At 45.3% G+C, this 72,089-nt stretch overlaps 1 protein-coding gene across 1 annotated transcript; it reads left to right on the top strand.

Annotated features, from left to right (window-relative positions):
- Positions 1–18,705: 18,705 nt before the first annotated feature.
- LOC147701401 (uncharacterized) lies at positions 18,706–56,559 on the top strand. The gene is made up of 3 exons (XM_086928647.1): positions 18,706–19,970; positions 41,834–42,042; positions 56,419–56,559. The coding sequence occupies exons 1-3, from the start codon at positions 19,929–19,931 to the stop codon at positions 56,483–56,485; spliced, it is 318 nt and encodes a 105-aa protein (XP_086784773.1). The 5' UTR covers positions 18,706–19,928; the 3' UTR covers positions 56,486–56,559.
- The last annotated feature ends 15,530 nt before the right edge of the window (positions 56,560–72,089 follow it).

Here is a 72,089-nt window from a genome sequence, read left to right as displayed (position 1 = left end):
ACTGCACCATCCCAGCTCAGAACTTGGCTATATGCAAATTAGTCTGACCCTGGCCCAGTGCATCATGGGAACAGGGCAGACCAAACTACAAAGCCAATTCTTATACTGGGAAGGAAACAAGCTACCGGGGACCGGTTTCTGGCATTTCAGCCGTCTTCGGCCCGGCTTGCTTGAATCCTGATGGTGCAATGAGCAAGGGACTCACATCTGAGTATACCCTTCCACGCTTATGGTGGACAAAAATGATTCAGAAAAGGGAGTGGTGATGAACAGATTGTCTGAATTAAGCAGACCACTCTTACCCAGTCCAAAGATCAGGGCTTGATCCAACACCGTTTTTTAGCTCACTGCACCATCCCAGCTCAGAACTTGGCTATATGCAAATTAGTCTGACCCTGGCCCAGTGCATCATGGGAACAGGGCAGACCAAACTACCAAGCCAATTTTTATACTGGGAAGGAAACAAGCTACCGGGGACCGGTTTCTGGCATTTCAGCCGTCTTCGGCCCGGTTGCTTCAATCCTGATGGTCTAATGAGCAAGGGACTCACATCTGAGTATACCCTTCCACGCTTATGGTGGACAAAAATGATTCAGAAAAGGGGGTGGTGATGAGCAGAGTGTCTGAATTAAGCAGACCACTCTTACCCAGTCCAAAGATCAGGGCTTGATCCATCACCGTTTTTTAGCTTACTGCACCATCCCAGCTCAGAACTTGGCTATATGCAAATTAGTCTGACCCTGGCCCAGTGCATCATGGGAACAGGGCAGACCAAACTACCAAGCCAATTCTTATACTGGGAAGGAAACAAGCTACCGGGGACAGGTTTCTGGCATTTCAGCCGTCTTCGGCCCGGCTTGCTTGAATCCTGATGGTGCAACGAGCAAGGGACTCACATCTGAGTATACCCTTCAACGCTTATGGTGGACAAAAATGATTCAGAAAAGGGGGTGGTGATGAATAGAGTGTCTGAATTAAGCAGACCACTCTTACCCAGTCCAAAGATCAGGGCTTGATCCATCACCGTTTTTTAGCTCACTGCACCATCCCAGCTCAGAACTTGGCTATATGCAAATTAGTCTGACCCTGGCCCAGTGCATCATGGGAACAGGGCAGACCAAACTACCAAGCCAATTCTTATACTGGGAAGGAAACAAGCTACCGGGGACAGGTTTCTGGCATTTCAGCCGTCTTCGGCCCGGCTTGCTTGAATCCTGATGGTGCAACGAGCAAGGGACTCACATCTGAGTATACCCTTCAACGCTTATGGTGGACAAAAATGATTCAGAAAAGGGGGTGGTGATGAATAGAGTGTCTGAATTAAGCAGACCACTCTTACCCAGTCCAAAGATCAGGGCTTGATCCATCACCGTTTTTTAGCTCACTGCACCATCCCAGCTCAGAACTTGGCTATTTGCAAATTAGTCTGACCCTGGCCCAGTGCATCATGGGAACAGGGCAGACCAAACTACCAAGCCAATTCTTATACTGGGAAGGAAACAAGCTACCGGGGACCGGTTTCTGGCATTTCAGCCGTCTTCGGCCGGGGTTGCTTGAATCCAGATGGTGCAATGAGCAAGGGACTCACATCTGAGAATACCCTTCCACGCTTATGGTGGACAAAAATGATTCAGAATAGGGGGTGGTGATGAACAGAGTGTCTGAATTAAGCAGACCACTCTTACCCAGTCCAAAGATCAGGGCTTGATCCATCACCGTTTTTTAGCTCACTGCACCATCCCTGCTCAGAACTTGGCTACATGCAAATTAGTCTGACCCTGGCCCAGTGCATCATGGGAACAGGGCAGACCAAACTACCAAGCCAATTCTTATACTGGGAAGGAAACAGGCTACCGGGGACAGGTTTCTGGCATTTCAGCCGTCTTCGGCCCGGCTTGCTTGAATTCTGATGGTGCAATGAGCAAGGGACTCACATCTGAGTATACCCTTCCACGCTTATGGTGGACAAAAATGATTCAGAAAAGGGGGTGGTGATGAACAGAGTGTCTGAATTAAGCAGACCACTCTTACCCAGTCCAAAGATCAGGGCTTGATCCATTACCGTTTTTTAGCTCACTGCACCATCCCAGCTCAGAACTTGGCTATATGCAAATTAGTCTGACCCTGGCCCAGTGCATCATGGGAACAGGTCAGACCAAACTACCAAGCCAATTCTTATACTGGGAAGGAAACAAGCTACCGGGGACCGGTTTCTGGCATTTCAGCCGTCTTCGGCCGGGCTTGCTTGAATCCTGATGGTGCAATGAGCAAGGGACTCACATCTGAGAATACCCTTCCACGCTTATGGTGGACAAAAATGATTCAGAAAAGGGGGTGGTGATGAACAGAGTGTCTGAATTAAGCAGACCACTCTTACCCAGTCCAAAGATCAGGGCTTCATCCATCACCGTTTTTTAGCTCACTGCACCATCCCAGCTCAGAACTTGGCTATATGCAAATTTGTCTGACCCTGGCCCAGTGCATCATGGGAACAGGGCAGACCAAACTACCAAGCCAATTCTTATACTGGGAAGGAAACAAGCTACCGGGGACAGGTTTCTGGCATTTCAGCCGTCTTCGGCCCGGCTTGCTTGAATCCTGATGGTGCAATGAGCAAGGGACTCTTATCTGAGTATACCCTTCCACGCTTATGGTGGACAAAAATGATTCAGAAAAGGGGGTGGTGATGAACAGAGTGTCTGAATTAAGCAGACCACTCTTACCCAGTCCAAAGATCAGGGCTTGATCCATCACCGTTTTTTAGCTCACTGCACCATCCCAGCTCAGAACTTGGCTATATGCAAATTAGTCTGACCCTGGCCTAGTGCATCATTGGAACAGGTCAGACCAAACTACCAAGCCAATTCTTATACTGGGAAGGAAACAAGCTACCGGGGACCGGTTTCTGGCATTTCAGCCGTCTTCGGCCCGGCTTGCTTGAATCCTGATGGTGCAATGAGCAAGGGACTCACATCTGAGAATACCCTTCCACACTTATGGTGGACAAAAATGATTCAGAAAAGGGGGTGGTGATGAACAGAGTGTCTGAATTAAGCAGACCACTCTTACCCAGTCCAAAGATCAGGGCTTGATCCATCACCGTTTTTTAGCTCACTGCACCATCCCAGCTCAGAACTTGGCTATATGCAAATTAGTCTGACCCTGGCCCAGTGCATCATGGGAACAGGGCAGACCAAACTACCAAGCCAATTCTTATACTGGGAAGGAAACAAGCTACCGGGGACAGGTTTCTGGCATTTCAGCCGTCTTCGGCCCGGCTTGCTTGAATCCTGATGGTGCAATGAGCAAGGGACTCCCATCTGAGTATACCCTTCCACGCTTATGGTGGACAAAAATGATTCAGAAAAGGGGGTGGTGATGAACAGAGTGTCTGAATTAAGCAGACCACTCTTACCCAGTCCAAAGATCAGGGCTTGATCCATTACCGTTTTTTAGCTCACTGCACCATCCCAGCTCAGAACTTGGCTATATGCAAATTAGTCTGACCCTGGCCCAGTGCATCATGGGAACAGGTCAGACCAAACTACCAAGCCAATTCTTATACTGGGAAGGAAACAAGCTACCGGGGACCGGTTTCTGGCATTTCAGCCGTCTTCGGCCGGGCTTGCTTGAATCCTGATGGTGCAATGAGCAAGGGACTCACATCTGAGAATACCCTTCCACGCTTATGGTGGACAAAAATGATTCAGAAAAGGGGGTGGTGATGAACAGAGTGTCTGAATTAAGCAGACCACTCTTACCCAGTCCAAAGATCAGGGCTTGATCCATCACCGTTTTTTAGCTCACTGCACCATCCCAGCTCAGAACTTGGCTATATGCAAATTAGTCTGACCCTGGCCCAGTGCATCATGGGAACAGGTCAGACCAAACTACCAAGCCAATTCTTATACTGGGAAGGAAACAAGCTACCGGGGACCGGTTTCTGGCATTTCAGCCGTCTTCGGCCCGGCTTGCTTGAATCCTGATGGTGCAATGAGCAAGGGACTCACATCTGAGTATACCCTTCCACGCTTATGGTGGACAAAAATGATTCAGAAAAGGGGGTGGTGATGAACAGAGTGTCTGAATTAAGCCGACCACTCTTACCCAGTCCAAAGATCAGGGCTTGATCCATCACCGTTTTTTAGCTCACTGCACCATCCCAGCTCAGAACTTGGCTATATGCAAATTAGTCTGACCCTGGCCCAGTGCATCATGGGAACAGGGCAGACCAAACTACCAAGCCAATTCTTATACTGGGAAGGAAACAAGCTACCGGGGACCGGTTTCTGGGATTTCAGCTGTCTTCGGCCCGGTTCGCTTGAATCCTGATGGTGCAATGAGCAAGGGACTCACATCTGAGTATACCCTTCCACGCTTATGGTGGACAAAAATGATTCAGAAAAGGGGGTGGTGATGAACAGAGTGTCTGAATTAAGTAGACCACTCTTACCCAGTCCAAAGATCAGGGCTTGATCCATCACCGTTTTTTAGCTCACTGCACCATCCCAGCTCAGAACTTGGCTATATGCAAATTAGTCTGACCCTGGCCCAGTGCATCATGGGAACAGGTCAGACCAAACTACCAAGCCAATTCTTATACTGGGAAGGAAACAAGCTACCGGGGACCGGTTTCTGGCATTTCAGCCGTCTTCGGCCCGGCTTGCTTGAATCCTGATGGTGCAATGAGCAAGGGACTCACATCTGAGTATACCCTTCCACGCTTATGGTGGACAAAAATGATTCAGAAAAGGGGGTGGTGATGAACAGAGTGTCTGAATTAAGCCGACCACTCTTACCCAGTCCAAAGATCAGGGCTTGATCCATCACCGTTTTTTAGCTCACTGCACCATCCCAGCTCAGAACTTGGCTATATGCAAATTAGTCTGACCCTGGCCCAGTGCATCATGGGAACAGGGCAGACCAAACTACCAAGCCAATTCTTATACTGGGAAGGAAACAAGCTACCGGGGACCGGTTTCTGGGATTTCAGCTGTCTTCGGCCCGGTTCGCTTGAATCCTGATGGTGCAATGAGCAAGGGACTCACATCTGAGTATACCCTTCCACGCTTATGGTGGACAAAAATGATTCAGAAAAGGGGGTGGTGATGAACAGAGTGTCTGAATTAAGTAGACCACTCTTACCCAGTCCAAAGATCAGGGCTTGATCCATCACCGTTTTTTAGCTCACTGCACCATCCCAGCTCAGAACTTGGCTATATGCAAATTAGTCTGACCCTGGCCCAGTGCATCATTGGAACAGGTCAGACCAAACTACCAAGCCAATTCTTATACTGGGAAGGAAACAAGCTACCGGGGACCGGTTTCTGGCATTTCAGCCGTCTTCGGCCCGGCTTGCTTGAATCCTGATGGTGCAATGAGCAAGGGACTCACATCTGAGAATACCCTTCCACACTTATGGTGGACAAAAATGATTCAGAAAAGGGGGTGGTGATGAACTGAGTGTCTGAATTAAGCAGACCACTCTTACCAAGTCCAAAGATCAGGGCTTGATCCATCACCATTTTTTAGCTCACTGCACCATCCCAGCTCAGATCTTGGCTATATGCAAATTAGTCTGACCCTGGCCCAGTGCATCATGGGAACAGGGCAGACCAAACTACCAAGCCAATTCTTATACTGGGAAGGAAACAAGCTACCGGGGACAGGTTTCTGGCATTTCAGCCGTCTTCGGCCCGGCTTGCTTGAATCCTGATGGTGCAATGAGCAAGGGACTCACATCTGAGTATACCCTTCCACGCTTATGGTGGACAAAAATGATTCAGAAAAGGGGGTGGTGATGAACAGAGTGTCTGAATTAAGCCGACCACTCTTACCCAGTCCAAAGATCAGGGCTTGATCCATCACCGTTTTTTAGCTTACTGCACCATCCCAGCTCAGAACTTGGCTATATGCAAATTAGTCTGACCCTGGCCCAGTGCATCATGGGAACAGGGCAGAACAAACTACCAAGCCAATTCTTATACTGGGAAGGAAACAAGCTACCGGGGACCGGTTTCTGGGATTTCAGCCGTCTTCGGCCCGGTTCGCTTGAATCCTGATGGTGCAATGAGCAAGGGACTCACATCTGAGTATACCCTTCCACGCTTATGGTGGACAAAAATGATTCAGAAAAGGGGGTGGTGATGAACAGAGTGTCTGAATTAAGCAGACCACTCTTACCCAGTCCAAAGATCAGGGCTTGATCCATCACCGTTTTTTAGCTTACTGCACCATCCCAGCTCAGAACTTGGCTATATGCAAATTAGTCTGACCCTGGCCCAGTGCATCATGGGAACAGGGCAGAACAAACTACCAAGCCAATTCTTATACTGGGAAGGAAACAAGCTACCGGGGACCGGTTTCTGGGATTTCAGCCGTCTTCGGCCCGGTTCGCTTGAATCCTGATGGTGCAATGAGCAAGGGACTCACATCTGAGTATACCCTTCCACGCTTATGGTGGACAAAAATGATTCAGAAAAGGGGGTGGTGATGAACAGAGTGTCTGAATTAAGCAGACCACTCTTACCCAGTCCAAAGATCAGGGCTTGATCCATCACTGTTTTTTAGCTCACTGCACCATCCCAGCTCAGAACTTGGCTATATGCAAATTAGTCTGACCCTGGCCCAGTGCATCATGGGAACAGGGCAGACCAAACTACCAAGCCAATTCTTATACTGGGAAGGAAACAAGCTACCGGGGACCGGTTTCTGGCATTTCAGCCGTCTTCGGCCCGGCTTGCTTGAATCCTGATGGTGCAATGAGCAAGGGACTCACATCTGAGTATACCCTTCCACGCTTATGGTGGACAAAAATGATTCGGAAAAAGGGGTGGTGATGAACAGAGTGTCTGAATTAAGCAGACCACTCTTACCCAGTCCAAAGATCAGGGCTTGATCCATCACCGTTTTTTAGCTCACTGCACCATCCCAGCTCAGATCTTGGCTATATGCAAATTAGTCTGACCCTGGCCCAGTGCATCATGGGAACAGGGCAGACCAAACTACCAAGCCAATTCTTATACTGGGAAGGAAACAAGCTACCGGGGACCGGTTTCTGGCATTTCAGCCGTCTTCGGCCCGGCTTGCTTGAATCCTGATGGTACAATGAGCAAGGGACTCACATCTGAATATACCCTTCCATGCTTATGGTGGACAAAAATGATTCAGAAAAGGGGGTGGTGATGAACAGAATGTCTGAATTAAGCAGACCACTCTTACCCAGTCCAAAGATCAGGGCTTAATCCATCACCGTTTTTTAGCTCACTGCACCATCCCAGCTCAGAACTTGGCTAAATGCAAATAGAAGGGCTGGGGCAGAGTCAGGATGCCGGCCGGATCGGATCCCGTGGTCTGAAGCTGCATTAAATGTTTCTGTAAATTACAGACACAGCTTTCTCTGAAAGAGCCATATATCCTGAGTGATAGCGCCCCCCCGTCCTGAGCCCTCCAAGTTTCAACGCGTCTCTCTCTCTACCCCTGATCGTGGGATCAGCAGAGAGCACCCCTGGGGGGGTCCCACAGAGCTGCCCCTCCAAGGCATTCCACGGAGGAGAGCTGTCACTGCCTCCACAGGCCTGCGATCGACCAGATGACTCTTTCAACCCCCCCCCTCTGCAGACCTGCCCCGCCCCCTTGAAAGGTGTCTGGATGTCTAGATTTCGCAGGCACTTTTTTAAAAATCCCGTCATTTTTACAAAAGTGCCGATTTTGCAGGCACTTTTTTAAAAAATCGCAGCATTTGTACAAAAGTGCCGATTTTGCGGCAAACCGCGAAATCCTGGAGGGTCTGTATAGTGTCCAGCCAAACCATGCTGCAAACTTTGCATGTGCCCCACCATGGGGAACATGCACAGCCTCCCTGCCCCATTCGGAGCGTGGAACTAAGAAGCTCACAATTCTACATTGCAGCGTTGTGATTGGTCAGGGGATTCCGGGAGGCTGTGTGCTTCCTGTTGAGGCCGGAGAAGTCCATGGAGGAGAGGCGGCACATAGGTAAGTCATTTCATTTTATTTTTTATTCCCCCGCTACCCCACTCCCCCGCGCACCAACCGCGTTCAGTAGCAGCCGCTACTGATTACTTACCACACTCTTTTTTACTGCCCTGTTGGAATTACACTGCTAACTATGTGATAATTATCAGAAAATGGCATCCCTCCACTAATGGCCGAATTTGTTTAATAAACTTTAATTCTAGTATGTGCGCGATTACTTAACATTCTTTTTTTTATAACAGACTTATTTTATTAAACAACAATTTGTAAATATACCTACAATGTAAAACATAAAACAAATACATTTGTAATATTTGTGTAAAATCACGTTTTCCCATATAAATGATGAAATAGAATGACTTCTAATGAAAACATTAACACAACATTTAACATAGGTGAATCAAAAGATAATGCTTGAGTACTGTCCTAAAAAGTAATTAATAATATATTAGAAATTACATACACCCGCATCATCTGTTGAAATATAATTTCATTTTTGTTTTTTAAAAGAACACACATCTCAGAAATCTTAATTCCTACTAAAGACTCGACTTTTTTCCCCAGCGTAAATTGTCCTCTTGTGTCTGTATTGTGTACACGTTTGGATGGGAGAAAAGAAGATGTCAGAAGCAGTCTGAATAAAACGTAAACTGCTTGTGCCCCAGGCAGGCAGATACACTCAACCACAGCTTCTATCCGAGGTCAATCCAGGCCCCTGGTTTCACAGCACAGCCTCCTTTCCCAGAGGAACCCCCTACAACCATCCACCTCCCAGCAGCCTCAGCGGGCTGATTAGTGCTGAAAAGGAGAGCCATTTTCCCGTTGGTTACAAGGATGTAGGGAGGTTTTTAAGCAGGGGGAGCTTCAAACCTTGACACAACCTCATGTCAGCTTCAATAAGGCCCAAACGCCGCCTGACATGCTGAGCTCCACAGAGAGGCAGCCTCGGTTACAGGATGCTGGATACCGAGCAAAGTACGCCATCGAGCAAGAGGCGGCCATGAGGCTCTCACAGATAATTGTCATGTTCCATAGAATCTGCTTCATCAAGCTCTTAGCCTCAGAAAAGAACCTGAGACAAAAACATGAGCATGAATGTCCAAGTCGATAAATCACTGTACTACATTTATCAAATGTTTTTGTTAACACACACAACGCCGGAAGTGGATGCTCTTAAGTTGCCTGTTAGGCAAGTGATTCAAAGCCTTTTATTAGTTGATTTTATTAAGATATGATAAATGGGACTTGTAAAGCGCACGTTCACCTACGGTTTCTTGGCGCTGGGGTGGGAGGACACGTTGGTACAGCATTATATAATTTGTCTATGGCTATCATATAAACAAAATAAAGATGGAGAAACAATTGAGTCTGACCAATCTCCTGACTAAGATTTGGTCAGATTTTAATGATTGCTGAAAAGTAGTGCACACAGCATAATACTCTGGCTCAAACTAAAGTGAATGGAGAAAAGACGGGTGAAAAAAAATAACAAAATGATTCCTCAACAAAAGCGTAGTCTAGTGTGGGTTCAACAGTTATTCGAGAAGTTCATGTGAAAAATCACTACATACAGCCTGATTCATCATTCTCCCGGTTTGCGAGCCCCTAATAGCGATTCATAGCGAATCGCTATTAAGGACTCGCAAAACGGGATTCATGTAGAAATTGCATAAAGAAATGCGATTCCTACATATTCCTTATTTGCGATTAGCAAATTGCTAATCGCAAATAAGGAATAACTCGCCATTCATTCCTATGGGCCAAAAGGCCCATAGGAATGAATGGGAAGTATTCCTTATTTGCGATTAGCAATTTGCTAATCGCAAATAAGATAGCGATTTGAAGGGTGCCAGGGATGTCCAAAGGACACCCTGCAGCACCCCTCAAATAAAATTTTACACAGGTGTTGCACACACACATGTCCAAAGGTGTGTAACATGCAACTCAGAAAAATGCATTTAAATGCATTTTTCTGAGTTTTTGCAATTTACCACGAGGTCTGACCTCGCGGTAAATTGCGGCTAGAAATTGCGAATTCGCAAAAAAAATTTGGATGAAGAATTGCATTTAAGGAATCTCAAATAGAGATTCCTTAAATGTAATTCCTCGCAAAATTGCGAGATCGCAATTAGCGATTTTTGCATTAGGGATGCTGAATCCCAAATGCAAAAATCGCACTCGCAAAGGGCCAGATTCTGAGAATCTGGCCCTTTGCGAGTGCGATTTTGTTTGATGAATCGGGCGGATAGTGAATTAATGTACATGCAAGTTATTTACATCGTTTTGGAAAGTGGATTTTCAGAATAGATCTCAGAAAGTTATTCCCATGCTCAACCCTTGGTAGCTCAGCTGCGAGCAGGCAGGCTTAACTTCAGAGACAGGTATGTAAAGCATTTAAAAACACCAAGTCAGTAAATAATTAAGAAACAATATTCAATAAAAATGTCACCACCAATATATGACAATAGAACATATATATATTTTTTGACACTAAAATTAAAATAATCCAATGGGGGGAACTGGAGTTTTATAGCACCATACAGCACATAGAAACCTAAAGCTCCTATTGGGACATCTGGTCGCACTAGACCAGGACAAAGTCAAAGTTTTAGGCCGACCGCGATGGAGCCCTGTGTGGGTACCCCTCGTGGTAGGCTTCAGTCATAATTTTTTACCTGGTGACTTAGAAAATTTCCAGGAGCTTTTTCTGCCTGGATTTCTCGATGCTCCGCACCAGTACGGTTTCTGTCAGGGTTTGCTGGCTGGCCTTTCGATGAGCTCCTGGTCAAACTATGGAAGTTGGACCTCCGGAGATTTCCAGAGGGACCAACTAGGGGTCCAGGCCGGCTTGAAGGTGAAGGTGGGTGCCTTGACTCTCGTGGTTGGAGCCGGTCAAGTCTTTCACCTTCGAACTTCAAAATGTTTTTGGAGATTTTTCTCCCTGGGTCCTTGGATGCTTTTCACCAGGCCGGGTTTGGTGAGGGTTCACTGGCATGGCTTTCGACGAGCTCCCAGTCAAACTCTGGAAGTCGTATCTCTGGAGCTTTTCGGCAGGATGAACCTGGAGAGCAGACTGGTTCGCGGATGAGGGCCACTGGCTTGGCTGACCAGGTCTAGTTGGTCCATTTATGTATCTTTTTGCCAAAGTTGCTCTAAACTTCTGGAACTTCGTCCTAAAGTTTCTTTTGGGGTCCCAAGGTGTCCAAAACACAATCCAAGAGTCTGGAATCTCCAAGATGGTCCTTGAAAGTTTGGGACTTCAGTTGCCACAATACACTTGGACAAAACTCTTACAAATCCACTGGACGCACTCCAGGCTGAGGATTCTTGGTGGTGATGGTGCAAGTGATCTCTGGAGTCCCCTCTCTATTCCTCTTAAAGTCAGTTAGTTCCACAGGGCTGTAGTTCCAGATTGTGCTGCTGGCGCAGTCAGTCAGAGTTCAGGTCCTGGTTGGGGCAAATCAAACTTCCAGCATGGACCTTTCTTCCTCTTTTGTTTCAAGCAGCAGACCCTTGAGGTTGTGCCCCTCTCAGACACTTATTCAGTGTTCTCTGATGTCAAGCAGGAGGGAACTTCTGTCCAATGAGGTGCAGGGCAACACCTCAGAGCATTATCATTTGCTCCAAAGTGTGGCACAATGGTCTCCCAGAAAACATTAGTCTTCAGACATCCAATATGGCTGAAATGTGAGCAAAGAGGCAAGATCTAGCTACACCAATCTCCAGGATTGCTTATTCCCATAGATCCCCTCCCTTCTACATCTGCAAATTCCTTCCTTAAGCTGCCATCTAGCTGGGATCAAAGTGGAAGGGGTAGATGGACCTGGCTGTCTCTTTTTACCTTTGAAGCTGGTGCTTCATGACCCCACCCCCCTGCTTTGGCATTCCTGTGAAGTAGGGTCCTATTTCAAGAGAGAGCCTTTTCGCCCTGGGTGCCATTTATCACTTCATCAAAGCAGCCTAGCTAATCACCTTGACTCTGACCAATCAGGGCACACCACTGAAAGGCTGCTTTTTGCTTTCAGACAAGAACATCTTTTCTGTATATTTTAGGATAAATTCAACAACAGCATATTGTTGGATTTATCATTACCATTCTCCAAAATCCTTGAATGAAAATGTTCGATTGTCACTTGTGTTAGTTATGAATTCATAAACTATTGCCTTGTTAACCTATGTATGTGGGGATCTATCCACATGAACTTCACCCCTGGGACACCTCGGGAGACTTTAGGGGCCCTGAATATTCCAAAATAATGTAGATCCTCACTCCACCGTGCTCCTAGTACAAAAGCACATTACTACAATGAGGGTAGTGAAATGTCCAATTTCACTATACCTAGTGCTTATAAAACTTCTTTTATAAAGATCCTCCTTATAGGTACCTGACACCCCAGCAATAGGGCACATAGGGGAGACCCTTGGGGTACCTAATATCTAAATATTTTGCAGTTTATCAATTTGTAAATGTGCCTAACACCAAAATCGATTCTGTGCACGATTTACATTTAAAAGCAGTTCTGCAACACATGGCTGCTCTCAGCAGTGCACACGTGCAAGTGCAGACAGGGCTGTTGGCCATTAAACTACAATGCCCTAATAAATACCAGGGACATAAGCGAAGTTTTAATCCCTCTGCCCTATTATTTACTAGGGCATTAAAGAGGAGGTCATGCCAATCATCGAGATACCCTAACCCCTAGTGTACCCTAGTGTATGTAGGTATTTTCCCTGTATTCTAAGTGTTTTCAGCATAGCACTGGCCCTGGGCCTGGTTAGGTAGTGCACATGGACAATCTAAGTCAGTTACTACCAGCACCAGTTAGCAAAAAAAATGTGGGTGCACAGGATGACTTTGCAACACATAGTAAGTGGTTATCCTGAAAATCTGTCAATGATCCTGCACCTCATAGCCATTGCTGGAGGATGCATGTACTTGCAAATGCACTTTATAATCTGGTAGAGAACAGTTGTAAAAGTAGCATTCCTCACACAAACATGATTATACTATTTTATGCTTATAATTGTTTAAATCTGGTCACTTAGTTGTAACTTAATATACAAATCTGAGGTGGGCTCATCTGTGTGAACAGCAGAGGTGTTGGCGCCTACTGGCTCAGGGCAGCAGGAAGCTGATTGAACAGAATGTCATGCAGTGAATTAATTTGCACTGCAGACTTTATGACTGCTGAGACCAGGGATTTTAAGGGGCAATGCCGGTGATACCAAGCTTTAAATAAGACATTTAAAAAAATATATATTACTTTAGCTCTAATACATATTTTTTTACTGATTCAGAAGCTGTTACAGTTCATGTCCAGCCATCTGTCACACAGCAAGACCCAACTTGTTATAAAGGAATGCAACAAGCTATTGAGAGGGGCATTGCAGGACACTATGGGCCTCATTAGGATGTCATTGGGACCGACAAAACTTCAGTAATTAAATTCTTCTCTGAACAGAAGGCTCCAAAAATCTGTTCCTTAGCTATAATGTCAAGGAGCCCTTCAGCCCTGCAATCAGAATGTATTCCCTACAATGAGGGTGGTGCTGTCGGGATTCCAATGGCCCTTTCCTGTGGCCGTTCAATGGCGGTCTAACAGATGCTGCTCAAGCTTGGCAGAACGGGATGATAAACATCAGTGTCTAAGTTTAGCAGAGTTTTTAACCCTTTCGATGCTGATGACGAGCTCAGCTCGTCATCACCCACGGGTGTCGTGTGCTGATGACGAGCTGAGCTCGTCATGAATAAAGGGAATCATCAATAATCAGCACAGCGCAAAAATCCCCGCAGCAGCCATGTGGTTAAAATGTCCGCCAATATAAAATCCATTCACTCTCACAAGACCTATTTTCATATAAGTCTGGATTTTCCTGATTAGAAGATGAGCACCATGGAAGAAAGACTCAATATCAGTCTGAATGGATATGTGAAGGTGAAAGCTTGCTGACTTTGATCATTCCTCAAGGTAAGGCAACATTCCCTTTTATGATATTCCTGAGAAGGCGGACAAAGACAATGTGATGGGATTTCTGGCAGCTTTGAACCTCCAGCTCTTTGAAATTAAGTTTGCTGAACCATTACAAACTCAGACAATGCATCAAGTGACCATCTACATAAACATATTAGCAGGTGTCAACCTTACCTGGTATTTTTGCAAGAGCGAGATGCAAGTTGTGATGCTAAGTCCCAACTTCCTTCACCCACCTTAATGCCAAACAAAGTCATAGCAAGGAAGGTGTAATGAGGGAAAAGTGAAAAACAAGGGGAAAGAAATTTCTGTCTTAAGCGACGTCAGGAGGATAGGTAAAATTCGGAGACTTCCTATGTGTGTCTATAATAATATAAAGAATTATGGGCCCGATGTAGGTAGGGCATTACCGATCGGTAACGGCCGAAAATACCGATTTTTGTACCCTTACCGATCGGTAAATAGCCATCGAGATGTGGGGAACAAAAAACATAAAGAATCAGAGTGAAAACCGAATCGGAATGAGTACCGAATGGGAAAGAATCTGATACGTACATACCGAAAATCGGATATGTAACGAATCGGAAAAACACCGAATCGGATGCAAACACCGAATCGGTCCATGTACCGAATCGGTAGTGACACCGATTCGGAAATTCACCGATTCGGTCCATGTACCGAATCGGTAGTGACACCGATTCGGAAATTCACCTATTCGGTCCATGTACCGAATCGGTAGTGACACCGAATCGGAAAATCACTGATTCGGTCCATGTACCGAATCGTTAGTGACACCGAATCGGAAAATCACCGATTCGGTCCATGTACCGAATCGGTAGATAGACCGATTCGGACATGAGCCGAATCGGAAAACATGCCGAATCGTATGAATCGCCGATCGGGAAATTCCCCGATTCCGACAGATGGGGAGATGTAGGGAGGCACAGAAACACCGAAATCGGCTCAAAATCGGTAGAATTCACTCGGTATTTACCATGGATTGCAATCAGGTGGTAACCAACTCCAACCCATATAAACAGGCCCAAAATGCATTGCAACTTGCAGGATGGCAGCTTTCTATGTCATTGCGAGGCGGCTACGGCTACAGCAGGAAGGACAGAGGGAATGGCTAAGAAATGAACAGGTCTACAGACAGAGGATAACCCTGTTCATGCTCACAGAGGCAGAGATACTACAGAGATACAGGCTGGACTCTGACACCATACTTGAGCTCATCAGGGATCTCAAGCCATTCTTGGACCACCACACCCCAAGGGCACACGCCATCCCTGCGCACATCCAGGTGCTATGCAGCCTACACCTGCTAGCGTCTGGCAGCTATCAAAGTGGAGTAGCAGCAGCAGGAGGGGTGAGCCAGAGCAGCCTGTCAAGGTTCTTCCACACATTCCTTGACGCCATGATACACAGGATGGACCAATACATCTCTTTCCCTGCAACCCACGCAGAACTGCTACAAACCAAAGCTGACTTCTACCAGATGGCACAATTTCCCCAAATCATCGGTTGCATAGATGGCACGCACATTCCGATTTGCCCACCAGCGGACACCGAATACATATACCGCAATCGCAAGTCTACACACACCATCAACGTGCAGGTGATCTGCAATGCAAAGTGCACCATCACAGACCTGGTTGCAAAATTTCCAGGGAGTACCCATGACTCCTATATTATCCAACAGAGCGGCATCTATGCACGGCTGATGGCTGGCGAATTTGGTGAAGGATACCTCCTAGGTGAGACACATCATCAGACCCCCATAACACATAGAAGCTAGGTGGAATACATGTATGCATGTGTGTAATATAACCCCTTTCTCTTCCAGGCGACAGTGCATATGCCCTCCGCTCATTCATACTCACCCCCTACCTCAACCCCTCCACACCCAGCCAAAGGAGGTATAACCGGGCCCACATACGCACAAGGAATGTTGTCGAACGGACCTTTGGCATCTGGAAAAGTAGATTCAGATGCCTGCACAAGAGTGGAGGTGCAAGGCAGTATACCCCCATCACCTGCTGCAAGATCATAGCTGTATGTGCAATGTTACACAACCTTGCGGTGAAGAAGGGCACTGAGGTGGAGTTGTCTGACTACGAGGACCATGACGACGACGAAGCTGTGCCACTGACACAGCCAGCTGGGGTGTGTACGCCAAGTGATGGCAGATACAGACGTGAGGAGATTACTGAGAACTATTTCTGAGTGAGTACAGATGCAAAGACAGCTAAATGTTGGTTGGGAAAAAACAAATTTTAATACTGTTGCAACACAGTTACAGCACTGATGTGCAACAAAAAATGGTGTATAGGAAAAAAACAAAAGTCCAAGGTTCAGGTTGCCTCACCCGCCCTTGCAAGGCTATTTCTTTGCCCGCTTGCCAGACCCACTGGGGTGTCCCTCAGCCCCCTCTGAATGCCCAGCAGCATCAGCGGAGCGCCTGGTGCTCCTACGTGGCTCAGACGCAGCGCTGGCCGGGCTGCTGCGGCTGCTGCTGTCCCCAGCATCACCCAGGTCCAGGGCAGGATTGGAGGCCGTGTTCGAAATAATCATGGCCTCCATAGCAGTGGTGATCCGGGCCATCCCCCTTGTGAGCTCTGCTGTATGCTGACTCAGGCTAGATTCCATGTTCGCGCTGCGATGGCACAGTTGTGCCGTCGCCGCAGCAAGGCGGCTCATGGCGCGGTTCAGCACCCGGGCATCCCGCCTGCGCACCAGCTCATGCTCCTCCTGTCTGCTAGATGATTGGGTTATGGCAGTGGTTAGCCTGCCTAACCCTGCTGCCACCTCCTTGTTCGATTCCACGAAGGCCTGAAATCCCTTGACCATTTCTCCCATCTGCAGGTTGTGCTGCAGGAGCTGGCGTTGGCAGGCCATCGTGGATCTTGCCTGTTGCCTCTGAATCTTCACCATCTGTCCCTCGAGGCCCAGGAATACACTGCCCTCCCGTGCTGGTGCAGCAGTGGTGGTGATGGTACGGCGCCGGGCACTGCTGCTTCCAGCCTGCTGAGTGGGCTGGGGTGCCACTGGTGGGGGTGTGGTGCTGGCCGGTCCCTGAGCCCCTGCTCCCAGGACAGGTTGTACTGGTGGCAAGGCCATGGTTGTGGCAGGAGCTGGTGTAGGCGGAATGGTGTCCCTTGTAGGGGAGTTCTCTGGGGAGAACTGCAAGGGGGGTGTGCTGGCCATTTGTGGGGAGTGCAGTGCATCGAAGTCTATCACCAGGTCTCCCTCCATACCTAGCCCTAGGGTGTTTCCGTCCTCCTCCTCCTCCTGGCCAGCCTGGCTGGTGCTCGGCCCTGCGAGTGCAGTGTCAGACGGTGCTGCTCCCTCTGATGTCAATGTTGTTCCGCCTGATGGTGCCCCTAGGTACAAAGAAGCATTTGTAAACTGAGTGCAGATGTATTACAGTCAGTACAATTAAAGCATTCCACATGTCCTTGCATCTCCTTACACTGTGTCACACTGTTTCCTGTCTTGTGATTCTGCACTGCCATATTTAGCTAACTTCTGCTGACTACATGTACCATGATGCTTGTCTCTTGTATGTTGGTGACAGTACTGTGCTGGGGTTTGCCTATGCATTGTGTCTAATGGGGAGGTGTCTGGTAGGGTGTGTCATGATGCGCATGCTTCTTACCTGTAGCTGTAGCTCTCGCAGAGCTGTCCAGGGTCCCAATTCCACTGACACTCTCCCTCTCAATGGTGCTGGAGACCAGTTCCTCCAGCTCGGTGAGGGGTGGCGCCGGGTTCCTGCCTCCTCCAGTGCCTCCAGCCTGCCTCTGTATCTCAGCCATCTTCCTTTTTGTGAGGCTGCGGATGTCGTAGAATCTCTTCTTGAGTTCTTCTACGGACCTGGGGGTGACACCCGCAGCATTCACCTTTTGGGCGATTTCGGCCCAGATCCTCCTCTTGGTGCTGTCTGGCACATTGAGGGACAGCTTTCCAAACAGCTGGCGGTGCACCCTCACCACCTCCTCGACCAGCACCTGAAGCTCGGTGGTGGTGAACTTCGGCTTCCTCTTCTGGGAGGACTTCTGGCTTTCGCACTGCTCTGCCATGTTCTTCAGTACAGTTGACAGCCTCCTACTCCCACTGCTGCTAACTGTGAGTGTTGAGCTCAGGCTGGCTCTCCAGAAACTTCTTAATTAGCTGCACCTGCCAGGGTTGCCACTCCCTGTTTGGGTGGGGGAGGGGGAGCCACCTCATTGGCTGAATCGGCTTTTACCGAATCGGATATTACCGAATCGGTAAAATCCGATTCGGTATTATCCGATTCGGTAAAAGCCGATTCGGTTTCTTCAATGCATTCCTATGGGCTTTTTCGCCATGGGTGTGTTTTCATGGCTACGAATCTATGATTGCCAAATCGGATTTTACCGAATCGGCTTTTACCGAATCGGTGTTCGCCGAATCAGGACTATCCGATTCGGTGTTAGCCGAATCGGTAATTTCCGATTCGTTGTTAGCCGATTCGGTACTTCCCGATTCGGTCCGTGCCGAATCGGAACGTACCGATTCTCATTACCGATGCCGACCGAATCGGTATTCATTCGCTTTTTTTTCCCTACATCTCGTTTTCCGATTTCAGAATACCGATTCGGCCCGCCTCGGTATTTTGAATTCGGAAAATCGCGTTTACCTACATCGGGCCCTATGTGTATCCATTTTGAAGAGGAACAAATGTAATTCAGTGTTAATGTACTTTAGATAATTATATGCATAAACTACCTATTAATTTCCCCTCTTTCAGTACGTATAACATGTTGATGATGTAGACCAGATAAATATACAGGCAATCAAAAGAGAGCAATCAGGCAATATGACTTAGCAAAGTATACCTGGATAGGATAGGAAAATGTAGAAAGCACTAACCTCTGTCTTGGTAAAAATAACAAATAAAAAAAGTGCCCCATAATAAGATAACAAAAATAGATGGAATTATCAAAAAATACATCTCTATCAAAGAAAGGAAATCAGGTGATGGAACAAAAAGGTGCAGGGTGAAAGGTAAGGATGAGTTCCTTAACTTCAGGAACTAACCTAGGGACAGATTAGGATGGCAGGTGGAAGTATTGGAAACAGGATTGCCTGACAGGCTGTCAGTGGTCCCAAGAGAGGCATTACGATGCAACCACCACCACGGCGGTCGCAATGCCTATCCTTTGCATTGTGGCTGGTTCTGCTGGCTGCAGCACACACCGCAATGCAAAAAGAGGACACCTGACAAATTCCTGCTCTATGTGGCAGGCACCATTTGGTGCCTGCCACATGGTGCAGGGATATTTACAGGGGCACCATAGGTGCCCCCCAAAAAGAAGGGAAAGAAAAGTACCTTTCTGCCCGCCTTTTCATTGCGGGTTACCCGCTATGAAAAGGCAGACGGAAAGGGACATCATAATCCCTACCGTGGTGCCTGGTAGGCACTGCCACTGTTGTTGGGGTATGATTCCCCTCCAATGCACTGGAGGGATCAAGGAGCCTGTCGGATCGGTGGCGGTTTGTCTTTCAGACCACCAACTATAGTGACGGTATGGTAATATGGCGGGTAGATAACATGGTCACGATGGCTGTGGGACTGCCACCGACTGTCAGTAGCGGTCCCCCTTCATCCTAATCGGCCCCTAAGTCCTTGCTTTATGTTTTTTCACTGACAAATATACAGGAAAACAAGGTCTCCTACTCTTCTGGAACAAACCAATCAGATTTGTATATCTCCATTCATATTATAACAAAACAACTAGCGTTACTGCATTATCAATGATTCATTAAATTATTGTTTCTTTCTGTTTTCTTTTGCAGGTTCAGGCTGTAGTGAGAGGTGTGTAAATAGAAACAGAATGCCTCAGTAAGGCTTTACAGCCAAGAGCGGGAGCTGAGGAAGAAGCAAGAGCGGGAGCCGGTGAAGAAACGGGAAGCAGGAGCTAGCGTTGTGCAGACCCAATGAACAACCGCAAGATGTGCAAGATCGTGACTCGGACGCAGGTCAGTGAACGAATGAGGGCGGAATACACGTGTGTCAGCTTGAACGCGGAGCACTCTTCCTCCAGTACTTGCAAGTTTTATTCTGCTAAAGGCTCCGCCTGACTGCCCAAGCAAATGGTAGCGGAGCAGTCCCAACAGTACACCCCACCCCAAGGTACCCCCAGCAGGTTTGGGTTTTCCCAGATACCATTCATGAAGCAAGAGTAAGAAACGAGGGGAATGGACATGAGCCGCAGGTTCCCACGTTCTATCCTCCGGTTCATTACCCTTCCAATTAATCAAATATTGTAACCTACGCATCACCCTCCTGGAGTCAACAATGGTCTCTATCTCATACTCAGAACCATCATAAACCAGTACAGGAGGGGGGTTGCACAGGTAATCTACTTCCTAGGACCCCCGGTTTTAATAAAGAAATATGAAAAGCCGGGTGAATTCTCAACGTTGCAGGAGGGTCCAGTTTCATGGCTACAGGATTAACCACCTTCAGAAACTTATAAGGACCAAATAAATGGGATTTAAATTTGTGTGTTCCATATACTGCAATGTTCTGACTAGATAACCACACCCTGTCCCCTACTGCCTAATCAGCGGTAGGACAACAATGGAGATCTGTTTTTCCCTTATACACCACCTTGGCATTGTCCAAATTATTTTGGGTTTCATGTGTTTCCTGTAAATGATCAATAAACACCCTAGCAGCAGGAAAAGGATTAGAGACAGGGGGAGGTAGTAACCCAAAACAAGGATGGAATCCATAAATATAGTAAAAGCATTGCATTGTTAAAAGCAAATTCAGCTGCCCATAAAACAAAAGTCCCAGTCAGAGGAAGAATGCACTACCTGGCATTGTAAGTACTGTTCCAGGCATTGATTTACTCTTCCTGTCTGACCATCAGTTTGTGGATGATGATTTGAGGAAAAGCATATATCAGTCTTTAACAGCTTGCCCAACCCTTTCTGTCTGACCGTCACTTTGTGGATGATGACCGGAGGACAAGTGCACATCAGTCTTTAACAGCTTGCCCAACTCTTACCAGAAATTAGAAACAAACTGAGGATCCAAATCTGAAATTATAATAGATGGGAGACCATGCAATCTCACAATTTGATGCAAGAATACTGTAGCCAGGTACTCAGATGAGGTCACTGCTTTCAAGGGATTGAAGTGCAACATTTTAGTTCTCATGCGCACTACCTCTAAAATAACCATAAGCCCTTGGATAGTTTATGGTAGTTCTACAATAAAATGCTTGGAAGTAGAGTGCCATGGACTGGGGGGAGAGGGGGCGTTGGCATAGGTGTTAATAGACCAGCTGGTGATTGATGTGAGCTTTTACTTTGGGCACATGTGTGACATCGTTGTTTGCACTGTTTTGTATCTGAAGCCATATTGGGCCTCCAAAAGATTTCTTAAGCAAGTCTAATGACTTTTCTGTAACCTGATGTCCTGATAACATATGTGTGTGACTCCATTCTACAGCCTGAAGTTGTAAATGTTTTGTAGGAATCACTAACACTCCTTATATGTACAGCAGATTCTGATTCCTTATAACATTGTGCTTTTGTGCTAGATCTTCAATTTCTTGACAGTTTTGTGCTTGCGAAACCTCAGTAATTAAATTCTCCTCTGAACAGAAGGCTCCCAAAATCTGTTCCTTAGCTATAATGAGAGGCTGATCAGCAGAGAAGTCATTTTCATCATAACCAAATCGAGACAAGGCGTCTGCCTTTCCATGTTTTTTCCCTGCTTGAAATTGGATAACAAAATCAAATTTTCTGAAGTATTGAGTCCAGCATAGTTGTCTCAGAGAAAGAGCTCTGGCAGAATTCAGAAACAGTAAGTTTCCTTGATCTGTGAGGACAGTGACTGTGTGAACGGGTCCTAACAAATACTGCCTCCGTTCTTAAAAGGTCTGCTTAACCGCAAGGAATTCTCTATCTCCCACAGAGTAGTTTTGTTCTGTGGGGGTCTATTTATGAGAGTAAAAAGCAACAGGGTGCAAATAACCTGTTTCTCTAGTTCCTTGGGACAAGACAACCTAACTGTTACCTGGGAAGCGTCTGCCTCAACTGTTAGAGGTTAGGATGCATCAGGGTTCCTCAGAATGGGAGCTGTGACAAATGCTTCTTTCAGTTTTGTAAATGCTTCTTCTGCCTCAGACGTCCAACCAAAGGTAAACCCCTTTTTTAGCAGCTAAGCAAAGGGAAATTCCAGGGTTAAAAATGATCAATATAACACCCAAAAAATATTGGCAAACTCAAAAAACTCTGTATATCTTTCATTGATTGGAGCGACTGCCAGTTAGTTATTGCAGAAATCTTTTGGGGAGCCATGCTCACCCTGTCCTGGGGCAATACAAATCTCAAAAAGGTAACTTTTGCTATGCTAAACTCAGATTTATCTTTTTGGCAGAGTTGGTTTTCCCTCAGTCGATTCAAAACTGCCCATTCGTGTTCAATACGTTCTATTTTGGACGAGGAGTATACTAGAATGTCATCTATATAGGTGATGTTCAACATATCTCTTAATACCTCTTATATGAAGAATTAAAAGGCTGCAGGGGCATTGCACAGACCAAATGGCATCACCAGATATTCACATAGTCCAAATTTAGGGGTCGATTATGATTGCGGTGAATTCGCCTCCTCCGGGCCGGCGGAAGCCACCGCTGGCCCGGAGGAGGCGGATTCACCGCTGCGTTGTGACAAATTACCCCCCGCCAGATTAGGATGGCCGGGGGGTCATCTGCAGACGTGGAGACCCTCCGCCGCTTTTCCACCACGAGACCGCGGCGGAAAAGCTCTCATATGGTGGCGGTGTCTATCAGACACCACCAGCCATATTAGGATTTGCATTTTCATATGCCTTTCCGCGGCGGCAATGCCGCCACGAAAAGGCATACGGTCATTTCTTTGGGGGCCCGTTGTGGGCCCCCAGGGAAGAGGGGGGGGTGGGAGTGCACATGGGGGGTACCTATGGTACCTCCCTGCATTGGCATGCACGAAGCAGCAGGCACCGCGCGGTGCCTGCCGCTTTGTGCATGCAAATGCACTGCTTGCATTTTTAACATTGCGGCGGGTGCTGCTTCAAGCAGCACCCGTCGCAATGTTAAACATACAAGATGTGACAGACAGGGTGGCGGTCACATCCTAATTTGCACGGAGGGACCGCCGCTGCCCCTGCGGATGGTCCTCCTCTGGGGTGGTGGACGGAGGCAGGTCCGTCCACCATCCTAATAGGGCCCTTAGTACGGAAAGCTGTTTCCCACTCATCTCCTTCTTGTACCCTCACCAAATGATAGGCCCCTCCCAAATCAAATTTGGTAAATACTTTGGCTTTCTTGACTTGATCAAGCAAAGATTGAATTAAGGGTAAAAGATACTGATTCTTTATTATTATATCATTGAGGATCTGTAATCTATACAACAACTGAGACCCCCTCTCTTTTGGTATAAAAAAAGTGGAGAAGAAGCAGATGAACAAGAAGGTTGAAAGAACGCAATATGAAGCAATTTGTCTAGATATTCCCTGAGATAAATGTTTTCTTTTTCTGTTAAAGCATAGGTTCTACTACAGGGTATTTGAGCTCCTGTGATCAAATCAATACAATAGTCATAGCACCGATATGGGGAAAGAGTAAACACTTTGTTTTTATCAAAAATGTCTGCCAAATCTTGATACTGAATGGCACTTCAGGTATTACATTTTCTGTGGTTACTGCTATATGTTTTGGAGGTATCCTTCCTGGGAAGCAATGTGACTTACAAAATTCAGAATGAAAAGACAAGGAATGTTTTTTCCAGTCTATGTCCGATTTGTGCTGCATTAACTAGGGTATGCCTAAAATCGCTTGGAACTGGGGTTATTGAATGAGGTCAAACTGTACAGCTTCCTTATGTTGTTCTTGAATAAGAAAACTCACTTGATCAGTAGCATGAGTAATGGGACAAGATTTTAGATTACTCCGTCAATGGTCTTGACCTCATCTATTATCTGCTTGGCTACTAACCGGTTTTCTATGTGTTCAGCCCAATGAATGTCCATAAAATTACCAGTGGCACCAGAATTATTCAAGATCTGAACTTCAATGGACTGATCCTCCCACAGTATGAATGCTTTTATGACAAAACAGTGATAAGAGGGAAACGTGGAAGTTAGGAGATGATTATACCTGATCTACCTGGAGCATGTGTCTCCTTAGACCTCGTGAGGTTCCGTGACGACTTGAACCCGTGTTTTCAACATTGTCGGAAATACATAATTTTGGTATCAGCGAACCGCAAATGATCCATTTAGCATATCCTGGTGTTTTCGCTATGCTACGAGCAAGAGTACTCCTGTTACAAACACATTTCCAATCTACCCATGGCATCCATCTTAGATCATGGCAGCCATTTTGTATTTCTTGCCCTCACATACGCAATGACCTCTGATTACTACATTTCGATTAAGGAGACGTAGGCTTAGCCGGCGATTCACCTCTCTAGTGACATGTGCACCTTAGAACAGAACACGCTGTAGCTGCAAGACTCGACAAAGGCAGCCTCCTCTGCCCGAGGCCAGTCCTGCTATACTGGTTCTTGTGTTCGTAGGCCTGATCATGATTAGGCGGCCGAAACTGGTAGCCTTGCCCATTTACGACCCTCAAACATCTCTTATCCCGCTTTCCTATCTTCTGCACCTGGCTCTGCTCCTTTCCTTCTGGGCCTTTATTAGGGGGAGGTAACGAAATTTACGATGAGGCGGTCCGGCTCTTGAATGAAATGTTGACATGGAATTGTGATGGAATAGTGGGAACACCTCTTCGTAATGTTTGACATCAAATGTTATCGACGATTCTTGTGCAACGCCAAATATTTATTGTTTAGGACACAAAGGTTTGGGAATGTACTAGCATTGTGAAGAATTCACCTGAAGGTTAATATTTTGTATATAAGGAGCAACCCTACTTGTACAAATCGAACAGGCTCCTAGACACTGCCCGTGTGTAGTTTCTGTGACTTCTGTGTCCCTGCAGTAATAAACCTTTGGTCTTTGACGCCACCATCGAGAAGCCCGTGTTTCTGTTTATTTGTGCACCGAGGCAGGTAGAACTCCGGGGTCTTCGGGTGTTATCCCTGACACCTCTGGACGGAACCAAAAAGTCCAGAACTCCAATTGGCGCCCAACGTGGGGCGACGTCATTCGGTACCGGTCCAAAAGCCTGAAGAGTTCGAGAAGCTTCGTGTGAAGATTCCTGAGGGAGGCGCCCCACTTCATCGATCCCGGCATATCGCAAAAGTGGCCCGACGTTCTCTTCCACGAGGGTTCCCGTTCAAGACGGCTGCAGTGGTCCGTTGCCTTGACCGTCGCCCTGTCTTGGACCCGAGGTGCAGTCCTTAGTACGGCGAAACGTGACGGGTTTCTCCTTGGTGACGTCTTCAGTGCCTCAGTTAAGTATTTAGTGGTTGCTAGTTGGTTACTTCGTAAGGGTTTTTAAAATCCTTTTTGATTCTTGGTTTGGTTTGGTTTCGTAAGATTATCACTGGTTGTTCTGGTAACGATAATCTATTGGTTCAGTTTTGGGTATCGATACATTAGTTTGTTTTTGGTAGGCCTAAGTTCTTGGTTCGAGTGCACATTTCTGTTTGTGTTTTGTTCGTTCTGTGTTCCGGATTGCAAAATGGTAAGTCGGAAAAATTGTATGTTGTCGTGTTTTGGTTGCAACAGTGATTCCCGGTTGGAGGACTCATGTCTGGTTCCTCCGATTGGGACTCCTCTATATGATCTTTATTGTAAGTTTGGTGTGGGTCCTATATCTTATAATGAGGTGTGGGTCCGTTACACTGAAAAAGACGGTGTCCTTAGTTGGCCACTGTATGGTAGTTTTGAACCCGAAATCCTTGACAATTTAGAAGCGAAATTGTTTAAGAAGAAAGCCCGGCCGGCAATGTTTGATTCTTTCCGTTACTGGCGAAAAGAATCTAAACAAAGAGAGATTAAAAGGTTAAAGAAAGAGCAGAAAGAGCAAGAGTTGACTTTAGAACAGGCGGCTAAGCAGCTGCAAATCAACGAGTCTGAGAAGGCCATAGATGTGGCCATTAGAGAGCGTAATTTGGCGATCGACAAGTGCTATCCTGCCTTGCCATCGAGTACAACTAAGATAGTAGAGGACCCCGAAAACGAACCGCTGTTGTCTTACTTGTTACGGTCACCCCCACCGTATGCACAGGGTGCTACGGCCCCGCCTGTACCGAATGTTCAATTGCCGGTTGCTGGACAACCTGGTATTCCTGCTCCTGCCCCTCAGAATCAAGCCCCTGTACTTCCTGGGGTTAATGTGAATGTTCCTTCGGCACCCCCTCTTCCTGGGTTGCCGACTTCTTTGCCTATACCTGTATCACTTACACCTACTGTTTCACAAGCTACCTTATCTGATACTCCTACTGTTCCTGGTCTATCTGTTCCAACTGCTACTGTGTTTTCTACATCTGCTAGTATTATGACTCCGCTTTCTGTTCGACGAAGAATCACTGACTCTGTTTCTAATATTCTGTCTCCTTTCTATAAATCTCTAATTAAGACCCCTACTTCTGACTCTGTACAGAGACGTAGTCAGCTCCCAAGTACTGAGGAACGGGGAATCTTAGATTCCACGGCTCTCAGATGGATTTCAAAGAGTAGGAGATACAGTACTAGAGATGTATTGGATACATTTATGCAGTGGAATGAACCAACGCAACGATATGCGTTTGACGAGATGTGCTCTCTTTTACGTGAGGAACTAGAAGAAGATGACTCTGAATCGAATTTAGAAGACTTAATTAAGGTTCAGAAAGAGTTTGCTGCAGGTATGATAGTAGGTCAAAATATTAAAGAAGCAATGGAACTGATTTTAAGTTATAGGAATGATCCATCTCTTCGTTCACCGAGGGACTTAGAGAAGAGTAGTACGAAGCAGAATCGCCAAAATCCAATATGAGAGGTTCCTCCAATTTGGCGTGAAGCTGTGCAAGCTGACTTAGCGAATAATGTTGTTGCCTCTCCGGCGCAATTCCAGAGAGTGTGGATACACATTCCGTGGAAGCGAGCCGAAGTGTTAGCAGTGAAACAGGCCTTGCCAGATCCGCGTAAGAATCCTGCTGGATACTATAAGGAGTTAGCGCAGACAGTTGAGGCTTGTGTTATGAATCTAGCGGACATTGACATGTTATTTGGGAATGTAGTTCCGCAACCAATTTGGGCTAAGATTCGTAAAGAGAATCATCCAGTTGCCCTAGGTGGTGATTGGGCAGCTATCATAGTGGCGGATGGTCAGCAAATAGGTGGTTCCAAACCCGAACCTCTAATTGCTAATCTCCCAGGTAGGATAATTGATTTAATGAAGACTCTGATGCCAGCATTGCGCGTTAACTGGGACAAGTTGTCCGCATGCAGGCAGAAGAAAGACGAAAGTGTCTCCGACTTTTTCACGAGGTTCGAAGAGACTTTTGTAGATCACAGTGGTCAGGATATGAGCACAGAAGGAGGTCAGAGATTGTTTGTCGATAAATTTGTACACAATTTGCTACCAGAGCTCTGTAATAAATTGAAAGATTCCGAGAGTGCGTGGGCTGTCTCTACAACTGCGCAAATACTTGCAACTGCACAGTATTATGAAAATAGGGATAAAGAGGAGAAAGAGAAATCAGATAAGAAAACGAAAGATTTAAAGACTAAAGTTCTTTTGCAACAGGCATATCCTCCTCGCATGAATCAGACCAATACACAGCAAGGATCGTATCAAAGGACAGATTATGGCTCTCAGAGACCGCAATACCAGTGGAATCAATGTGCGTACTGTAAGAAAGAGGGTCATTATAAGAATGAATGTCCAGTCTTAGCGCAGAATAATGCTGCAGCAGCTCAGAGAGGTCGTGGTGGTTTCGTGCAAAATTCTAGAGGTCGAGGACGAGGTGCTATGCCTCCGCAAACGAATGATCGCCCTTCTAATCACTTTGATCAGCGTAATGGACAGCCTGCTCAACAGAATAGGTCGCAACCGTATCATGTTGAAGACTATTGTGAAAACGTTGAGGGATTTCAACAAAATGAGTACTAGGACAGCCATGGACAGAGAGAGGGAGTAGTATCAGTTCCAGTGGATCAGAGTGAGCCTTATGTCGCAGTAGCAACATCAGGTGTAGTCGAACCGTTTCTGTTGGATAATGGTGCCGCAAAAAGTTCTATCATTCATGCGAAACTCCCTGGCGCACCTTTGTCCGGCTTAACAAATGTTTCTGTAGGTTTTTCAGGCGCCCCTGTTTACAATCCCGTATCTGGTCCTTTGTCTATTTCTGTTGGACCGTGTCAATTGAAAGCACCCCTGATTTTGACGACAGGTTGTAATGAAAATCTGCTTGGTTTAGACTTGTTAAAACGCCTATATGCGACATTGTACTGTTCTCCGGAAGGAGTACAGCTTACATTGGGCAAAAGAATCACCTCTCTGATGTACTTGTCAATGGATGCACTCCCACCAGAGCTGCGTTCACTCCCTGATACTCTTTGGGCGACTGGTCCTAACGATGTAGGCCTTTTGGAAATACCATCATATGTAGTCACTTTGAAAGCAAATGTTAAATTTCCACGAATTCCTCAATACAAGATTTCTAGTGAAGGTGAACGTGCACTTTTACTGATTGTGCAAGATTTGATTAAGAAAGGTGTGGTTGAAGAAACTAGAGGAAATGTCTGTAACAGTCCTGTATTACCGATTTTGAAACGTACTGATCCTTCAAAGCCTCCAGTTTATAGGTTTGTTATAGATCTCAGAGAGGTTAATAAGATTGTGATTCCACAGTTCCCTGTGGTTCCAGACATAACTGCATTGTTAACGTTGATTCCTGCTACAGCCACATGGTTTTCAGTTATCGACTTAAAGAATGCCTTTTTCAGCATTCCGATAGCCGAAGAAAGCAGAGATATTTTCGGCTTCTCTTTAGGAGGTCGAAGCTTCAGGTTTAAACGTGCTCCACAAGGCTATTGTGAGAGTCCGTCCATTTACAGTCAGGCATTAAAAAGTCAGTTAGATTCCTTTGTACTTCCTCCTGGTTCTGCCTTAGTGCAGTATGTAGACGACCTTCTAGTGGCTGCCGATGACAAGGAAACTTGCAAAGCAGCTACAATTTCGTTATTGCATCATTTGTCTAATTTGAATCATAAGGTGTCACCTTCGAAAATGCAATACTGCTGCCAAGAAGTGACCTACCTAGGTCATCTCTTGTCAAAGGAGGGAAGGAAGTTGACCCCAGAGAGAATAAAAAGCAATTACGCAGATGAGTGTTCCTCGCACACAGAGAGAAGTACGTGCCTTTTTAGGTATTACCTCGTACTGTAGGCAGTGGATCCCAAATTTTTCTCTTTTAGCAAAACCATTGGTAGCTTTGACTGGGAAAGGTGTTCCGAGTCCGGTGCCATGGTCTGCTGAAAGTCAGGAGAGTTTTTCTGAGCTACGGAATGCACTATGTTCAGCTCCTGTATTGGGTACACCCGATTACAGTAAGCCATTCACGCTCTATGTTCACGAGAGAGAAGGTTGCGCGTTGAGTGTTCTGACACAGAGATTTGGTGATAAACAACGCCCTTGTGCGTATTTTTCATCAACATTAGATCCGGTAGCTAGAGCGTTGCCTAGTTGTTTGAGAGCTACAGCGGCAGCTGCGGCTTCCATTCGACAATCTGCTGGTTTGGTGATGAACAACATGTTAGTGGTCATGGTTCCTCATGCTGTGGATACACTCATGAATCGAACTAAAACGCAACACCTTACCAGTGCTAGATTATCTGGCTACGAGCTGACATTGCTAGCTAGTCACATTCAGATCAAAAGATGCAATGTATTGAATCCAGCAACATTGTTACCGACTAATCAAGAGTCGAGTGATTCCGAGCCCCATGATTGTTGTTTCAGAACCGAGGAGGAGACAAAAGGACGAATTGATTTAAAAGACACTCCATTGTCAGATCCGGATGGCACGTTGTATGTTGATGGGTTGTGTTTTAAATTGGAGAATGGTGATGTGAGTGCTGCTTATGCAGTAACGACTTTGAGGACGATTGTGGAGACTGCAAGAGTGAGTCAGAATTCTGCCCAAGCTGCAGAGTTAATCGCTCTAACAAGAGCGTGTGTTTTAGCAAAGGGAAAGAGAGTGAATGTGTTCACAGATAGTCAGTACGCATTCGGCGTGGCCCATAATTTTGGCCGTTTGTGGAAAGAAAGAGGTTTCATTACGTCCCATGGGACTAAGATTCAACATGGTCAGCTAGTTAACGACTTGTTGGAATCTCTAACCTTGCCGACTGAAGTTGCGATTGTAAAATGCAGTGCTCATAAAGCAATCACGGATGATGTTGGTCGTGGGAATGCTTTTGCCGATGAGACCGCTAAACAGACAGCTAGAAATATGATGAGTAGAATGTATGTTGCAACATCTGCAAGATGGATTTCCGAGTCTGGAATGTGTGAGGACACAGTGGAAAGTGTGAAGGAAATTCAGAAAGGAGCGACTGAGGAGGAAAAGCTTGCATGGAAAGAGAGTACGGGTAAATTGGACTCGAGTGGATGTTGGATTGATTTGTCGGAACAACAGCGTTGGATGTTGCCTGATGCGTACGTGCTTGCAGTGGTGACGATGGCACATGGAACAGCACACATTAGTTCTAAAGGGATTTGTAAGATGTTAGCTCCAGTCTGGAAGAATGATGGGATTAGTAAGTGTGCAGAGAGAGTGGTGAAAAATTGCATGGTATGCCTGATGCATAATCCTGGCAAGGGAGTCCCAACACCTGCTGGTCACTTCGCTCCTCCTTCCTGCCCCTTTGAAGTGATTCAGTTAGACTTCATTCACATGGATCGTTGCAATAACCTAAAATACGTCCTGGTGGTAGTCTGTGCTTTCTCCAGATGGATCGAAGCATATCCACTAAAGGACAATACTGCCTTATCAACTGCGAAAATTCTTCTCAAAGAATATTTCCCTAGGTACGGAATGCCACGGATTGTATGGTCAGATAACGGAAGTGAGTTTGTAGGGAAAGTTATGCAGAGTGTGTGTGCCGGTTTAGGAATTAGGCAAAAGTTTCACAGTGCAAACCATCCCCAGTCTGCTGGTTTGGTTGAGGGTTACAATGGCACCCTCAAACTAAAACTCGCTAAAATACAGGCATCCACGGGTTTATCCTGGCCAGACGCACTACCCTTGGCTTTGTTATCAACGAGAGCGACTGTACATTCTAGAGTAGGGCTTAGTCCCTACGAGATAGTTTTCGGTCGTCCCGCTAACGTTTGGGGAGTGCCTAGGCCAAAAGAGTTTTGTTCTCTGGAATATCCAATGTTGATTGATTACCTTTACGACTTGACTGCTAAATTGAGTCTTATTCACCAACAGGTTTTCGATGCATTGCCAAAGCCTCCGGAGAGTCCAGGTCATCAGTTGAAACCAGGTGACCACGTTGTGGTGCGCAACTTTGCGAGGACGAAGAACCTTCAGCCGAGATTTATCGGCCCCTATCAAGTGCTGCTAGCAACGAGAACTGCTGTTCGTGTGGCCGGACGCAAACACTGAATACATACGACGCACGTCAGACGTGTGCCCCTGCCACTTCCTTATGACAACTGGGTGAAGAAGGGAGTTGGTGCCTCTGAGTTTGAACGGACACCCAGGTTTATCCCTTTCAGCGATGCCAAATTGATAACTGACACATCGAACTCTGACTCTCCTCCTGAAACTACTCCTTTGAATTCTGAACATTTGTCCTCTGCATCAGAAGAAACTTTGCCATCTGCGAACTTGAACATTGCAACCTCTGCTGATAATACACTGTTTCCAGATCAAACGGCTCCTGCAAAACTAAGATACAACTTACGATCTCGTAATATGGACAAATAAAGCAGGAAACTGCCTATTGTGATATTTGAATTTTGAACTTTTGCCTCCAGCCAGGAAGTTTGCTATTGTTTTATTGTTTTTTTTTTTTTAAATTGCCTTGCCGTCTGGGTAGCCGTAGGGTCGTGGCTGTGTGCCTAGTTGAATCTGCGGGGGTCAGACACAAGGTCGATCTTTCTGTTAGTTCTGGGAACTCCCAGGGCTGATAGAGGCATTTTCATCTACGTACACATCATCAGTGGTCGCGAGCGGATTGTAGAAGATGGAGCTTCCTGCGCTGCAACGAGAAAATGTGATCTATGTTCGCAGAAACAGACTTTACAGAATTCTCCACAGCAAATGTTTTCTGATGCAATGTGCTATTACATTTTTAATTGTTTTGATAACGTTGGTGGGTGGAATCGTCTTTGGTGTGAATTTGATTTTTATGCCAGTAACTACAGTACCTCCCCTTGATCCTGCTACTTCTACTGTTTCTTCTATGCACTCTTTTCACTCGTTTCCTGAACATGAGCAAGCTCAACGCTCAGAATTCATCAATAACACTTTCGTACAGCTCTTGCACCAACACCAACTGGTAGTTAACACTACAGACTGCTGGGTGTGGGACTTGATACCCCACACTATGGATAAAGGCATTCCCTATCTGGTGTTGCCTTTCAGCTATAATGGATCATTTCAGGCCCTTCAGACGATTTTTGCTTATGCCCTTGAAACCTATCCTCCGCGTCCACCACATTCCACTAAATATAACTCTGCCAACAAAGCGTTAGTCCAGGGAATTATTGACATGATCAAGGATGTCAATAATACTCCATCTTACCCTAGAGATGAATTACGAGTATATTTGAGTTGGAATTCTTCAGAGTATCGCCTTAGTTTGGGAGAAAGCAAGCGTAAAAGCTCCACTCCAATCTGGGTCGTACCTCACCGAGGTCAGGTCTGTTTGCAAGGTAATGGGAGAAATCCGAGAGCTCAGCTAGGGAGGAGTGAGTGCGTTGAGACTTATGTGTTTCCGTCTAACTCTTCCCCTGCCTTCCTTACTGCTAGGGGTACCTACTTCATCTGTCAAGACAGAGCGTATACATGGTTGCCTGCCGACTTTGCAGGTTCGTGTTATATTGCTCGATTGTTGCCTCCAACGTACACTGCTTCTTCAGACTATCACAAGACCAGAGTAGCAAGAGGTGTTTTCAGCAAGGAAGACACCGCTGGTCAGGAAGCTGGAGACTTCTTCAAAGGTTTCCTTCCGTTCTGGGGGCCTATGGCCAATAGTAGAAACGTACGTCAGCTAACACGGGTAGTTGAATCTACTATTACCGAAACTGCTGGTGCCCTTGGCAATTTGACAGCTGAGCTTCAGGCGGATAGACTCATGACGTTGCAGAACCGTATGGTTCTAGACGTGATACTTGCAGATCGAGGTGGGGTATGCAGAATGATCCAATCGAGCTGCTGTGTCTTTATTCCCAATAATGCTTCAACAGTCTATGAGGCGATCTCTAAGCTACACAAGATTTCCGACTCTATACACGTAGACAAGGGAAACTGGTCCTTCATGGAGTGGTTGTGGACTCTGATATCAGCGTGGGGATGGAAGGTTCTGATGGTCATTGGTGTCATCTTAGTATTCCTGTTCTCGTGTTGCCTGATTATCCAGTGTGGTCCAGCTCTGTGTAGTCTATGTGCTGCAACCTGTTTTAGAAAACCACCTGCGTTTGGAGAAAAGGCGCGAGAAAGGATGATGATACAACAACATGTCACTGACCTGATGAGCATAGAATTAGATTCTGACATAGACTGAGTAATTGCCTATGTAAGGGCAAAAGGAGGGTCTGAGGTTCCGTGACGATTTGAACCCGTGTTTTCAACATTGTCGGAAATACATAATTTTGGTATCAGCGAACCGCAAATGATCCATTTAGCATATCCTGGTGTTTTTGCTATGCTACGAGCAAGAGTACTCCTGTTACAAACACATTTCCAATCTACCCATGGCATCCATCTTAGATCATGGCAGCCATTTTGTATTTCTTGCCCTCACATACGCAATGACCTCTGATTACTACATTTCGATTAAGGAGACGTAGGCTTAGCCGGCGATTCACCTCTCTAGTGACACGTGCACCTTAGAACAGAACACGCTGTAGCTGCATGACTCGACAAAGGCAGCCTCCTCTGCCGGAGGCCAGTCCTGCTATACTGGTTCTTGTGTTCGTAGGCCTGATCATGATTAGGCGGCCGAAACTGGTAGCCTTGCCCATTTACGACCCTCAAACATCTCTTATCCTGCTTTCCTATCTTCTGCACCTGGCTCTGCTCCTTTCCTTCTGGGCCTTTATTAGGGGGAGGTAACGAAATTTACGATGAGGCGGTCCGGCTCTTGAATGAAATGTTGACATGGAATTGTGATGGAATAGTGGGAACCCCTCTTCGTAATGTTTGACATCAAATGTTATCGACGATTCTTGTGCAACGCCAAATATTTATTGTTTAGGACACAAAGGTTTGGGAATGTACTAGCATTGTGAAGAATTCGCCTGAAGGTTAATATTTTGTATATAAGGAGCAACCCTACTTGTACAAATCGAACAGGCTCCTAGACACTGCCCGTGTGTAGTTTCTGTGACTTCTGTGTCCCTGCAGTAATAAACCTTTGGTCTTTGACGCCACCATCGAGAAGCCCGTGTTTCTGTTTATTTGTGCACCGAGGCAGGTAGAACTCCGGGGTCTTCGGGTGTTATCCCTGACACCTCTGGACGGAACCAAAAAGTCCAGAACTCCACTCGGGCTTAGTAGTTTCTCCCAGCAGGGCCCAGACATATGAGGGGTGGGTGCAGAGGACTCCCAGCAGTGCCCAGACATATGAGGGGTTGGTGCAGAGGACTCCCAGCAGTGGCAACAGTATGGGTGTGGGTGCAGAGGACTCCCAGCAGTGCCCAGACATATAAGGGGTGGGTGCAGAGGACTCCCAGCAGTGCCCAGACATATGAGGGGTGGGTGCAGAGGACTCCCTGCAGTGGCCAACAGTATGGGGCTGGGTGCAGAGGACTCCCAGCAATGCCCAGACATATGAGGGGTGGGTGGATATGACTCCCAGCAGTGCCCAGACATATGAGGGGTGGTGCAGAGGGCTCCCAGCAGTGGTCAACAGTATGGGCGTGGTGCAGAAGACTCCCAGCACTGATATTAATGTCCAGGTGGTGGTCAGACTATCAAGATGTAGTCTCTCATGGAAGGAATATGGTTGAAACCCCATGAATACAATGCACAATATTGTGAGTCATGTGCCCAAATACCCTGCATAACAATCCCCAACATTGGGGTAGGCTGTGGTTACACACATGCATAGTGGTGAAAAGGGTGAATGTGTCCATGAAGGCATTTGTACATACTCAAAACACAAGTACAGTGATTTACAAGCATGGCACAGACGAATGAGCAGTAGACATCTGTGAGCAGGCATGGCCATTGTTGAAAGGAACTGTCACCAACAAAGGAAATGTGCACACATGTCAACACAACAATTGCAACTGTCTGCAGTGAAGATGTCAGGTGCCACAGAGGAATGAACACTCCTTGGGACAATGTCTCTAGCAAAACTGAACACACACATCCAATGATTAATTGCTGAGACATTGTGATGGCACACAGATACCATGGTTTACCTCATAACCATCAACCAAAATACATCTTTCAGAACCCCAAAACATTACCATGACATCAACTCCAGGCCCCTCATCACCAACATCAAGTACCTGAAATGCAATAGTGTTGAACGTAAAATAAAAGGCTTTATTCAGCAGGAAAATAAAAGATGTGCAAGAATGTGTCCTTTCTCAAAAAAGGCCAATGGCCAGTCCACACAAATGTCCTTGTAGGGGGACGTGGGGTAGGCCGTCTACCCCTAACTTGCTTGCACATGGACCATTTAAGGGGATGTAGACCCAGGTATCGCAGGGACAGGAGTGGTAAGGGTAAGTCTGGTGGGTGCCGGGGTGGACGAATTCTCCTCAGTGGTTTGTGCAGCGCCGAATGTAGACTCATACTTTGCGCTGCATACTGCAGCCAGTTCGGCCAGCCCAACCCCTGCACCCGAGGACAATTTTGGAGTGGAGGGAGAGGGCTGTGAGGGTTGTGCACTTTGACTCTGGCTGCTTGTATACGGTCTAAGCCCAGTCCCTGTGGGTGTGCCTGCAGCCCCCTGAGTGTGTGTGCCAGGAGGTGTGCGCTTCGTCATATGTGGTTGTGTGCTCCCTGTGTCTGTTAGTGTGAGTGATGGTGTCTTCCTGCGTGTGCGTTGGACAGCTATGGGAGAGGTTAGTGTGGATGGGTCCGAAGGAGGTGGGGCGGACTGCCGCAGGAGGGAAACTGCTGCCTTCAGTGATGAGTCCATGGACAGACATTGTTGCTAACATGCTTTCCATGAAAGACAACAACTATGTCAGTATTTGAGTGTGGGCATGGAGGACATTCAGCATCGATGCCTGACCAACCTGCAACTGGTGGAGTAAGTCCACAGACTCCGCATCGAGGGCAGCAGGGGTAACAGGGGCAGGGGCTGTAGTGCCGGGGCTGAAGGAGACATGGGGGGCTGCATTGACTGAAGGGACGGGAGCAACTGGGAGGGTGGAGATGGTGCTGGAGGGGTCGGGTACAGACTCAGTGCTGCTCCCCGGTGTTGCTGCAAATTCCCCCTCCTCCAGGGAGCCAGATTCGGATCCATCAAGCGTGATATGATGTTTCACCTTCCAACAGGTCCGCAGACTGACTCCCCTCAACCCCGTGCCACTGGCTTCCTCAGACTCCTCCACGCTGGTGGCACTGTGGCTGGGTCCCTCCTCTTGGTCCGTGCAGCTGTCTCCTCCTGTTTCTGGTGATGATGCTGTGGGCAAGGAGAAGAAACAGAAATGCATCAGTCACCTGTACACATCTGACACATGAGCACCCAAATAGTAGGTCACACTGCAAATCATGCCATGCAGCTTGAGGAACAGCCAGATAACTCTGCACATATTTGAGCCTTGTACTGTCCAGTTGGTATAGACACAATGTAACTTGGACACAATGATCCAAAGAACACACCAGCCCACAACTTGAATGAGAAATACACAGAGAAGCTAGTTTTGTTTACATGAGAGCGGATCAATACAATTAAGTGATGCCACCTCAAGTTCACGAAAAAAGAAACAGTAGTGGTGCTCCTCAGGGCAACCTAACCCATCTCACTCCCCAAGGTGACACCACACTCAGAGCCCTGTACGTATATTGTGCAAAAAATAAATGTAAATAAATGTTGGTATCTTGGGACTCACCATACTTTACACAATCTACATGCATTGAATGTGGTAATTCACCATCTTGTGAAGAGAACACGTATGTGCCTGCATGAAAGATGTCCCACAAGGAAATGCACACTAAAAAACATTCACACATTAATTGAAAAAGCTGACACCCTTTAAGATAAAACACTGTCAGAAACAAATGGCATTGCAGATTGTCCATATACATGGACCAACGGAGGTCTTGATGTCTTGACACTCATTAGTTTGAATAATTTGCAACAAAGGAGTTTCAATACCTCAAGACCACTGTGGGGACATGTATATGAAGATCAAGGCACACCATTAATCACTAACACTGGCCTCTATGAAAAGGTGCCAGCTTCTTTCAAGAAAGTGGAAATGTCATTTTGTGTGCACTACCTTTTGAGACAATCTATTACTGGTCGAATCCGTCTGGTGAATCTCTAAGACGGTCCGTGGGGAGCGAATAGGGACGTATCTCCTCTCCTCGCCTTAACCGGCTAGGCGAGGAGAGGAGATACGTCCCTATTCGCTTCCCACAGACCATCTTAGAGATTCACCAGATGGATTTGACCTCCCATTGTTTGGCAATTCATCAGGCAGACACTCCACCGATCCACATTCGACCAGCATTGTTTGGCAATACATCAGGCAGAGACTCCACATGATCCACACTGTCAACCCCTACACACCTGTCTTGATAAAGACCCGCAGCGACCACCAACCGAGGAGCATCATGGTCGAAACGTCGACGCAAACCCTAGGCCCAGACACTCCAGGATCCCTTAAAATTCACTAGGACTGCTTGGAGGCTGATCTATTCCTGGCCTTTTTACAATTGTGTATATAACTGTATGAAATGTTTTTCACTGTATATTTTTTCCACGCACTGAGCACCTGTCTTCACTTATTGTCACCAATTTCACTTGTATTTGACAGTCATATTTGATATCTAATGTTTATCACTGAATGAGTTAATTAAGTAAAAAACTGATTGAATTCTATGAAAAAGATACATGAATTCACTATTTAGCTAAAAGAATATTTTCTTATTGCTTGAGTATTTATTTCTCATTTGCATATGTGTGTCAGAGAGATTCTTTGCTAACTGCATGTACTAGCATTTTCAAAGTAATGGTCTCTACCCGACAGAACCACTTGTTTGTTTAACCATATATCACCGAGGTTCTGAGGGACACAGGGTAACCCCTTTTCTTTAAATACAAATGTGATTACATACAGACCAGGAGACACATGCTAAGGATGGGAAGGGATGAAAATGAGCACCAGGTGACTATGAGGAACTGAAAAGGCACAGCACATATAACCAGTCTGAGCAGACACCCCAACTGTGGGAGTGTAGCCAGGCTTCAGAGCACTACAAAAAGCAGGTGACACACAACACAGCAAACAGCCATGTACCTACCCCCTCCTTGCTGCTGTCTCTCCTGCAGCTGCTCATCGAGGTCTGGGAACACCACCGCCAGGACACGGAGCATGTGGGGGGTCAGGCGACGGTGTCCACCATGCCGACGTGGAGGTGACAGCTTCAGCTGGACCCGGGCGATACGCCGGGTCCAGCAACGGATGTCCTGCCAGCTCTTCTGCATATTTAACAGGCCCTGGCGAGGGCCCCTCTCAGACCTGACAGCCCTGGTGATGTCCCACCAGATTTTCCCCTTCTCGTAGGCAGTTACCTGTCAGGAAGACACATTGAGACAACATCAGTACACCTGCTCCATGTCCCAGAGACACACACTTGCACATCTTTGATAATGTGAACAGGGCATAGAACTCTGACAGGACTTGCATCATTGTCTATGTGAATTTGGCCTGTGTGAAAGCCTGAATGCACTACATGGCATTGAAGGCCAACAGATGGCGTAAGGGGTGCAACACACTCACTGATCATGGCACACACTGGGCAGCACATGCAACTGCAGGGTGTGTGACAGCACGTGCCAAGCAGTCCCACTCCACTGAAGAACCCTCAGCAGACCACACAGGCACACCCTAGCACAGATCACTCGCCTGTCACTAACAACAGTGGATACAACCCTCACTTTGCACATGTGACACTTGCCTCTGGGGTGTCACAGGTGTTGTGCTAGCTTTGCAAGTCAGGCACACAGCAGTGCTTACTTGTCACATCAGATGGGGAGAGCTGCTGCATACGCCATGCAGCAGTGTTGCAACACATCACATACACACTTACCCAAATGACAAGGCACATTCACACACACCAATGTCCATGAGGTTGTACACATCATTTGGACAATCTCACCACAGGTCCACTCAACTTATGAACATCTGTGAGTACAGTCACCAGTCACTCTGGGGGGGACCACTCAAGGTCTGGCATGGCTGAATGTGTCATTCACTATGCAGTGAATGTCACAGTAAGCACAATGCAAGTTAGGAGTGAACACACATTAAATACATCATGCCCTGCATGAGAGCCATCACCATGAACACCCCCTGTGACTCACTCCAAACCACATTGCATGTCTGTCCCACATGGACACAATGCCTGTTGTGACACTCATACAAAAGGTGCACAGTCTAAGGTAGTGTAGTCAGCACTCACCTGCTGCTCTGATCTCCCATACTGCTTGCTGTACTGTGGTAGGAGGCTGTCCAGCATGGCCTGGTTCTCCTCCTCTGTGAAGGCTGGGGCCCTTTCCACTGTACGTGCCATTGTAGCCAGAGGATGCAGAGACAGCAGCAGTGTGGTACACTCCAATGTTGTGCCTTAAATCAGTGCTGCTGGGGGGCATTCAGTTCGAGGAGTACATAGTGATAGCTTAGATTCGTTCGCATTGTACGCTTCCTCCAATCCCTTCAAACATATGGTTCTGACAGCGTTTGCATCGTTCAAAATGTAAGCTTCGGCTCAACAATCATTTTGCAACATTGTATTTTTTGGGCCAACTTACATTTGCAGGTCACCTGTTGGACACATAGCTACTCAAAAATCAGTATCTATGACACTCAGGATGCTTTCAGGGCCTACTACTAGGCCCCTAATTAATTTTGAAATCCACACACTTGTACGGTGCCTATGGCACCATTACAATAGTGATACGATGCGAACACATGCCAGGAAAGTCAGGGTACTATGCGTTTCACATGTTGCGTTTCACACGCTGATGTGAATTCAGGGGTACGGTGCGGTTCACACGCTGATGTGAATTCAGGGGTACGGTGCGGTTCACACGCTGATGTGAATGCAGGGGTACGGTGCATTTCACACTCTGATGTGAATGCAGGGGTGAGGTGCATTTCTTACGCTGGTGTGATTGCAGGGGTACGGTGGGAGCGTGAATGCAGGGGTACAGTGCGTTTCAAACGCTGATGTGAATGCAGGGGTATGGTGTGGTTCACACGCTGATATGAATGCAGGGGTACGTTGCGTTTCAAATGCTGATGTGAATGCAGGGGTACGTTGCGCTTCACTCGCTGATGTGAATGCAGGGGTATGGTGCGGTTCACACGCTCTTGTGAATGCAGGGGTACTGTGGAAGCGTGAATGCAGGGGTACGATGTGTTTCAAACGCTGATGTGAATGCAGGGGTACGGTGCGGTTCACATGCTGATGTGAATGCAGCAGTACGGTGCGGTTCACACACTCACGTATGGCACCATTACAATAGTCATACAAGGTGCACACACGGCAGGGATGTAGGGGTACGGTTCGCACAAGGATGTCTATCAAGTACTTGTCATTGCATACTTTCATGTGCAGGCCCTAGGTGTGGCAGCCAGTGATATAGCACAGGGCATCTTATCTTGATGCACAATCGATGTGTGATGACCTGTGGACACATGTCATGTGTGATGGGGCACTATGTGGCACACATCACCTTGACACTTGTCCCATGTGTATCATTAGGTGGATTTTGTTATGCACAGCAACACTGGGATGGCACAGTCATCACTATGAGCACCTGTCTCCTGATGCCAGGGACTGGGGCACTGAAAGGTCACACTCAGCATGACCCAATGTGACTATGTCAGGTGTGTGTCATGTGTAACATTGAGCTTGCTGTTTGTGTTCTGTAAACTGCATCTGCTGTTGCTGCATATTGAGATGGCAATGGTTTCACATCTACGCACTCCATGCCTGTGTGCATTCCCACTGCTGTTGGGTCTGATGGCATCAGACATCATATTTCCCCAGGCATACATGTCTGCGTCGTGACAATGGGTGTGTTGTTTTGTTGTCACATGTACACCTTAATCCCAATGTGTTTGGTATTTACATTTGATGTTCCATGTGACCTGTGCGTGTGCCTTGCAGTCAGCTGTCTGGATGGGATGACAACCTGCCACTGCAGGTATTGTGACGTGTGTCACTCCAGTGATATCTCGGGCTGTTCACTCAGACTGGCCCAGCAGCTCATTTCAGGGCATGTCATATTGATTTGTCAATCAACAGGTGTATCTGGATTTTGTAGGAGTGACAACAAGCTAGCATATGTGTCCTGGATGTATTATTTATTTATTTATTTATTTATTTAATTTGTATAGCGCGTTATAACCACCGGGGTCTCGTAGTCGCGACCTGATGTCTAGTAGTAGTTTTGCATGTGCTATGTACATTGCCATTGATGTTGTCTGACTGTTGATCTACATTTTCCCAAAAAGGTCCTGCAGGGCACCGCCTCTACCAAGGCCATTCCCAGACTTGGCTACCATGAGGGAACGTGCCTGCATCCGACGTTACTGATTCACTCAACAGTTGATTCAGGAGTTGACGAACAAGCTGGTACCACATCTCCAACAGCAACACAGGTATCCTACTGCACTGACCCCCAAGATGAAGGGGATGGCAGCCCTACATTTTTTTGCTACAGGTACGTTTCAATTAACCATAACTGATGTAGGTGGAATGTCACAGACGAAGTTCAGCCATGTCCTGCGTGATGTTTTGGCAGCCATGTTGGAGCACATTGATGATTTCATCAAATTTCCTACTGCTGAAGAGTTGAGAGATGTAAAGGGTGATTTCTATGCCCTGGGAGGGATGCCACATATCATTGGGTCCATTGATGGGACACATGTGGCTTTGGAGCCACCACAGGCACATTTTTCTGAATACTGTTTGGGGTTTTCCACATAATGGTTATACATAGCAGAGAACATTTGAAACCACGCTTCACAGCTACTTAAATATGATAAGGGCAGAGAGAGAAATAAGTTGTGTTTTTGCATAACTGATGGCAAGAGCCCACAAATCCAACAATCGGTCATATTAGTGGTACTATGGGTTTGGTGGAGCATTTCTACAAATATGTTCTTTGCATAAGTCTGGCGGTGTCTTTCCTTATGTGGTGCTAAGGTGAACATCAAGTGCTCAGGCGGGGCAATGGTAGAGGGCATCATCGCTTGCATAGGATACTTATACTCTAAATATAGGAATATACTCATAAAGATGGCTAATATAGCTGCTATTACTAACACAAAGGCTAATTTTACAAGCATGGTCCAAGCAGAAAACATTGGCTCATAGAATGGCAAATATCGTGGTGCAAAAGGACGTTCTTCTTCAAGTACAATACGGCCAAAAGGGTACATTCCTAACTAAAATTCCAAAACTAAACTCGGGCACAGCAGTCCGTCCTGCCAGAGGGTTCTTTCCCCTGTGTCCGTCTAGAGTCTCACAGGCAGACTCCTATTGTTCATCTCAAGAAAACAGAAGTCATTGTCAAGGAAATCCACTGTACAACCTGGCAGTTTACATGTGTCAGTCTTTCTTTCTGAACAGACCACAATAACAAAGTTCCAGCTCTCAACGGGTTCAGTCCAGTGTCTCGCTCAGTACCTCAGACTAAGCTTGGGTGAAATATGCGAATTCGCGTTCCGCGAATTCGTGGATTTCCCCGGGAAATTGAAAAAAAAATCTGCGAATTCGCGAATTTTCCCACAAAATTGCGGATTTTTTTGCGATTTGCCCTGGAGTACTTTCTACTGGCTAATCCAGTAAGTGCTCCCTCATCGGGTAAATGTATAGTGCTTTTACTACACTGCAGCTGCGTAAAGGGCCAGAAGATGTGTCTCCAGTGACCATGTGTGCCTGTAACACTGGCACAGGCACACGTGGTCACTGGAGACACATCTTCTGGCCCTTTACGCAGCTACAGTGTAGTAAAAGCACTATGGGGCAGATTTACAAGCGGCTTGCGCCTCTTTTGCGCCACAGTTGCGTCACTTTTGTGACGCAGCGGCAGCACAAAAGATGCGCCATGGTGCTGGGTATTAACAACATGACGCATCCGAGAGATGCGTCACATTGTAAAGCCCTGCGCCATCAGGAGGCGTTCCGGCTCAGGGGAGGGCGATCCTGCGCAGGAACACCTCCCAAAAGTGGCTGAGTGAAATCTACAAGATTTCACTCAGTCACTTTTAGGCCAATGCTGCATCAAAACCCTGCGCCCGCTTGAAGCAGGCGCAAGGCTTGATGCAGCATTGGGGAGATAGGGCCCCCCAGAGCATTGCTGGAGCTGCATCCCGCTTGCGACGCAGCTCCAGCAATGTGCTGCTTTTACGGCACAGATGCGTGACGCATGTGTGCCGTTTTTGCCACATGGTGCGCTGCATTGTAAATGCGGCACACCATGGGTGGTGGAGCTGTGGCGCACAATAACTGGCGCATCCCTGGGGATGCGCCAGTTATTGTAAATCTGCTCCTATACATTTTTGTGTCCTTCTGCCCTCTGTTAGACTCGTTTTTCCCTTGTTTTTCTGCCCTTCTGTCCTCTGTTAGACTGTTTTTTTGTGCCCTTCTGCCCTCTGTTAGACTCGTTTTTCCCTTGTTTTCTGCTCTTCTGCCCATTATTAGACTGCTTTTTGTGCCTTTCTGCCCTCTGCATCACCACATCATCACTCAGCACCACCACATTATCACTCAGCACCACCACAGCACCACTCAGCACCGCCACAGCATCACTCAGCACCACCACAGCATCACTCAGCACCACCACTGCAGCACTCAGTGCCACCACAGCATCACTCAGCACCACCACATTATCACCCAGCACCACCACAGCACCACTCAGCACCACCACAGCACCACTCAGCACCACCACATTATCACTCAGCGCCACCACAGCACCACTCAGCACTACCACAGCATCACTCAGCAACACCACAGCATCACTCAGCACCAACACGGTACCACTCAGCACCATGCCAGCATCACTCAGCACCATCCCAGTATCACTCAGCACCACCACAGCACCACTCAGCATCACCACAGCACCACTCAACACCACCACGGCACCACTCAGCGCCACCCCAGCATCAATCTGCGCAACCATTCAACAACCACTGGTTCAAATATGTTCTCTCAATGTTTCAAGCTTTATTACAAATTTCACAAAAAGATGTTAATATTTCACTTCTGTTCTTGGATTTTCGTCACAATAAAATACACTGAACATAATCTTCACAAAAGTTATTTACAAAAGTTTAAGCTATTTCCATTATAAATTAAAATCACTTTTATTTAAGTATTAAATATTTAAAAAAATTAAAATCCATTGTAATTTGTAATATCAATACATCTAAGTCACGTAAATACAAAACATGTTGCATTACAAATGCTATAGGTGTCACATTTGCGAAAGTTATAACTATTGGCATTGTAAATGACAAAGCTATTAATTTAGCTATTTTCAAAACCAACACATAACTAAAAGAAATTGTCATTTACAAGACCAATAGCTCAAACGTTCCTAATGCGAGACCTATTGCATTGCAAATGCTTGTTTTTATATCTGTCAGTGCTTCCTGTTGAGGTTTAATTTTCGTGACAGGCGCCTCATTGCCTACTTGTAACGATTCTCTGACCCTGCTTCAAGGGTCAGACAGGGTCAGAGAATAGTTGCAATAGGCAATGAGGCGCCAGGAAGCACTTACAGGCTTACAGAAGCAGGTGTTCAAGTTGAAGTTAATATCTTTGTAACCCTTTTGTAAAAGGTTACAAAAAATTAGCTTCAACTTTTGCACCTGCTGCTGTAACCCTGTGAGTGCTTGGCTGAAAATTCGTTCCTGCTGATTCGCGGATTTTACCGAGATTTCGCGAGATTCGCGGATCGCGAAATCACGGAAAATCCGCAAATTCCGCGAGCGGAACGAATTTTCAGCCCATGCTTACCTCAGACTTAAAATCTAGCAAACCCTTTCTATTCAAGTCTTTCCTTATCTCCTAGCCGTGGTGTCTGAGGCACCGTGAAGTTTTCTTGGCCTTAGGTTGTATCGCACATGACCCGGAACTTCCTGATCAGAAAATAGCAAAGAAGGTACTTTTCCTTCATAGGAGCATCTGCTTACTGGAATATCAATGACAGGTTTAGGGCAATTGCGGATTCAACAGGGACCGATCCCGTCACTCCTTCTTCTTGCCTTTGCTCTGTTTCGCAGGCGTCGGAAAAAGGAACAAATGCAGTGGCTCTCTCAGTGCTGCTGATCATGAGGAAGTGGGAGTGGTAACCATTTTAGGTGGGACACGTGTATCCAGTATTTCTTCCCATCCACCTTTACTGCCGTCCGCGTGGCAAGCAGGATTTGATGAGGCTTAGACCATCTCGGGGCCAGACTGGTGTCCCGTTCGTACTTCTTGACCAGTACCCACTGGCCAGGTTCCAATCGATGTCCGGGGCCCTCTGGCAGAGGCTGCAGTATAGATGCTACCTGCTGGTGAATAGAACGGAGGTCTTTAGTCAAGGTATACAAGTAACCGATCAACATAGGATATTCAACATCAGTAAATGACCGTGGTCTGAGTACCCCCCATATGTTAGTTCACCGCCCAAAGATGACCTCATAGGGGGAGAGACCAGAACGTGAATGAGGGGTAACTCCTAATGACATGAGGGCCAAGGGTAGTGTGTCAGGCCACTTTAAACCAGTACTCTCTTGAATTTTAGCCATTTTAAGCTTCAATATTCCGTTGTACTTTTCCACTAATCCTGCTGACTCGGGGTGCCGAGCTGCATGGAATTTCTGTCGTATTTGGAGCCCATCACAGATGTGTCAAACAAGGGCCCTATGAAAATGTCCCCCATTGTCCGACCAAATCAAACGGGGCAAACTGTATCTAGGGATAAACTCCTTGATGAAAGCCTTTGCTGTAGCCAAAGCAGTGTTTTCCTTAGTTGGGTAAGCCTCAACCCATTTACTAAATGCACAAACCACTACCAAAACATACTTTAAGTTGTTGACGCGCTCCATGTGGATGTAATCCATCTGGAGTACTTCAAACTGTAAATTTGGGTGCAAAATTTCCACTCAAAACACTCTCTCCCTTTCCCGGATTGTGTTGCAAACAGACCATACAATATTGAACCAAATGGACAGCCGTCCTTTGAATGTTGGGGTTATTCGATACTGGGTCCAACAAAGCACAAATTCCTTTATCCCAAATATGGGCTGGACCGTGGACCATAGTTACAACGGCTTGTACCAAAGCATTGGGTAACAGCATCTTTGCTTTTCCGTCAAATCAACCCAACAGTTATTTTCATCTAATCTTCCCACTTCCTGCTCCCATCGCACTAATTCAACTGGAGTGGCTTCTTTCTGTATTTCTTTGACGCTCTCTATGGTATTATCAAACAAATCAGATTCCTCCACCCACCTTGCAGAGGAAGTTACAAACAAAGTCGATATTGCGGACTCAGCCGTCTGCTTAGCAACCTGATCAGCAAAAGCATTCCCCTCGCCCACTTCGTCCACTACTGCCTTATGGGCACTGCATTTTATTATGGCTAGCTTTTTGGGCAAGGTTAGGGCAGCAAGTAATCATAACACCAAGTACAATTCTGTATTTTTTGACCATGAGAGGTGAGGAAACCCCGCTCCCTCCACAGCCGCCCAAAGCTATGGGCTACGCCGAAGGTGTAATGGCTGTCTGTATAGATGTTAACCTCGAGTCCTTCACTTAATTCACAGGCTCGTAATAATGCCAACAGTTCAGCAGCCTGGGCTGATCGATGGGGAACTCGAGATGTTTCAACTACCGTTTTCTAGTGTGGTGATTGTATATGCAGCTGTTGTTGTGCCATCTGCTAACTTGAAACAAGACCCATCCACATACAACTCCCCTTGAGGGTCAGATAGAGGAATGTCAGTGAGGTCAATCCTACCCTTCGTTTCTTCTTCCGTTCGGAATATAGAATCATGTACATCATTTGCAATTTCACTCGAAGAGAGTGCTAGCAATGTGGCACATCGCATAATCGTAATATGTGGAGCAAATAGTGTCAATTCATAACCAGTGAGGCGTGCACTCGTAAGATGCTGTGTCTTACTTTTATTTAACAATGCATCCACCGCATGTGGCATCATCACTGTTAGGTTGGAATTTAGAACAAGCCCCTCCGACTGCCGGATGGCCACCGCAACAGCCGCAGTGGCCCTCAGACAGCTAGGAAGTGCTGTGGCAACATTATCCAATGTGGCCGAAAAATAAGCGCAAGGTCTTTGCTTACCACCAAATCCTTGCATTAACACTGAAAGCGAGCAACCGTCGACCTCATGCACGTATAGTACAAAGGGTTTTTGGTAATCAGGAGTACCCAAGACGGGTGCAGAACAAAGAGCAGATTTCAAAGAATCAAAAGAATGCTGACATTCGTCCGTCCAAGGGAGGGGTTCATGCACATCTTTAGTGGTTAAATGCAACAAAGGTTTAGCACGAAGAGAAAAATTAGGTATCCATTGGCGAAAGTAAGAAGTGATGCCAAGAAAAGCACGAATTTCACGTTGGGTGCAAGGGACAGACATGTTAGAGATAGTAGTAATACGTTAAGGAGTCAAACGCCTACCCTCCTTCGACAGTAGATGACCTAAGTAGGTCACCTCCTGTTGACAGTATTGAAACTTAGACAGGGACACCTTATTACCCTTCGCTGCCAGATAGTGCAACAATTTAACAGTGGCATCCTTACAACCCTCCTCAGTGTCGGACGCTATCAACAAGTCGACCACATATTGCAAGAGCACGTTGCCTGCGGCAAAACTAAAGCGTCCAACAGTGCCTTAAGGCCCGACTATAGATGCTCGGACTTTCAGTATAGGCTTGAGGTGCACGACAGAATCTAAAGCTTCGGCCAGATAACAAAAAGCAGAAGATCTGCCGGCTATCAGGATGAATCGGGAAACTGAAGAAGGCGTTCTTCAGATCGATGACCGAAAAATATTGGGCAGTTGGTGGGATCAATGTGAGTATGGTGGTAATATCAGTCACTACAGAGTACTGGGGCACCACAATCTTATTAACCTCCTGCAGGTCTATCACAAAACGATATGCATCAATACTCCCCGGGGATCCAGAATCAGAGCATTTCTTCAAAATCATCAAAATAGGACGCTTAAAATTTTTGCAGCTGTTTCCTCAACCACCTCTTTGTCAATTAAGTCTTGAATAATTGAGAGCAAGGCTTGCACGCCAGTCGGCGAAATTTTGTACTGAGGTATTCGTGGTAATTTCGCACCAGGTTTCAGTGTGATATGGACGGGTGGGATGTCTAATTTACCAACAACCGCATCCCCTGCTGCCCATAACACAGTAGGGATGGTAGGAGAACTCAGGGGGAAGAGGTTCATTTTTAGCAAAACATTGTTTCATATTGTCAGTGTGGGGTTGTATCGTTAAATATACACCGTCTGGGGAGCAATGTATTTTAGCATTCAACTTCTTCAACATATCCAAACCCAATAGGTTCTCACCACAAAGTCAACAGAAAATGCAAATCAATAGTAACAGGACCAATAGTGAAGGAGAGGGGTTTAGAGATGGGGCTTACCACCGGAACTCCTGAAAATCCCACAGATACATTATTTTGCCCGGACAGAGCCACCCCTGGAACCAGTGATCGAGCAACAGAACCATTCATTGCTCCTGTGTCAATTAGAAAATTCTCAGAAGTCCCCGTCAATTCCCCTCTCACATAGCTCCTTGCTGATTGACTGGGATCGACACTTGGCCCCTACTCTGTCCCTGGCTGTCCTATGGATGAACATATCCATCCTGATCTCCAAATACGTAATCCTCATTATAGTATTGCCTACCTTGAGGGTTATCAAAGTGGTTCCGTTCAGGCCTGCCCTGAGCCGCTTCTTCCCTACTCATATCACTCCGGTCTGGGCCACCTCGCCCACGTCCTCGTCCCCGAACCGCTCCGTTCTGGGCAAGCAGTAATGGACACTGAGCTTTCCAATGTCCTTCCTTTTTACAATAAGAACACTGATTTAACCCTAATGGCTGGACCATGCCTGCGCCTCTGCCTGTCCCCACCCCTCTCGATACTGGCACTCGGACTCCTCTCCCTCCTCCTTGTCCTCAGACGACTTGCTGTAGCAATACTCGGGTCTTAAGATCCTTGGCCTTTTTCTCCACTTTATCCTTGCTCTCATTTTCCCTGTGCTCATAATATTGGGCCATGCTTTATATCACGGAAGGAGTAGAGGTAGTCCAGGTACTCTCGGTCGCTTGTAACCGAGCAGAAATTTCAGGTATCAAGTTGGTCACAAACCGATTTACAAACAACCGGACCCCGCCTCCTGTGGCTAGGTCCTGTCCGCTAAAATCAATGAAAGTTCCTTCAAACTGAGTGAAAAAATCAAAAACACTCTCGTCTTTCTTCTGTCTACAAGCTGTCAATTTATCCCAGTCGACTTTACGGGGGGGAATCAGTGTGTGCATGTAAGCCATTATCTTTGCTGGAAGAGTAGTAATTTCATTTCTAGGCTTATCTCCGAGTTTGCGATCTCGGTCCCAGTCTTTCAGCTCGTTCCAAGTTCCCCCTAGTTCCGCTGCGTGATCAGTGTCATGAACCAGTCACCATATATCTACAGGGACCAAAAACCCGAAGAATAGTTCAACATCTGCTAAAGTCATTACAGCCGAGGCTGCAGCTTCAGTTAGTTTTTTATAGTAAGCGGTGGGGTTCTTCCGATGGTCAGGCAGCTGTGATTTTAAAGCAAGGACCTCACTTTGTTTCCACGGTGTATATACCCATTGTTCCTGAAACCGTGCGTCTACTCGAGCTCTTGTAACCTGGTAGTTATCATCACTCATTTCAGGCACTTAGGGATGAAAAATAGGATGCACTTCCCTCATGGGATGCTGAAAATCCCAGTTGGGACATTTTACAAACATTCTACCTCTGTATTTTACTAAGGTTTCTATGTTTTTGTACACCTCCACTGGACTTAGATCGAACATATGAGCTTGGTCCAAGATGTCATACAATATTTGAGGTGCTGCTCCGTACTGAAAGCATTGTTCCCATGCTTCAATAAGGTAGCGGGACATTTGATGCAAACCATGTTGCTGCATAACCGGTTCGAGATCCCTCATGGTACTCCACAAGTCAGCTACTGTATATACATCCTTCCGCATCTATTTAACGGCCTGTTCTGCTATAGCCTCTTTCTCACTATAGCCCAAAGAGGGGTAAAACACCGTCACTCTGCATTTTTTACTCCGCATACCATTACTCCTCATACCATGATAACGCAGATACCGTTACTTCTCAAAATTTTACAACGCATGCCATTATATATTATATGCTTTTACCACGCATGCTTTTACAACGAAATTCGTTGTAAAAGCATGATTGGTAAAAGCGTACGTTTTTTATATTTAAGTGTATAGTAAGTATATGGTTTTAGTTTGGGGTGTTGGAGTATATGTGTTTGGGGTTCAGGGGTATTTTAAGGGAGGGTTTGGGTTATGGGGTGCAAGGGTATTTAAGGGTTAAGGGATAGGTATGGGTATTGGGGTATAGGGGTATTTTTAGGGTTATGGGGTATGTTTGGGTTTTGGGGTACAGGGGTATTTTTAGGGTTTAGGGGTATTTTTGTGTTTTGGGGTACAGGGGTATTTTTAGGGTTCAGGGGTAGGTTTGGGTTTTGGGGTACAGGGGTATTTTTAGGGTTCAGGGGTAGGTTTGTGTTTTGGGTTTTGGGGTACAGGGGTATTTTTAGGGTTAAGGGGTATGTTTGGGTTTTGGGGTACAGGGGTATTTTTAGGGTTCAGGGGTAGGTTTGGGTTTTGGGGTACAGGGGTATTTTTAGGGTTCAGGGGTAGATATGGGTTTTGGGGTACAGGGGTATTTTTAGGGTTCAGGGGTAGGTTTGGGTTTTGGGGTACAGGGGTATTTTTAGGGTTCAGGGGTAGGTTTGGGTTTTGGGGTACAGGGTATATTTATAGGGGTAAGATGGGTTAGTGTTTAATGGTGTTGGGGTATTTTAAGGAGTAAGGGTGGGTTTGGATTTTGGGGTGCTGGGGTATTTTAAGGGAGTAGGGTGGTATTAGTTTTTAGGGTGTTATTTTTTTTTTAATTGTATATATATATATATATATATATATATATTTATTTAAAAAAAATATTTATTTACTTATATACATATGCTTTATTTGGTTTATTTTTAAATATTTATTTTAATTTATATGTATATAGATATATATATGTATACACTATATATATATATATATATATATATATATATATATATATATATATATATATATATATATATATATATAAAAATATATATATATTTATGTGTGTGTGTGCATAGTGTAAGTACATTTTATAACTTTTTCCCACATATAACTTCACCACACATGCCTTTGCGTTGTAAAGGCATGCGTTGTAAAGTTATATGCGGGGTTAAATTTCTCAGAGTGATTGTACTGCGGAGTAATGGCTCTGTGTTGTAAATAATGCGGAGTCATGGTATGCGGGATTTTGGAATGCAGAATGGGATCACTCTCGTAAATAATCGTCTAGCGTTCATTCCTCCAGGATCCCATATTGGAGTACGCTCTCTATCCTTGGGGGTTGCACTAGCTGATTGAGATGTCCATATGGGACTTGGGGTTGCCAAAACTGTACGGGAAGTTCCTGGGGGTTGCCGTGTGTTGGGGATAAGTGTAGCTGTGTCTCTCAATGAGGTAGGAGTGGCACGACTAGTACCTAGGGGAATGAGAGACACGTCTGCCTCCGGGGCTGAGGCTAGGGAGGCAGTGGCTGGCTGAAGAGGCACAGCGGGGTATATGCGTTGAGGCGCATACGGTGGGGAAGGCCGCACATTCAATAAATCCTCTATCTCATCTTCCGCTTCGTTTCGAGTCACGTAACTTTTGTCTACCTGTAACCTGAACTTCCTATCTAAACACTCAAGGTTTTGCTCAGTCTGATTTTTATCATGAGCAATAGCTTTCTGAGTTATAGTCTGTCCTTGCTTTATCTTTATTAATTTTTCGGCCCTGATACACTTCCTCTTTGCTTCCTTCTGCCATTTATTAAGAGTATCGAACATAGCCTGTCTGCTGCGTTTAGTGAACAAACAATCTTGCAAATACTGGATCTTTTTCTCATCAAAAGATCCTGTCCGCGGCCACTGTAATTCTACATTATCTTTGGTGTACTTATTCCATAAGGAATTAAATAGGAGTGGGCCAATCCCATGTTTACAATACATATCATGGCTGGGGGTTCCCTCTGGATGGGCTGGCTGGCTTTCGTCCAGTCTTGTACCTCCTCGGCAAATACAGTCGAAGCATAACTTACTAGAACACGGCATTGCCCCCTCTCTAGAATCGAACTACTTCTAGCTGAAAAGAAAAGGGTTATTTACAACACTCTCATACACATGGACATGTTTACAACCAGATACAATTTCACACAAATAAATCGACCACAGTTTTACATTGACATTAAAAGACAAACAAACGTATTCCAAGCAAAAGGTGGAGCCCGTCGACTCCCACCTATGGAGAAATCTTTCCAAACCTCCGAAATAGAAAATACCCAAAAGCAAAATCAAAACAGCCTTGTCCTTAGACTGCCTAGAGATAGCCACACAGGTTTCTTCAAACCACAGACCGACCTACGGACCATTCAGCAACCTTCATGGTTTATCTCCCGGACTATTCTGGCTGAGCCCGCTTCTTCAAGAACCGCTCCAGATCTGTCCGGGGGCTACCCAATCTCAGCTGCCAACATTTCTGAGAGCAGGGTGTGAACTTTTTCCACAAGTTTCACCAAGGCGTCTGGTCTTAATCTCTAGTTTTCTCCAAAATATTTCAAGACAGGAGCGTCTGCCCGTTCAGTCTCAATACTGCCCCGTCAGACCCCCTTCTGAGTTCTCCGTGACCTGAAGTGACAAAAAAACAAATTCCAAATTCAAATTCAAAGGATATCCAACACAGAACAAGACAAATCAATCACCTGGTGCACTCAGGTTCGATTGTGCGTTCTCCACTGCCAACTCCTGTATACCAACGTGGTCAGTTCTCTGTTTACACCTGTAGGACTCTGGCGTGGGGTCACTAGCAGCTGGGGCTCTCTCAATCGAGAGAGGGGAGCAACCACCAAACTCTTTGGTCGATCCTCCCCCGATCAAGATCACCCTTCCCAATGTGCCGTTCCTTTCTGATTACAAAGGGACTCCCCAAAGCGGAGTCCCGGCAGAGTCGGCAACTGAAGTACCGAAAAATAAATTACAACCCAATAGAGCTATACTTACAGATATCCCTAATACCAATAACCAATAATCAGTCAGTTGGCAGTGTAGAAGGTCTAATCGTTTATTATAACAAACAAACTCTGCCAGAGGAGCTTCTCGCGACCTTACCCCTCGAGGTCCGCCAAGAAGACTGCTGGTACATTATCAACAGATCACATATATACTGGTACATTTCGAAACCGTTACCTAAGAAGGAAAAATACAAGTTGGTACAGGTTGGTACAAAGGAAAGACCATATATGGAACACAAAGCTTCCTTAGGTTAGCTCAGCTCGCTATAGCAAGGTCGAGAGGGTGACTCCCTTCTGTTAGCTCCGAGAGAGTCCGCACAGCACCTCCTGGAATGTGCTTATCCAGCCTACCCCCAACTATAACCTTGACAGGCCTAACATGCAGAAGCAGCAGCTTGTTACATTTGTCAGACTATTTCTCAGGAGAACGGTTTTAGCTAAGTGTAATGGTCGGGTCAAGCTATATTGCCTATAATTAGATGAAAACGTGTAATAAGGCATATATTAATCCCTAAGATATTACATATGTGAGCTTATTAATGTTTGAATCCCTATATTTGCCTAATAAGTGCATCACGCTAATTACTAATAGTGACTACATGTTTTACTAGGCCTAATTCAAATTCCGGTTCCTCAATATATCAGTGGCAACTTGAAAGGTATTGCATCTGACGAAGGCGAAAGCTGAAACGCGTTATGCTACCCTTACAACAGTGAATTTTTCAAAACCTGCCATGCCCCCTTGTCTGCCTGAAATGAGAAGGACTAATTTTGTGTATATATATACATCCAGGGCAGAATAAGAAAACACAATATTGTCTATCAATTGATAGTTAACATCATATGAATTGTTTTCAACATTAACAATTATTGCTTTTATTAGTTTGTTGCAATTTTGTTTGAGCTTAATTTACCATTCTAAGATGGCGCTCATGATTTGGACTATGATCCGTTTTCTATGTTGATAATCATTGCCTTTATGAACTTCCGCCTTGCCGTCGCCAGCTGACACTGACGAAGGCAAGTGCTGAAACGCATCTGTTTTTTATTTCTGTGCAATAAACCTTAGCGGGTTTTACCTACTACAAGTGCTGTTTCTGTCTTTTTGACTGCGGAGCTTTTATATATATATATATATATATATATATATATATATATATATATATATATATATATATATATATATATATATATATATATATATATATATATATATATCTATACCCTTATTTGTAATGTAATAATATATTTGGTGACGAGTGGCGAGAATGGCCAACCAAGACTGATTACAGCGTACAGTCGACAACACAGGCAGTTGCATAAAATCAGTGGCAGAAATTGGCCCATCATCAGAGGGGATCCCGTGATAGGTGGAACTCTGGCTAAACATCCAGCAATTACTTATAGTAGAGCCAGGTCAATGAGCGACATGCTTGTGAAGAGTAGCCCTGAAATAGCCAATAAGGACAACTGGTTGCACAAAAGCAAGGGGTTCATTAGGTGCGCCACATGAAAAGCTTGTACGATGGGGAAGAATAAGACCACGTATACGACCCCATTTACTGAGGAGCCAATCCCTATAACTAAAAAAATAACATGCAAAACTGACTTTGTCGTGTATGTGCTGGAGTGTGCGTGTGGCCTGCGGTATGTTGGAAGCACCAAGCTGCAGGTCCACAAACGCATACTCCAGCACATGCGGGCGGTCAATATTAGGGATGAGGCTTACCCTGTGGCGCGACATGTTAACACCTGCCACAAGGGTAACTTAAGCTGCCTCAGCTATTATGCAATAGACTCAGTACCGCCTCTCCGCAGGGGAGGAGATAGGGAAGCGCGCTTGAGATTACTGGATACTAGATATATTCTAGAACTGAACACGAAGACTCCCAATGGCCTCAATGCCACAGAGGACTTATACACCTGTCTGTAACAATAATAATATGGGGAAGAGCATCTGTTTAAGAACTAGATAATACTTACAAAAGAATGAACATTGATAGTGAGAGTCGTTTTAACATCAGACTGACAGTATTTTTTTTATGACATTGTAAAAAATAGATTTTAGACCTTTTCACAGGGTGATAGGTAAAAATATATAAAAATTTGGGGTACTTTAAATTCACCTTTTTCATAATTTTGACTCCCAATAACGTGCGACAGGAACTGAACCACTATGTAAGGGCAGTGCAGAGGCAGTGATCCTGAATACCTATGTAAAAAGCCCACTTGGGCATTATTACAACTTTCTTCCCACCCACCACCCTCTCAATATTTCTCCTGATAAAAACGTTGTTTTTTTGCACAGGTCTCAATGCGAATTTTGTACACAGTTTGCTTATTTGCACATATGAGTAATTTATATACCATATAGGTTTTACCATATTCAATTAATGTATGATAGAAAAATGTTGGTTTTATCTGATATATATATATATATATTTATTTATGTATTTATCTGAGCGAGTTTTGCACATCAGGAGATATTTTACACTAATAAGTATAATGCTGTACATTATGAACTGCATTGTAAGGTTAGGGTGTCGATGGGGGAGAAAACAATTGAGACAAAATTATACATGTGTATTCCGTGAAAACTATGTATGCTGTATAACAAAATACCTTGCATTCAATGGGTTAAAGGATCAGGCTGAAGTCTGTTGTTTATCTCTACAGGCCCAGTGGTCAGATGGTGTCTGCATGCACATTAAAAACACAAAGATTGGCTGACCGTGTCATGTGATCAAGGGTTTCAGTGCCCGAAACGCGTCATGGCGGATGGAGTGATGCACTTAATTAAATAAAACAAGCAAATTTACCTGACTGGGTCCGGTTCGTTATTTTGCGGCAAGCAACCAGAAAAACGAAGTTCCTGTAATATATATATATATATATATATATATATATATATATATATATATATATATATATATATATATATATATATATATATATATATATATATATATATGTATGTATGTATATATATATATATATATATATATATATATATATATATATATATATATACCATTATTTGTAATGTAATAATATATTATTACTAATTTTGAAAATATTATATAAAAGTAGATATTGTAAGTATATTTTAATTATATATATGTGTGTAACTTTTTTAATGAAGTTACTTTGCTATATTTGTTAAAATATACATTAAATCTCTTTTCATTTTTTAATTTAATGTTATTACTTAATATATTTAATATGTATTAATTAATTTTATATATTTTTAAATAACAATATTTAGTACAATGATATAAATGACCGATATTTTTTTCTTGATATTTTTGTACTTACCATTATAAGTAGATGATGATGATATTTTGTCATCAATATTTTTGTCGCAAGATTTCTGTATTGGGATATTTTGGTGGTCGATACTCTGTCAGTGAGCCCTGTTGATACCTTATGCTTTTCTATACCACCTTTTTCCCCCACAGTTTTCCTGTCTGTTACTGGACAAACTGAATCAATACACACGGCCTGTTCTTATTCTTATTCCTATAACACTTAGATATTGCGATTGAAAAATTTTATTGACACCTTGATGTGGCTCATGCGGCTATCCTCTTCATGAACAGACCATCAATAATTACCTTTCTAAATATGAATGGGCTAACAAGTCCTTGCCTTTGAGTGGTAATTATGGAGGTTTCCTTACTAAACCTATGCAGATCAGGCAGCATGATACACTAACCTGGGAATACAACTGGAGCGATGCACTCTTCCATCTCTCTGTGCCTCCACCAATGACCATGTACACAGGAATATTGGTGCCAGTCATAGGAACGTGGAAAGGAAACAGGGACACTGCTCTACCACATATTGACACATCATGTTTGCTGGTCCATGATGTCTGTAGGCTAAAATGGATATCTAAAGACAAAGCGAGATCTTTAGAAATGTTCCAGGAAAGTACTGCACCTAACTGTAATAGTGAAATTCTATACCTCAGTAACATGTCTGTACGACCAATTCATGCACTTGGGTATGGAACTTGTAATTCTTGACACTAAGGGGTCTATTAGGATGGCGGGCGGACTTTTTTCCGCCCGCCACCCAGCGGTGGCAATCAGGATGCTACCACCACGGTGGCATGCCCCATCTACAACATTGTGGCCACAATGCCATGGATGCACCTTGTGCATTTGCATGCACAACGTGGCAGGCACTGCGCGGTGCCTGCCACGCTTTCCATGCAAATGCAAGGGGTACCATAGGTACCCCCCATGTGCACTCCTCACCCCCCAACAATGCTAATATGGATGGTGGAGTCTTCCAGATTCCGTCATTATATCCAGACCCTTTTCCTCCCGGTTGACTGGTCGACCGGTGGAAAACTGGTGGATGGTCTTTCCATCCGCCAGGGTCCCCCGCCATAGTAATATGGCAGGGGAAATGGGTGGCACCGGTGTATAATGGCGGGCTGATCGCCACGCCATACGGATGGTGGCTATCCGCCCCACATTATAATAGACCCCTAAATATCCAAATAATGAAAACCTTAAATATATGGACTCTTTACACTTCTCTGTTTAAAATTGATATCTCATGCTTTGTTAGTATGCACTCTGTGTAGAAGATGAGCTATAGTTTCTACTCAACTATTCACTCGACTTGTCTAATACTAGAAGGTAATTATTGTTAGACCTGGCATCCATGGCGTGATTTCACCTGTCTTTTTGCCTCTACCTCCTGCATTTTTGGATTCTGTGCTGAATTTCTATTTTGCTGGTAAAGATACTTTGCTGCTGCTGATCAGTGCCAAAGTGCAAGGGCTCCCTGTGTAAATTCTGATTATGATTAGTTATTGCTGACATACTTAATTCACTGGTAACTTCCTAGTAAAATGCACTGAGTCTGCCAGGGCCTGTAAATCAAATGCTATTAGTGGGCTTGCAGTACTGGCAGTGCCACCCACATAAGTAGCCCTGTAAATGTGTGTCGGACCTGCCACTGCAGTGTCTGCATGGGTAGTTTTCAACTGCCATTTCACCCTGTCAAGTGCACCCACTTGCCAGCCCCTAACCTTCCCTTTTTGTACATGTACGGCATCCCTCAGGTAGGTCTTTGGTACCCTCTTAGGTAGGGTGCTGTGTATGTAGAAGGTAGGACATGTGCTGGTGTGTTTTTGAATGTCTTGATAGCGAAATTCTGTGCATTTTGGTTTTCATTATTGAAAATCTGTCTGTCCCATAGATTAACATGGGAGCTGCCTTATAACATCTTACAAGTGTAACTTTCCATTGGGACAAGATAGAGATTTGAAGTTTTGGCTCTTTAATAACACACCTTTTAGTGAAGGAGGTTTTTAAATTGTGTGTTTGAAAATGCCACTTTTAGAAAGTAGCAAACACAAGAAGATGATGGACGGAATGCTGAAACTTTTCAGACACTTACTCCCAGTCACAAATCTGAGTTGAATCCATCATCATTTTAGCTCACTTTGCCACCCCAGTTTGGACCCGAAACCGGCCCCAGGATGCTTGTTTCCGGTCCAGGGATACCTGGCATGGCAGTTCTGGCTGGATTGTTCCCATGAGGCACAGGGTCAAGACTGATTTCATATAGCTGCATCTTAAATGGGTTGGCAAAGGGAGCTACAGAACAATGATGGAGCCAATCCAGATCAGTGACTGAGGGTGAGTGTCTGAAAAGTTTCAGCGCTCCGTACATCATCTTGTTTTGTTTGCTTTGTTTGCCCTATTTTCAGGGTATGCCCAGACTTGGGTCTCTTTCTCACTGTGCCACTGATTTCAAGCTATCCTGGCTGTTGAGGGGTGTTACCCCCAAACTGGTTGCAGGATGCTTGTTTCCAGTCCAGGGAAGGCCTGGCTTGACAGTTCAGTCTGGCCTGTACCCATGAGGCACTGGATCAAGACTGATTTGCATTTAGCTGGGTCTGAACTGGGGTGGCGAAGTGAGTTAAAGAACAATGATGAATTCACACCAGATCTGTGATTGGGGTTAAGTGGCTGAAAACTTTCAACACTTCATCCATTATCTCTTTGTGCTTGCTTTGTTTGCCCTAAGTATGGCAGGGTATGCCCAAATGTTGGTCTCTTGCTCACTTTGCCACTGGATTCAAGTTAAACTGGCTGATGAGGGGTATTACCACGAAACCGGTCCCAGGATGTTTGTTTCCAGTCCAGGGAAGACCTGGATTGGCAATTTGGGCAGGAATGTGCTCATGAGGCAGAGGGTCAAGACTGATGTGCTTATAGCTGGGTCTGAACTTTGGTGGCGAAGTGAGCTGAAGAACAATGATAGATTCAACCCGATATGTGACAGGGGGTGAGGGTCTGAACATGTTCAGTGCTCCATGCATCATCTCCTTAATTTTTCCTTTTCGAAAGTGGGCATTTTCTTGTTCAGTCATCCTGTTTGTCTCCGCCTGTTTGTGTACTCACTGTCTAATTTTGGAGTGACAGGAGCTATAGATGTGCATTTACTCTATACAGTCACTTGGGGGTTTTAGGTGTATCCTGCCTTTTCTTGGTGACTCAGAGCCAGGTGAATAGACCTTTCTCCAATTATAGTGGTGGGAGGAGGTTTCACTAGCATATGAATAGGCTGTGTCAGCTCTGCACAATGCTGTCTCCACCTCCTGTAGTGAACCTGGACCAGCAAGGACGGAACTGGTTTTTACTGAGCTCAGTGACTCTTCCAACAAAGACTACAAGGAGAAAATGGGGTATGAATATTTGACCTAAATCCCCAGAACTTTAGATTACTCCTGGAATCAAGTGGAACATCTACCAAGGAAGAATAGCTGAAGAGCTGTGAGAAGGAGACTTCCCCTTTGCTGTGTGTTGCTTTGCTGGGTTGGCCTCCAGTTACTGCCTCTGCCATGGAGAGGACAAAGACTGGAACTTTGATGTGAACCTGCTTGTGAAGAATCTCCAAGGGCTAGTGTGTGCTTGCTTCCTATTCTGAAGTCTGAGGTCCACAAAGACTTCACCACTAGTTTAATTGAACTCCACTGCTCGGAGGTCTGACCTGTTGCCTATTCCAGTTCCGGGCATCTGGAAGTTTTTCTTGTTGCTGGGAGCTAAAAAAACTTATAGAAACCAAGAAAATCGATGCATCGCTCTTCCTGCTCCTCTTTTTTCTGCTGCCGCACCATAATGCGGGAAGAATTCACATGCACTACCGCTAAAAAATCCACAGCACGCTGAGTCCAGTGCACTGACCTCCAAAGTCCGAGATCACTGAACCCACTCTGGTGAAGGTTCTGTTGTGTGGTTGAAAGAAACATCATGGGACCTTGGCAGAAGAAATAGACTTAGTGCCATTTTGCCACTGCTGCATCGACCCCCAGTACAACTCAAATTTCAACACATTGCACTTGTGTGTTAAATGTTCCGATGCATCACCCACAGACCAGCAGATCTTGGAATCGATGCATCACTTCCCCCTACAGTCCTGATATGACGCATCATTTCTCCTACATGCAGCAGAACGGTTGCACCGTCTCTCCAAGGACTGAGAAACTGACGCATCACTGTGTTTTTCGTTGCTACCCTTCTCTGTGGCAGTTTGGTCTCATGAATTTTGATGCATCTAAAGGTACATAGTGTAAAATCACACATCCTTAGATTTCCATGGACAACATTGCTTGAAACCCTTTTAAAAGTCATATTTTGAATTGTTTATGTTGTTTTTTTGTCGTTTTGGTCTTCTTTTGTTTAGATAAATAAACTTTATTATTCAAAACTGGTGTGGTGTCCCTTTTGTGTCTTCACAGTGTTACTGTGCACCTGGGTGCAACTACTTTACACATTATCTTTGAGATAGGCCTGTTTGCTCCTGTCAAGCTACCAAGGTGGTAAACAGGGGTCATTTACAGTGTTTAACTCATTTATCCTGACTAGTAGGAAGGGTCCTTAATTGGAAAAGGAGCGTACCTCTGCCAACTAGAGACCCCCATTTATAACATTCCCAATAATTAACATACAGTAATTATTATTCTATTCCTTAGCTAGTTGTTTGAGGAAACATACTGCAAGTCTAATACCTTGTGCTTTAACACTAACACTAAAGGGCTCATTACGATGTTGCGTGGAATCACGTCCTCCCGACACCCGGTTGTCTGTCCCGATCACCCCATTAGGATGCGACCAAACCCTGTTCAGTTGCATTCCTATATTTCACTATGGAAGCATGCATAACGGGTGGTTAATGGGAAGTGCAGTTCATCCCGCCACCCCGTGGCAGGCACTTCAAAGTGCCTGCCACAAGGCCTGCCACAAGATGCAGGGATCAACGGAGGCACCATGGGTACCCTTGCGTCCTTCAACCGGAGGCCTTGCACCAAAGAGGTCCCTGCTGAAGTCGCCCTCACACGCTTTTCGAAAATGTTTCCTGGTCAGACAGACCGGCATGGAAACCATATTGGAAACTATGCATTGTAATCTCAAAGGCGGAAAGAGCCGCCCTTGAGATTACAGGCCACATTCCAACCAGAGAACGGGCTCTCCGAGCCCATTAGTTGGAAGTCAGCTGGAATGACCAGTCAGATTCCTTTCTGACCCCCTCCATCAAAATGAAGCAGTCGGAAAGGAATCCGACTGGCCCATTACAATGCAGCCCTAAAGGCTCTGACCAAAGGTCAGAGCCTTTATGGCCCATATCATAATCGGCCCCATCATATGAGTACATAGCCCAGGCTAAATATTCCATCCTGTTTTGTCACAGGAAACCTAGAAAATACCACAAACCCACCGTCTCATAAAAGCTCAAAAACATAATGACCTGACAATCTGCCCACCAGCATTGCAGCAGGAGGTGCATAGATGGCACAATAAGTAGCCAGAGACGCACCAGTTGACAGTGGGAAGATGGCGGCAGCAGTCTAGACGCATGTGGAGGAAACAGTAGGAATTACATTGCTTTAATTTGACTTCATAGGAGCCAGGGACCGCGCGAGATACACACCCAGAGATGCATCACCTCTCATAACTCCTTTATACTACAGTTAATGAGGCTGCTTTATGCTTTTTCTGTGGCGCTGAGCACTGGTAACTTTCAAAAATACAACTGTGCATAGGTTTAAGGTTCATTTTACTTGTATCACAATACATAAGAGAAAAATCAGTACATCACTCTTATTCTGCAAGTGACTTAGCAAGAAACTGTGTGAGAACAGTGAACCACAATGTTATGGACACCACGGGCCCAATTCATTAAGCCACGTATTGGCTCGAATGGATTAATCTACAGACATCTAAAAAAGAATGCCTTTCAACTGTAACTGGTTTTACGCCAGCATAAATGTACTCCACAACTGCCTACCATTCTGCAGCAGTGAACCCTACACAAGAGGATGGAGTGGAAGGCTCAAGGAGTGGTTGGCTTTGAGATTTTGCGAAGGTCTTCGAGCTTTGATCGAATTGGAATTAAAATCCACTCTGAATCACCCCCACCCGGGAAATGGTTGAGGATTTCTCCAGCAAAGTGATGGAACAATTACCTTAATGAGTGGGAAGAGGAATGGAACAGCCCAACAATGTGGGGGTGTAGGAGAAGGTGTTTTTCTAAAATAAAGAATGCAGGGGGGGGGAAATTGACAACTATTTTTGTGAATCGCCCTCTGAGCCAGTGTCAGCTTGACTGGGTCATAACTGCTTGTTTTTTAATATTTAAATTGTATGTAAACTAGAACCACCTTTGGCAGCAGGAAACTACTTGTGTTTGGCTTGACTAACAACAATCGATTTCATCACTGAAATTATGGGTTCCTTTATTTGGATTCCTTTTAAAAGCATGATTTGAAAACCCATGTTAGTTTACCAGGATTGCACCCCTTTCCCTGCCAGCTTAAAAGGCTGTAAAGACACAGCTAATTTACCAGCAGAACAAAGCTCAGGCAGAAACTACTTTCGATCATCTGTCACGCTCAAGCTTTTGAAAAACACGTGCAATAGTGAAGTGAATATGAATTTAAAAGATTTTTGTATTTATTTATCACATTTTCAGAAATACATTATTGCAAAAAACATAACGCCTGGCAGTGCAAAACAATGCACATCGTTCATAAACAGCATTAGCAACAAGTTTGCTTTTGGGGACATCAATAGTTGCACGACTGAATTTGGGTGCTGCATGCAGGGTGCGGGGGCAGGCAATGCAACTCTGTCTAATGGTATAGGGTCCGCCAGCCAATGTTCTCCCAGGATGAAGGGCGTGCTTTTCTTAACCAGTATCAGAGTGCCTCGTGAATACGTTGAGTAAGAAGAAAAAACACGATCCGACGACCATCTACCCCCAAAGCAGGGCAATCTAGGTGGATCTGCATGTGTCTCTTGAAACACGGCTGTGTGTATCTGATGTCTATGAAGATAAGCGAGGATTTGGCAACATTTGCTGGGGTCCCTGAGGCCTCTAACATTCCATGTAAGTAGCTTTATGTGAAGCGGATCAGGAGGCGAGGACTTTAGCACAGAGGTGATATGTATTTAAAGATGTCAACATCGAGATGTCTGTGTATATGCATTGCAAAATGTGCTGAAAGAGTAGCTGCCGGCAAAAAAAACATTTGATTCAGCAAACAGCAACAATCCCCGTCCCACCCCCTCCCACAAAACCACCCCAAACGTGCAGGGAATGTACCCTCCCTAAAAACCCAAGACAACCATAGCTGTGTAGTGCAGATCAAAGTATCCTCATATTGCATTGCTGAGAACCAAAACAGTAAACAGGGGGATCGCCCATGCTGGGGGTATCGCCAGCGCGGCACAAAGCCTTCCCTTCCCTCAGTATTTATTTATTTATTTATTTATTGTGATTTATATAGCGCACTATAACCCAGGGGTCTCTAAGCGCTTTGTTAGGATCAGCTAGACAATAGAAAGGATGCATCAGATTACAATTGGCGGCCACCCCACGCTTGCTGGAAAAGCACAGTTTTTAGTTTCTTGCGGAAGGGCATTAGTTTCTTTTCATTGCGAAGTTCCAGCGGTAATTTATTCCACATAGCTGGCAGAGTATGTGAAAAAGCTCACCCACCCACAGTGGTCAGTCTACAGCGTGGCTGAACAAGATAGATGGAATCAGCAGATCTAAGCACCCTCCCTGGTTTATAGAGGGTCAGGCGAGATTTCAAATAGGTGGGTGCCCTGCCATGAAGAGCTTTGTGGACAATGCAGAGCCCTTTGAACATTAGCCTCTGCCTAACTGGCAACCAGTGGAGGTTCCGCAGGAGGGGGGATGCCTGGGTACTCCTCGGTTTCTTAAAAATGAGCCTAGCAGTATCATTCATGACCGTCTGCATTCTGTTTAGAAGACCCTGTGGAAGTCCTATGTACAGTGAATTGCCATAGTCCAGCCTGGCTAAAATCATTGCAGAGACCGCACTCCTTGGAGTGGAAAAAGAGAGCAGCGGGAAACTTTCCTGAGTTGTCGAAGGAGGCCGACACAGCTGCCCACGACAGCTGTGACTTGCTTTTTCATGGACAGCTTACTGTCCACCTGGATGCCCAGGCTCTTAACCACCTCCGCCGGTTCCGGAGGCATGCCCAACTCCCCGGGCCAGAAACGATCACACCAAGGGTTGCCAGCAAAGGTAATCGGCAACACCTCGGTTTTGTCCGGGTTGATTTTTAGGGAGTTGCCGGACATCCAGTTAGCTGTACTTCTCAGAATGTTTTGCAGTCTAGCAAAAGCATTCTGGCTATCCTCCAACTGGATGATGATCTGAGTGTCATCTGCGTAGTTATATACCTGGCAGTCCATTTGATTAAGCATTCGAATCAAAGGCTGTAGATATATGTTGAACAATAGGGGTGACAGAGCAGACCCTTGTGGGACTCCGCAAGTGATCGAGGTTGCGGTAGAAAACATGTCACCTGATGGCACTCTCTGCATCCTCCCTTGAAGGAAGGATGAGAACCATGCCAGTGCTGTGCCCTGAATGCCGAAATCCCTCATCCGCGACAGTAGTTGTTCATGACACAGTACTGCCAAGACTGTATCTCAGTGCCCCCATAAGGGACTGAGGTGAGGAAGGAAGGGTGCCTGGCTTGGTACACAGACAAAATATCGAGTTTTAAATTTCGATATACAATTATATCGAAGTTTAAATATCGAAGGGACATAATATAGAAGGTAAGTAGTATCGACACTCTTAATATCGATATTAGTAATATTGAAGTTTTAAATATTGATGTCAGTAATATCGAAGTAAATAATTTTGATGTTACTAATATCGATTTTTAAATACATTTTGTGTATATTATATTGCATATATTATGTTTTATAATGTATTTTTAATGTAATTTAATTAAATGTTGTCTTTTAGTACTGTAGCGGGTTGTGGGTTTATAGGGGAATAGGGTGGAAAGTAATTTTATTATGTTAAATGTATTATTAATTAGTAGGAATTATTAATTAATTAATTGAGAATTATTTTTAATAAATTTTAATTAATTGATTAATTGATAAATATGTTCTGTAGCGGGTTATGGGTTTATAGGGGAATAGGGTGGGAAGTCATTTAATTATGTTGAAATAATTATTAATTAGTACGAATCATACACTAATTTTAATTAATTGGTAATTACATTTAATTAATTTGCTTATTATTTTTAATTAATTGATTAATTGATAAATATGTTCTGTAGCGGGTTATGGGTTTATAGGGGAATAGGGTGGGAAGTAATTTCATTATGCTGAATTAATTATTAATTAGTAGGAAGCATACATTAATTTTAATTAATTGGTAAATAATTTTAATTAATTGGAAATTAATTTTAAATAATTCATTTATTGATAAATGTGTTCTGTTGAGGGTTGTGTGTGTATAGGGGAATATGGTGGGAACTAATTTAAATGTAATTAAGTAATAATGATTTAAAAATCATTGGTAAGTTAATTTAATAATGGTTAATTATTTATTAATTGGTAATTAAATATAATAAAATTTTATTTTTTATGATTATTTTTGGTTACATATATTTATCTAATCATGTTTTTAATAATTATGTATATGTATTGTAAATGGTTTATATTTATTTAATAGTTCATATTTGTATTATTAAAAAAATAGAATTTTTTTATAAGTATGTCATTTTAACCCCTACGCTATCCAACACTTTCCCTACTGTAGCACTCTCTGGAGTGGGAATAGTAATTGTTACCCCTGCGCTATCCAACACTTTCCCTACTGTTGCACTCTCTGGAGTAGGAATAGTAATTGTTACCCCTACGCTATCCAACACTTTCCCTACTGTTACACTCTCTGGAGTGGGAATAGTAATTTTTACCCCTACGCTATCGAACAATTTCACTACTGTTGCACTCTCTGGAGTTAGAATAGTAATTGTTACCCCTATGCTTTCCAACACTTTCCCTACTGTTGCACTCTCTGGAGTTGGAATAGTAATTTTTACTCCTACGCTATCCAACACTTTCCCTACTGTTGCACTCTCTGGAGTTGGAATAGTAATTGTTACCCCTACGCTATCCAACACTTTCCCTACTGTTGCACTCTCTGGAGTTGGAATCGTAATTGTTACCCCTACGCTATCCAACACTTTCCCTACTGTTGCACTCTCTGGAGTTGGAATAGTAATTGTTACCCCTACGCTATCCAACACTTTCCCTACTGTTGCACTCTCTGGAGTTGGAATAGTAATTTTTACCCCTACGCTATCCAACACTTTCTCTACTGTTGCACTCTCTGGAGTGGGAATAGTAATTTTTACTCATACGCTACCTAAAATGTATTTAGCTTTTTTATTAGTTTTATGTTGTTATTAATTGTTATTTGTATGATTATTTTATGTATAGAAATGTATTAGTAATTTATTATATTTTTATTTGTTTATAAGTTATGAAAATAATTAATTTAGAATTATTATTCATGACAAATATATTATGTATTATATATTTATTAATATTAATTTGTATTACATATGTATTAATGTAAAATATTATAGTATATTTTTAAATATGTTTATTACAATTATAAGTATTATTTTGTTAATATTAGATTTTTATTTTATAAAAATAAAACGATATTTTACAAAAAACGATATTTTTGTCATTCTATATTTTTTTTCCATATATTTTTAATTACCTTGTTAGGGATAGGATTCCGATATTTTTGCCATCGATATTTTTGTTGCGATCATTTTGTAGCTCGATATTAGTGTATTCGATATTTTGTCAGACATTCGCCTGGCTTAGTCCAATGTCAAACCACATGTCCCATACATGGGCTCCCATCCCAAAATGCATAGTCTATATGCCAGTTGTATACTTAACTGACCGTGAGGCGTAGCTGGCAGCATGGCTCCTCAGGATGTAGTGAAGTATCTTCTACTTAAGGCTTCGTCTCTGAGGTAATGACTGTTGCACATCCCAGCATATCAGCATGTTCCCATGAGTTGGTCACATATAGCAGGGGGTATCCGATGATGTTGCAGTCATGTGTGTCATTCAGTCAGTGTGAGGAGAGGGTGATCTTGAAGCGCGGTCCGTGGAGGCGCCCCTCAGGGAGCTGCACTAAATGGATTTAAGGAACTCTTCCACCTGATGGGGGTTGGTGAAAATGGAATGTTTCCCTTGATAGGAGACTCGCAGCCGCGCTGGGTTAAGGAGAGCATATTCAATCTGCGCTTTGCAAAGATTTTGATTGACTCCTCGGAACTTTTGACGTGATTCCTGTACTGCGACAGTGAAATCGTAGAAGATGGTGAATTTCACACCATCATATCATAGCGTCTTGTGTTCATGGGCCATCTTTAGCACTGCTTCCCAGTCACGATAATTAAGAAGTCGTGCCACAATGTGCCGAGGGGTTCTACCAGGAGGGGGACAGGGTCCCAGTGATCGATGTGCCCGCTCCACTATAAGTTGCGCCGAGAAAGAATCCTTGTCACAGGCGCCCCTCAACAGACGTTCAACATACTCCTCCATGCAGCCCGTGTTGGTGCTTCAAGGTCTTTGTTCTTAGCTGTGATGATCTTGAGCAGTTTATCCATCTACAACACCTGAAGTTGCAGCTGCAAAGTGGTGTCCTCGTTATCCGATATACGCCGCTCTGCCTCCTTGATCTGCCCGTCAAGCTTTTCTACCTTCTGAACAAAAACTCCAAGCCGCTGTTCATGGTATCCATTTTCCCCGAGAGGCCAGTCAGACTATGTTGCATGTCAAGGAGCAGCGTCTTAACCTCATCCTCAGGTAACACAAGGCTGCACCATATTTACAATGATATGGTGCAGCCTTGCGTTTCCCCCTGCGATGGCGCTGCACTTAGCAATGTAGATCCAACGCAGGCACCCTTGCACCATGGTGCAAGGGTGTCTGCATTCAGGGGAGGATTGTTTATGTGTAGGAAGATGTCCCTTCCTGCACATGAAAAATCCTGAAATGCCATTTTGTCACTTTCATGTGTGCTGCTTAATGCAAAACACATGAACGTCATAAAGTTGCATTTTGTAAAAGATTGTTTATGTACAGGAATGGTCCCCCTCAGACACCTCCATTGGTTTCAGACAAGCGTGTAGCAGTTGTTTTTTTGGATCACTGCACCCCTTACACTCGGACAGGGCATACAAGTACATCTTAGTGGCAGTGGGTTCATGCTCCAGATTTCTGTGGGTTTGTCCACATTGCTCAGCTTATGCTCAAACTGTTTTAAAGGATGTGTGAGTCTTCATCAGGACATACGCAATTGGCAAATTACATTCAGACCAGGGCCTGACATTAAGCTCTCTGGCTTATTTATTTATTTATTTAGCGATTTCTAGAGCGCCTGGTGACCCGTAGGCATACCCGCGCTATAAATCTGTGCCGACCAGGAGAGGGCGAGAGGGGGAGAATTATTTAGGAAACAGAAGGGTTTTGAGTTTCCTACGGAACAGGGTGTGCGAGGGTTCCAGACGTAGGCTGTGAGGGAGTGAGTTCCAACCTATGGAGGCTTTGACCGCAAAGCGACGGCCGCCGGTTCGAGCCTTCCTGAATTTTGGTACAGTGGCCAGATGTTCGTCGTCAGAGCGGAGGGGTCTGGAAGCTTTATATGGGGTAACCATGTGTCTCAGTGCGGCAGGGCCAGCTCCATTGATAAGCTTGTGGGTGGTGCACAGGGCTTTAAATTCTACTCTCTGGCGGACAGGGAGCCAGTGTAGGGCTTTGAGGGCAGGCTTGGCTGAAACTCTGGGGGGGAGGTTCATAATGAGCCTGGCCGCCGCATTTTGGGTGCGTTGGAGTTTGGCCAGGGTGTATTCCGGAGCCCCAAGATAGATGGCGTTGCTGTAGTCGAGCCGGGCTAAGACAAGTCCCTGGATCAGTAATTTCCTGGATAGCGGGGGGAGAAGGGGTAGGATCTTACCCACGGATCGCAGGAGACCAATGCACGTTCCTGCAGTCTTGGCCGCCTGCGTCTTCATGGTTAGGTCGGGTTCCAGCCATACTCCTAGAGTTTTGATCTCCTTTTTTGGTGAGGGGATTTCACCAAAGGTGTCAGGCCAAACTGTTGGTGGGATGGACGTCCATTTGTTGCCCAGGAGCATGATCTCGGTCTTTGCACCGTTCAGCTTCAAGGCCGAGTCACACATCCAGGTATGGATGTCTTGGAGACAGTTTAGCAGGCTGTCAGGATGGTTATCCAGGTGGGACAGGGAGACGACTAGTTGAGTGTCGTCTGCGTAGTTTATTATTTTTATACCATAGGGGGCCACTACGTCTTCCAGGGGGGCCATATAAACATTAAACAGGGTGGGGCTGAGCGACGACCCCTGGGGAACTCCGTTCTTGAGAGGAAGTGGTTCTGACCGAGAGTTACCGTCCCACACCTGAAAGGAGCGGTTGGAAAGAAAGGATTCAATCCAAGCTCGCGCCGTGCCCACAATTCCTGCCTTGGCCAGGCGATGTAATAGGACACGGTGATCCACCGTATCAAAGGCGGCACTTAGGTCCAGGAGGATCACTGCCACTGATCCTCCTGAGTCCAGAATGCCCCTTGCCTCCTCGATGACAGAGAGGAGGGCGGTGTCCGTGCCATGGCCGGGTCGGAACCCGGTTTGGGATTGGCGCAAGAGATGGTTAGTCTCAAGGAATTGGGACAGTTGCGAGTTGACTAGCTTTTCCGCCATCTTACTGATACAAGGGAGCAGCGAGATAGGGCGGTAGTTAGCCATGTCGTCCGGGTTGAGTTGGGGCTTTTTCAACAGGGCCTTAACGACTGCATTCTTCCAGTTGGGGGGCACCGTACCTTCCGACAAGGAAGTGTTGATAAGGTCCTTGATGATAGGGGCTATATTATGAGATACCTTTTTTAGGAATCTAGCCGGGGCTGGGTCGAGGGGAGAGCCGCTTTTCATTTTCTCCAGCGTGGAAGTGACTTCAGAGAGGGAGACTGCTCTAAAAGTGTCCAGCTGTGGATTGTTGTTACCGTCCGCTATGTCCGAGATGGAAGGGGGACTAACGGTGGGGAGGGAGTCCAGTATCCGCAAGATTTTAGAGTCGAAATAGTTGGCCAGAACCTTACTTCTGTCTGGGGGGGGGGAGTGAGAAGAGGGTGCTGTTGGGATGTTCAGTAGTTCTTTGACTATCTGGTATGATTCTTTGGAGGAGTTTGTCGCGGTTTTAATTCTATTGTCATAATATGTCGCTTTGGCTGACTTCAAGGCAGTTTTGTAACGTCTTACTGCATGGTGATACAAGTCTTTGTTACTGTGAAGCCAGTCTTTCCTCCACACTCTCTCGGCCTTTTTACACTCTTTACGTAGCGCTCTGAGGTCGGGATTATACCAAGGTGCATGGCCCTTGATCTTATTTATGACCTCCCGGTTTTTGAAGGGGATGAGGCTGTCAAGGAAGGAGGAAATCCAGTCTCTGAACTGGGTGTCCGCAATGGCGGGGTCGGCTGTGAGACTAGGGGTGGTGGCGTCCAGAGCCAGGGCCCAGTCTTCCACCGAAAGTCTGGCCCAAGATCTGTCCTTGGTGTAGGTTGTAGGTTTATGAGGTTTTTTAAAAGAGCCTGGAAGGAAGACCGAGACCAAGAAGTGATCTGTCCACGGGAGGGGGAGGGAATTAGTAAACTGAAGGGAGGGGGTGTTCGAGAACACAGGGTCGAGCAGATGTCCTTTCAAATGCGTGGCTCCTGAATTAGCCAGGGAGAGGCCGAGGGCGCCCAGGTCACAAATTAAGTCGGATACTCCTGTGTCAAGTGGGTCATCGAAATGGATGTTGAGGTCACCTGTAATCAGGAAGTCAGATGTTAGGTGGGCCAGGGATGAAACGGTTTCCAGAAAAGCGGCAAAGAAGGGGCCGAAGTGCCCTGGGGGCCGATAGACCAGAAGGCCCGACAGGGAGTTGGTCGGGGA

This window comes from Lissotriton vulgaris, chromosome 7, assembly GCF_964263255.1.
Source record: "Lissotriton vulgaris chromosome 7, aLisVul1.2, whole genome shotgun sequence".
Lineage (NCBI taxonomy): Eukaryota > Metazoa > Chordata > Amphibia > Caudata > Salamandridae > Lissotriton > Lissotriton vulgaris.
Note: the sequence above shows the minus strand (reverse complement) of the source record. Positions and strands in the feature narration are given on the sequence as shown.

Bases quoted from the DNA above. Each gene is read 5' to 3' on its own strand.
- LOC147701401 (XM_086928647.1), top strand. From the start codon at position 19,929: ATGAACAACCGCAAGATGTGCAAGATCGTGACTCGGACGCAG. The intron at 19,971-41,833 runs GTCAGTGAACGA...TTTCCCAAAAAG, and splicing joins AGATCGTGACTCGGACGCAG to GTCCTGCAGGGCACCGCCTC. The intron at 42,043-56,418 runs GTACGTTTCAAT...TTATCTCTACAG, and splicing joins CCTACATTTTTTTGCTACAG to GCCCAGTGGTCAGATGGTGT.